Source organism: Dendrobates tinctorius, unplaced genomic scaffold, assembly GCF_039654945.1.
Source record: "Dendrobates tinctorius isolate UK_male_01 unplaced genomic scaffold, ASM3965494v1 ptg000007l, whole genome shotgun sequence".
Taxonomy (NCBI): domain Eukaryota; kingdom Metazoa; phylum Chordata; class Amphibia; order Anura; family Dendrobatidae; genus Dendrobates; species Dendrobates tinctorius.
In genome coordinates, this window is record NW_027361675.1 from 47,484,057 (window position 1) to 47,556,145 (window position 72,089).

Consider the following 72,089-nt stretch of genomic DNA (forward strand, 5'->3'; position numbering starts at 1 on the left):
TGCAGTGTTAGAGCTAATGTGCTGACTCTAATTCCTAACCCTAACTCATACGTAATATCCAAGGAGTGGGGAATTATAATGCGTCAGTCACCAGGCTCATTCATCCATCATCATACATACACTAAATACATTAGCCTCAGAGTCTATCATAGCGCATGGCGGGGCCTCCATGCAAGTCTTTTATAGCCGTGCCCTTCCGGGACCTTCCTGATCCTCCAGATGGACCAATCAGAACTGGAGAAGGCCCTGAGCATGTGACTCCCGCTCCCCAATGGGAGATCGTCTCATGAGCATGCTTAGTAGACTGAAGGAAGGACTTAGACGCTGGAGTCTTTTGCTGCTGGACAGGTTGCATTGCCATAACTGGACCAGAGGTGGCAGCAGCATCTGAGCCCACAATGCTGGTGTGGGCAGAATGCCGGGATCGTGGATTTTGCTGAGCAGGCTCCACTGCGGTCGGAGGGAAATGGGAGACCGCTTACGGCAAGGCTTGGGATTCCTGCTGTGCAGCACCCGGAACCTGACGCCTAACATTGGGTCCCCCTATTATTAATAACCAGCAAAGGCTATGATACCCCCCCAGGCTAAAAACATCAGCTCTCAGCTGATTAAATAAATGTACATTAAGCTTCACACACTGTACTAAATGTATTTGTCACAGACATCTCTATGTCCACCTATTCTATGTGTATTTACTGTATGTAATCCATCTCTTCTATCCTGTCAGCTCCTGCAGTGATTTTACAGTACACGGCAGATGAATTGCTGGTTTTATTATTTGAGGGTGTAGTTTTCAATATGGAGTCACCTGTGTGGGTTTCTGCTGTGTTGGAATGTCTCATGTTCTTTTCAAATGCATCATGGCATCCACATTCTTTTCTAGACAAAAGTTCGCTCCAAAAATTCAAATGTTGCTCCTTCTCTTCCGAGCCCTGTCGTGCATCCAAACAGTAGTTTTCCATCACATATGGGGTATCAGCGTACTCAGGAGAAATTGTGCAACAAATTGTGTGGTCCATTTTCTCCAACTCCTCTGGTGAAAATGAAAAATTTGGGGCTAAAGCAACATTTTAAAAGATGCGCCCCTAGAAAACTCTGTGAGCCATGCCCCCTTGTAAAGACAAAAAATTGCACTAAATAAAACTTCCCACACCTCTGGAACTGGATGGCGGTTTGAAAAAAAAAATGAAATACTCAGAGGAGAAGCAGGAATAGAATAAGAGCAGAAACTGGCCACTTTTGACCTGGTGTCAGGTTCTCTTTACATTATTACTATAGTAACAACTCCATCCATGCAGCTTGTAGTTTGTTGTGGTCTATGATTACAGTATAGTTATGCAGAACAATACTTAGAATATAAAAGAAAAGTCTCATAGGTGGAGTTGTCACCTGTGTGACCCCACTTACCAGAACAAGTGTCCCCTGATCCCAATTCCGCTAGCTGTAAAGGCTGCATTCAGCTGCAGAGTGCAAAAGTGCGAGCCACACAAGCTCGTATATTTAGGAATTGAAAGACCCAGGCAAGCTTGCCGATTGACTTTCTAGTATTTCTAAAAACACTACCTTGGGGATACTGAGCTTGAACTCCATAAATAATGCTGCCATGTTATCCTAGCATATGACTAACTAAATACTTTGCTACAAGAAACTAATTGGAGCAGCACCTCCTTACAGGATGAAGCAAATGTGAACAGGTGCGAGCTGCAGTGACTATATACATACCAAGGGGTGTATTCGTAGGGCTGTGTACTTGCACACATCGAGTGTATGATTATTAAATTGCATTACTGCTATATATACTATACTTATAAAATTGAGGTACTTACTGCACAAATTAGCCAATTCATATGTTTCCACCAGCCACAACAAGACAACATTTCTTGATGGGATCTACTCAGACTTACCTTTCCTGGACCAAGGCCTACACATTTAAAGGTCAGATAGGATCCAGCTGTAGTTGAAAATAGCCATATATGGGAGGATGTTCTGGTCATTTGTATTTCAGGTCATGACTGCCTCCATATTTGGTTGATCACTCCTCCCATCAATCTAAGGTCTCATTCAGATGTCATTGATTTTTCTATTTTGCAAAACAGTCGTGAGTTTCATCCGTGTTTTTTGATCAGATTTTCATCAGTGTGTCAGTTTTTACCGTATGCAAAAAAGAAAAACGAATGAAGGTTTCTCAAGCTTCTCTTCGCAAACAATGAAAATAAGACAGCACTTGGATCAAAATCAGATATGTCACCATTATTTGGTGTGGATCATTCAGTCTTCAAGGAGACTCAAATATGTGAACAACCCCATGGACTATAACAGGGATGAGTTCTATCCATTAAGAACACACTTAGAACTCGTACTTGATAAACTGATGCCTGAAAGAGCCCTACTGTTTTTCTTTGAGTTTTATTCTACCTACCTCTTGTAGACTAGGTTCCAGTCAACAAAGGTATGAGTTGTGGCTGGTGGGCACACACGAATTGGCCAATTTTATAGTCTAGTGTAGTTTATATAGCAGTAATGCAGTTTAAGATTCATATATTCAGTGTATGCATCTAGCGCGCACAATAAACAATATACTGCAGAAGAGAGGTGTTATTTACTTTCTTATCCCACGTACATACACAGGGCTCCACAGTGATGCCGGATCACTCATGAGAGGGATGGAATACGTAGTATTACTTGTGAGCAACCTCAAGAACTGTAGCCTTGGGCTTTGTTCGCACATTTTTTTTCTGCAGCCAAAACCTGCTCTGTTGGAAGTAAAAACGCAGCATTCAAAAAGCCGTATTTTCGTGACATTTTTCACGGCATATTCATTGCGTCTTTTTACTTGTGGATTACATACATGCTTTGTCCACATGTTTAGTGAATACAGATAGTTTTATTCCCTAAAAACAACAAAAATGCCACAAAAACTTTTGTTACATTTTTTTCACTCTCTCATTTTCTGTGGGTAAAAAAAACGCTGAAAACTCACCGAAAAAATTGTCATGCTGCAGATTTAGAAACGCTGCAGGTTTTTATGTTCATTCAAGAAAATGAGACAAGTGTGTGCTTGGGATTTCTGAAATCTGATAGCTTTTGCTGGTACTGGAAAACACAGCTTTTAATATGCCTTAAAAAACACAGCAAACAGACGCTGTGTGTGAACATAGCCTTGAATTGTGTTTATGCTCCAATAAATGAGATTTACTTTTGTTTGTAGCTCTCTTTTACTTTTTTTACCCCATTTTTTTACCTACAGGACTCTCTGGACAAACTTCCATGTCCCAAACATGCCTCTGTGATCATGGAGGAAAGAGATATAAAAGTGCAACATAGAGAACAGGACGCTCCGCCAGGCATGTACTGCTTACAGAAATTTTTTCTAATTATTATTTGGGCATATTGATTGAATGACTGGTTTAATAAGGCACGGAAGAGTCATGACTGTGATATAGGATTATTTCATAAATCACCCATCAGTGCATAGGAAAAGTAGCGGAGAGGTTGTCAGACAGGTTCTACATCTGGGCATCAATTCTTGCTGCCTGGTACTAAATGTGTCCTTCCTTTTTCGCTTTGTTCTTCAGACACATTCGAGGAAACTACAAATGTTCTCTATAAAGGATCAAGTATTTCGATTCCCAGTTCCGGTACAGACGTTTCGTCCTTGGAGTCACTTGTAAAACAAGCCGATGAGATGAATGCCCACCCAGGCCAAAACAAGGTTGGGGAATCTTGTCTGCAAAATGTTGGAAGCCTGTCCATTTCTTTATCACTAATCAGTGATTCCGAGACGGGAACAAGCTCTGATCCAGAGGAAGAAGAAGTATATGGCAGGACCCCAGCACCAAATGAGAGCTGGCACAGTGAGCTACGAGCGCTAAATAACAGACTCGACTCTATCCAGAGATACAACAAATCCACTCTTGACTGTCTGCTACACGTTCACACAGTTTTGCGAGAGAACCAAGGGAGACATGATGGTAAAGAGGATCCAAAAGAATCCCAAAATATCTGTGGGCAAGAAATTGAATTTCATCACAAGGGTACAGATGAGACTGATTGCGGGCTTCCACTTTTCAAGAGAACATCATATGTCGGATGGTCTGCCCAAGGCCCCCCACTTTCTTATGTGCCTCCTGAATGTTCTTCATACTCCAGAACTGACGTGATATCAGATACATGGAAAATACAGAACAAAAGTGTTGATGTTGCAGCGAAAAAAGCCCCGAAGGAGAAGGGATGGTGTGCAGATCTTGGCTCGTTTACAGGGAAACCTCTGGGGAAATCATCTGCTGGCCAGGTAATAGCTGCTAAATAATAGATTTTAAACTTATTAAAATAAGTACCGTAATCAATAAAAGTTTCCTGTTTTTAATTTATTTCACCGTTAGGCTACGTTCAGATGGTGCACAACAATTAGGCTGGTCCTACACAGCATCTAAAGGCCAAAAGTCATTTGTCCATATATTATAATTGGCAGAATTGATTTACCAATTTCTTTTTACATTTAATTCAGTAATTCTCTTTAAGGCTGGAGTCACACACGACGTATAAAAATACGGTCCGTTTTTCACGGACCAGAATCGCACATATGTTTCATCAACAGTGATCCGTATGTTATCCAATTGGAATACGAAGATGCGATTTTCTCGCATCTAAGCATCTGTGAGACATCCATATGGCATCTGTATGACGAGATCTTCTCGCCGGCTTGTAAAATGGACATATAATGGATCCCAATGACAGGTTAAAACACAAACGAAAGGATATAGACACATATAATACATATATATATGTATACCGTATATATATATATAGATATATATATATAGATATATATGTCAGTGGGACACACACACACATATATATATATATATATATATATATATATATATATATATATATATAGTTCATAGAGTCCTACATAGCATAATAGCCGCTAAATCAATTGCCGGCTTCTGTAAAATCAATACAAAACTCGACATGAAATGACACATGGTTTACATACAGTAAACCATTTCATTTCATTTAGTTTTTTATATGTCTTTGACTAGTAATTAGATAAGGGTATGTGTGTAAAATTTGGGACATGTAGGTGTTAAATTAATGAGTAAATTCGTTGACAAAAATTGCGTGGGCTCCCGTGGTATTTTCTCCGCCAGAGAGGGAAAACCAGTGAGTGAGGACAGATATTAATAGCCTACAAGGGGACCATGGTTATTGCCCCCCCCCCGGCTACAAACATCTGCCCCCAGCTACCCCAGAAAAGGCCCATCTATAAGATGGGCCTTTTCTGGCACTTAGCCTCTCTATTCTCATTGCCTTTAGCAGTGGATCATGGGTTAATAAGGGGTTAATGTCACCTTTCTATTGAAAGGTGACATTAAGCCGAGTTAATAATGGAGAGGTGTCAATAAGACACCTATCCATTATTAATCCTATAGTAGTAAAGGGGTAATAAAGACACATGCACATTAATTAAAAATTATTTTAATGGAATAATTACACAAAGTTTTTGACCAAATTTATTATGCTGCTAATCCAACTGAATCCCTTGTTCGCCTGTAAAAAAAAAATAAAAAAATAAAAAGCCAACAATATCCATACCTCTCCACCGTTCAGTCAGGTCACCCACTGCAATCCATCACCAGGGGTTAACTAGTTTACAACAGGGACCGTGGCTAATGCTACCGACTCCGCTGTAAACCACTGCAGAATGAATGAAATCATGTCTGCGCAGGCGCCCCTTCTGACCGGAGATGAACTGATTAGCATGGGAAAGTTTCTGAACTTTTTCCCATTCTGTTAGTTCACCTCAGGTCAGCCAGGGAATCTGCACAGCGTCACTGACTACCGCTGATGTCACTGCATTAATTATCCCTCTATTATTCCTCCTGGAAGTGGCTGATTGGATTGATAAGTGGATGTTACCAGTTGAGAAGGAGGGGTGTCACTTCCAGGGCTGCGGAGTCGGTAAGCCAAACCACCAACTCTGACTCTGAGGCTGGAGTCACACACAAGCTATAAAAAATCGGTCCGTTTTTAATGGACCATGATCGAACAAATGTTTCATGAACCGTATGTCATCCGATTGTCATGCGAGGATACGATTTTCTACCACTGACGTCAGTGAGGCTGCGCGGAGTCCCTGGTTGACCAGAGGTGAACTAATGAGTGTGGAAAAAAGTTCAGAAACTTTCCCACGCTTATTAGTTCATCTCCGGTCAGCCGGGGAGGCTACGCAGAAATGAACTCATTCATTCGGCAGTGGTTTACAGCGGGGCTGGTCGCATTAGCACTGGTCCCCGTTGTAAACCAGTTAACCCCTTGTGATGGATTGCTGTGGGGGACCTGACTGAACAGCGGAGAGGTATGTATCTTGTTGTTTTTTTTATTTTTTTTTTTTTTTACAGAACCATGGCTTTTTTTGGATTAGCAGATTAATAAATCTGGTCAAAAACTTGGTGTGCTTATTTCATTAAAAGAATTTTTAATTAATGTCGGGGTGTCTTTTTTAACCCTTTACTATTCTAGGGTTAATAATGGATAGGTGTCTTATTGACACCTCACCATTATTAACCCGGCTTAATGTCCCCTTCAATAGCAAGGTGACATTAACCCATTATTATTAACCCATTAGCCACCGCTACAGGGCAATGGGAATAGAGAGGCTAAGTGCCAGAAAAAGTGCATTTTCTGGGGTGGCTGGGGGAAGATTTTTTTAACCCGGGGGGGGGCAAAAACAATGGTCCCTCTCTAGGCTATTAATATCTGCCCTCACTCACTGACTCTCCCTCTCTGGTGGAGAAATTATCGCAGGAGCCCATGCAATTTTTTTCAACTAATTAACCAATCTGTCCAAAACTGTTCAATCAGTGTTGAGAGTATCCGACTATTTAGGGACACACCCCTTTAATAATGAAATACTAACATCTAGCTGTCAAATTATTAATACATATTCATGAGCAATAAGAGAGGAAGAGGAAGACACAGAGTTATAAGAAAAGATGCTCCAGAATTCTTATTTCGTGGACACTGTAAGTATTTTTAAAATGGACTTTTCCTTAAGGCTGTGTGCATACGTCCGGAATTCCTGCAGATTTTATGCGTTTTTGTCGCGTTTTGTCGCCGAGAAAACGCATAAAATAAACAAGCCATTGTATTCAACAGCATTCCGCACATGCTGTGCTAATGCTGCATATTTTTCCGCAGCAAAATCGCATCGTGGAAAAATACTCAGAATACTCATTCTTTGTGCGGAATCGTGGGAATTTCGCACATATAGGAAAGCATTGATCCGTTTACTTTCCGCATGTGGCTATGCCCACCATGCGCAAAGTAAGAGGAAAATGTGCGGATGGTACCCAGGGTCTGGAGGAGAGGAGACTGTCCTCCAGGCTCTGGGTACCATATCCCTGTTAAAAATAGAATTAAAATAAAAAATCATGATATTCTCACCTTCCGGCATCCCTCACAACGTCACCAGGCCTCAGCGTTGCTCCCGGCAGGTCCCGTTCCCAGTGATGCCTTGCGATAATGACCTTTGATGAAGTCGCGGTCTCGCGACACCGTAGTGGTCTCGCAAGACTGCTACGTCATCAAAGGTCATTGTCGCAAGGCATCGCTGGGAATGGGAGTTGCCAGGAGCATCGCGAGGATCGGGAATGCTGCGTGGGATGCCGGAAGGTGATGAAAACACCATTTTTTATGTTTGTTTTTTTTACTTTATATCTTTTTACTAACTGATGCCGCATAGGCAGCTTCATAGTAAAAAGTTGGTCACACTAGTCAAGCACTATGTTTGACGAGTGTGACCAACCTGTCAATCAGTTCTCCAAGCAATGCTACAGATCGCTTGGAAAACGCTATCATTCTGCAAGCTAATTACGCTTGGAAAACGCTAGTTTATCGCGGGAATTCCGCCTAAAGGGATTGTCCACTCTGGATTTTTTTTTTACTTAAATGCATGTACAGTGGGGAAAAAAAGTATTTAGTCAGTCAGCAATAGTGCAAGTTCCACCACTTAAAAAGATGAGAGGCGTCTGTAATTTACATCATAGGTAGACCTCAACTATGGGAGACAAACTGAGAAAAAAAAATCCAGAAAATCACATTGTCTGTTTTTTTTTTCATTTTATTTGCATATTATGGTGGAAAATAAGTATTTGGTCAGAAACAAGCAATCAAGATTTCTGGCTCTCACAGACCTGTAACTTCTTCTTTAAGAGTCTCCTCTTTCCTCCACTCATTACCTGTAGTAATGGCACCTGTTTAAACTTGTTATCAGTATAAAAAGACACCTGTGCACACCCTCAAACAGTCTGACTCCAAACTCCACTATGGTGAAGACCAAAGAGCTGTCAAAGGACACCAGAAACAAAATTGTAGCCCTGCACCAGGCTGGGAAGACTGAATCTGCAATAGCCAACCAGCTTGGAGTGAAGAAATCAACTGTGGGAGCAATAATTAGAAAATGGAAGACATACAAGACCACTGATAATCTCCCTCGATCTGGTGCTCCACGCAAAATCCCACCCCGTGGGGTCAGAATGATCACAAGAACGGTGAGCAAAAATCCCAGAACCACGCGGGGGGACCTAGTGAATGAACTGCAGAGAGCTGGGACCAATGTAACAAGGCCTACCATAAGTAACACACTACGCCACCATGGACTCAGATCCTGCAGTGCCAGACGTGTCCCACTGCTTAAGCCTGTACATGTCCGGGCCCGTCTGAAGTTTGCTAGAGAGCATTTGGATGATCCAGAGGAGTTTTGGGAGAATGTCCTATGGTCTGATGAAACCAAACTGGAACTGTTTGGTAGAAACACAACTTGTCGTGTTTGGAGGAAAAAGAATACTGAGTTGCATCCATCAAACACCATACCTACTGTAAAGCATGGTGGTGGAAACATCATGCTTTGGGGCTGTTTCTCTGCAAAGGGGCCAGGACGACTGATCCGGGTACATGAAAGAATTAATGGGGCCATGTATCGTGAGATTTTGAGTGCAAACCTCCTTCCATTAGCAAGGGCATTGAAGATGAAACGTGGCTGGGTCTTTCAACATGACAATGATCCAAAGCACACCGCCAGGGCAACGAAGGAGTGGCTTCGTAAGAAGCATTTCAAGGTCCTGGAGTGGCCTAGCCAGTCTCCAGATCTCAACCCTATAGAAAACCTTTGGAGGGAGTTGAAAGTCCGTGTTGCCAAGCGAAAAGCCAAAAACATCACTGCTCTAGAGGAGATCTGCATGGAGGAATGGGCCAACATACCAACAACAGTGTGTGGCAACCTTGTGAAGACTTACAGAAAACGTTTGACCTCTGTCATTGCCAACAAAGGATATATCACAAAGTATTGAGTTGAAATTTTGTTTCTGACCAAATACTTATTTTCCACCATAATATGCAAATAAAATGAAAAAAAAAAACAGACAATGTGATTTTCTGGATTTTTTTTTCTCAGTTTGTCTCCCATAGTTGAGGTCTACCTATGATGTAAATTACAGACGCCTCTCATCTTTTTAAGTGGTGGAACTTGCACTATTGCTGACTGACTAAATACTTTTTTTCCCCACTGTATTTGGGGCTTAAAATAATTTTTGCTATTGAGTTTAATTTAAATTTTTGCGCACATGGTCATGAATCAGCTCAAAGAAATCTTAGAAAAAGACAGATAAAAGAGTTACAAACTCTCCCATCAGATCCTCAGAATGAGCTCTCTGAATGATTCTCAGTTAAATCATTTTTCAGTCAGACATTGCAATACAGTCAACAGAAAGTAAAAGTGGCCCAAGTAAAAAAAACAAACCTAAAGATGGACTACCATAATGGATTCATCTGTCATGTCCGTCAAAGTTATCCATACTGCCTAATGTGCTGAAAAGATCACAACTGGATCCTGGTGCATCTGTATGTGTTTTGTAATAAAATATTTTCTCATTATTCTCACAGGATTTCTTACAGTTAACTAAAAGAAGCTCCAAGCATCACCAATCAGATGATGACTGTACTGTGAGACATCAGTAAGTTCCTTGTATTCCCTGTTTTATGCCTTTTATGTTCATGAAACATCTTTGTGGCACAATCTCATACAGTATGATCCTCCAGCATTTTTCTCAGGATCCACAATTAAAGCATTTACCGTATATACTCGAGTATAAGCCTACCCGTGTATAAGCCGAGGCACCTAATTTTGCCACGAAATACTGGGTAAACTTATTGACTCAAGTATAACCCGGGTATACATTGTCCCCTCATCCCCGTCCTGGTATGCATGGCTCCCCCGTCCCTGTCCGTGTATACATGGCTCCTTATCCCCTATCCTTGTATGCATGGCTCCCCCATCACTCTGTCCTGGTGTGCATGGCTCCCCTGTCCTTGTATGCATAGCTCCTTATCCCCTGTCCTTGTATGCATGGCTCCCCGTCCCTGTCCTTGTATGCATGGCTCCTTATCCCCTATCCTTGTATGCATGGCTTCCCCATTGCTGTCCTTGTATGCATGTCTCCTTGTCCCCTATCCTTGTATTCATGGTTCCCTGGTCCCTGTCCTTGTATGCATGGCTCCTTATCCCCTATCCTTGTATGCATGGCTCCTTATCCCCTATTCTTGTATTCATGACTCCCCCGTCCCTGTCCTTGTATGCATGGCTCCTTATCCCCTATCTTTGTATGCATGGCTCCCCCATTGCTGTCCTGGTATGCATGGCTCCCTGTCACTGTGTTTGTATGCATGGCTCCTTATCCCCTATCCTTGTATGCATGGTTCTCCGGTCCCTGTCCTTGTATGCATGGCTCCCCCATTGCTGTCCTTGTATGCATGTTTCCTATTAAAGAAAAAAAATTCTACTCACCTTTCTGCGCACCCTCGCAGTATCTCGTTCCGGCACCAGCAGCTCTTCCTGCCGAGAGATCATGTGGCCCCACTCATTAAGGTAATGAATATTCACTCCATGCCCATGGGAGTGGAGAGGCATGCATATTCATTACCTTAATGAGCAGGGCCACGTGATCACTCGGCCGGAAATGCTGCTGGCTCCAGAACCAATGAGATGCTGCGATGGCGTGCAGGAAGGTGAGTAGGATGTGTGCAGTAAGCCAGCGGCTGTGGGTGTCACTGTGCGCGCTATAAGAGAAATGAATATTCATTTCTCTTTAGTAGCGGCACAGGCTTTAGCCACAGCTGCCTCCTGTGACCCGCTGCTCCGTCGCACCCCCTCCCCCGCCGGCAGTTTGGGACAATTGACTCGTGCATAAGCCGAGGGGGCATTTTCAGCACAAAAAAATATGCTGAAATACTTGTCTTATATGCAAGTATATATGGTATGTGTTTGCTCCTTAAGGCCTATGCCTACGCTGCAGATTTGTCACGTTTTTTTTCTCGGGTACAAGCTTTTTATTTTTGACTAGCAGATTTCACTCATGCTAATGAGTGGGGAAAAATCTGCGCCAAAAACACATCAAAAAAGGCGTAAAAAAGCTCCTAAGTTTCTGCACCAAATATTTGTGTGCACATAGCCTAAGGGTGAGTGCACACGCTGCGGATTCACCTGCGTATTTTTCCGTGTGGATTTGCAGGTAAAACCGCAGGTAAAGTGATCTGCGGTTTTCCTGTGGATTTGCCAGCGGTTTTCCCCTGCGGATTGACACCTGGACAATGGAACAGGTGCCAAACCGCTGCGGAATCCGCAGAAAGAATTGACGTGCTGCGGATTTAAAACCGTAGCAAATCCGCACGGAAAAATCCGCAGCATGTGCACTGCGGATTTTAAATCCCATTGGCTAACATTGTACTGTACCATGTCTGCGGAACTGCTGCGGATCCGCAGGGCCAAATCCGCTGTGGATCCGCAGCAGAATCCGCAGCGTGTGCACATACCCTAAGGGAACAACCCTTCTTGTCCACGGAACTGCTGTCTGTGTACTAAAATCCCCCTGCAGCCATGAACCTGACATTATTGTTAGGGAATCGAACTGTAATAGTGTATAATACAAAATTCAAGCACCACTCATGGTCAGCCAAGTAATCCACCCCAAATAACCACTTTAAAGAAAATCTGTCAGGATTTACATCCCAAACTATTTATATGTGTGTAGCCCCCTTCAAAGACATGTCCAGCAATACTTAAATTACCAGTCCTTTCCTCCATTACTAAGAAATCAGAGTTTGAACTGATACATAAATGAGGCTGAATAACTATTTGAAGACCTGAAGCCTCAGTCATCCAGCTCTGTTCCTGCCCAGCGGCGCTTCTTGCTGCTTGACTGATGACTCCTTTGCCTGTAGTCACATTGCATAGAGCCGTTAGACAAGCAGGAGGATTCTGCATTGAGTGAGGAATAGAGCTGGAGTGACAGTGGCTTCCGATCTATAAATAGGTCTTCTGTCTGATTTGCATATTTCTCTTCTGGAGGAACATACTGGCCGTGTAAATCTATTTCTGGACTGGTCTTTGAAATAACTATGGCGTGCATTGTGCTATGAAAATGACTTAGCAGTATGATTCGCCAGAACAGTACAGTGACGGCAATTCCAATCAACTTTTTTTTTTCTGAAGTGGTTGAAAAAAACTTGGAAATTCATAAAAAAAGTTTTTATTTGTGTCACCATTTTTGCGAGACCTTTCATTTTTATTTCAGTGGGGCTGTTTGAGGGTTCATTTTTTGATTGGTGCATAGTAGTGATGAGCAAATGTGCTTGGTGTTATCTGAGCATGCTCATGTACTAACCAAGTGACTTCAGCATGCTTGAATAATATGTTTGAGTCCAGGCTGTTCAACAGACTAACAAACATGCAATCCCTGCATGTGCTGTGGCTGTGGAACAGCCACGAGACATGCAGGCGCAGGGACTCAAACATATTTTTCGAACATGCCAAATAGACTCGGTTAGCACCCGAGCATGCTCAGATAACACCTAATCCGAGCTCGTTCACTCATCACTACTGGTGAGCTCACCTTTTTATTGACACCATTTTGAGGTTGATATAACATTTTGTTCACTTCTTACTGTATTTTTCTGCAGTGTTGGGGTGAACAAACAACTGCAGTTCTGTTGTTTCGATTGTTTTTCTCTTTATGGTGTTTTTTCGATCCAGTTAAAGTGAACCTGTCAGCAGCACAGTAACCTACAGTCACTGTCAGGTCGGCACACTTATACTGAATAAAATGATAACTTGTTGATGAAATCCGTCTTGTGGTTGTTGTTTAATCTTTATTTTCAGTTTTCAGTTAATGATATGCTCGTGCTTCGGGCCGACCTGTGGGGGGGGCTTCATGTGGTGCCCTGATTAGGTATTCACCAGCCGACCTCACACTGTCTGTAGGTTACTGTGCTGCTGACAGGTTCACTTTAATTAATTTTATATTTGAATAGAACAGGCTTGCTTTTATTTTTTTAATGTTTTTTTTTTTAATAGGGGAAATGGTGATTATTCAAATTTTTATAAATAAATTATCTTTTTCATAATTTGTTAAACTTTCTTTCACCTTTTTTACTTTCTTTTTAAATCGCCTTGGGGTATGTCTAAGTATTTTGGCGTGCTCGTCGGAGTTTTAGTTTCTGTCGCCGTAGCTGCATGATGTGCGGCTGCTAGACAGCCTGAATACATGTGGTAGTTGCCTGTTTGTTAGGGCATCGCCACATGTATTCAGGCTGTCTAGCAGCCATGAATCATGCAGCACCGCGACAGAAACTAAATCTCTGAGCACGTCAAAATACTCGGAGATCACCCGAGCAACGAGTATACTCACTCATCACTAATTATATTATATTTCTGAACCTAACTGTATTGATAGTACAAAAATTATACTTTTTACTTGATAGGAATTATGCTAGTCTAAATTCTGTTCCTCAGTGGCCGACAAACAAGTTGGAAAGAGAAGTGCTTTCTTCTCTATGTAAGTTTTTGCCTTTTCTTTATGTTTTGTTTTTGTAAAAAGTGTTATTTGTTCTGTTGTTGTTTGTGCTGTTATTTAAGGTTTTTTGTGCGCTGGGCGCAGCGCCAGCAAAATCTGCGCAGCGCCAGCAAAATCAGATCAGCACACGATCAACGCACCCAACGCTAAGTATAGGGTACGCTGATCGCATGCACAGTCATGCGATTGGAGGAGGAGATGACAGGAGGGGGCGGGGCGGGGCTTAGCGCTGCGCCCAGAAACGCTAGTCTGAAACTAGCCTTATTTCCAATAATACAGCATCAGATAAGGTACCTGGGGATAAAGATGAGAAAAGATTACTATGGGGTAATATACATGTGGTTGTTAGTGTTTTTAATCTCTGCCTTATTTCCTGCATCTGCTAAATCTGTGCTCAAGCTAACTAAAACTGAGCATAAGAAATGTTTTTTATTTTCTCTGTCAATGCCCTAAGGTTTCACAAACTGATTTCTCTCACCCTGAAATGACTGAGATAGGGCGTTATGGAGCATACTAAACTGCCCCGAGAAGCTTTTATGCCATCTCATGTAAATCTTTTTTTAGGCTTTTCATTTCCTTAAAAGTATTGACTGTCGCCGCTCACTTCTCTATCAGGAGGTAAGCGGTGCAGCTATTCATGGACCTTTTCCAATGCAAAGGTATCGAAATGTTTCCAAACTAGAAATTTTCCATGTCTCAGTTGTTCTTAATTTTCTGTGTTTAACCAAAGCGGGTAATATGTTCCTTAAAAAATTGTTGGAAAACTTCAATAAAGATACTTTAGTAAGAAAAAAAGAAATCTTGAAATTATCCACAGGGTGTCACTCTGTAACTCGGAAAGAAGTTATAATGGAAGGAATGTGATTAATGGAAAATCACAACCTATACATCATTTTGTATGGAAAATGTATACATTATTACTAGTTAAAACACATTCATCTAATATCAATAAAGGAAGTCTGTATGGCTAGATGTGGTCATCGAATACAGTACATATGGTGCTATAATGAAGTACCTGAAGCTAAGGCTATGTGTACTCCATCATCTAAAGATGACCTGTTGTAAAATGTTTTATTTTAATTATTAAACTTACAAATGTATGGTGAGCACAAAGTGATTAGCCATAGAGCACATAGTATTAGCATAAACCCCTATAATAAATGAGTACACTGAACTATACACTGAATATAAAAGGTATATATTTTATTGAATATTAATTAAAATTTAAATACACATAAAATGTACGACACAGTAGTGACTCAATAAACGAAATATAAAACGGAATGATGCAAGTAATGAATCAACAACTCAAGTGTTATAAATTCTGCAGAAAACACATGGTCTAGAGATACAAGTGCTTCTCACAAAATTAGAATATCACCAAAAAGTTAATTTATTTCAGTTCGTCAATTCCAAAAGTGAAACTCGTATATTATATCGAGTCGTTGCAAACAGAGTGTTTATTTCTGTTGATGTTGATGATTATGGTTACAGCCAATGAAAACCCAAAAGTCATTACCTCAGTAAATTAGAATACTTTATAACACCAGCTTGAAAATTTTTTTTTAAAATCCGAAATGTTGGCCTACTGAAATGTATGTTCAATAAATACACTCAATACTTAGTTGCAGCGTCGGACTGGAGTACCCTGGACCCACCAGAGAAAAATAATTCTTGGAGCCCACCATCATACCTCCCAACTTTTGAAGAAGGGAAGGAGGGACAAAGGTTGCGGCGCGCTGTGGCAAATTTTAGGCCACACCCCAACCACACCCATTTCCCGACTGGCCACACCCATGTCCACGCCCCAACCACACCCATTTAGCACTGCTGATCACACTGACTGGTACTGAGGGCACAGTGGCTGGCATTATGGGCACAGTGACTGGCATTGTGGGCACAGTGGCTGGTACTGTTGGCACACTGACTGGTACTGAGGAAAAGAAAGAACAGAGAGAGAAAAAAGAAAACAGAGAAAGAAAGAACAGAGAGCGAAAGAACAGAGAGAGAAAGAAACCGGTGAAAGAAAGAACAGAGAGAAAAAAAACAAAGAAAGAACAGAGAAAGAAAGAAAGAACAGAGAGAGAAAGAAGAAAATAGAGAGAGAAAGGGGAAAGAAAAAGAAAGAGGGGAAAGAAAGAACAGACAAAGAAAGAACTGAGATAGAAAGAAAGGAAGAACAGAGAGAGAGAGAAAGAAGGAGGGGAAAGAAAGAACAGAGAGTGAAAGAAATAGCAGAGAGAGAGATAGAAAGGGGAAAGAAAGATAAGAGAGAAAGAAAGGGGAGAGAAAGAGAACAGAGAGAAAGAAATAATAAAGAAAAGAGGGGAAAGGAAGAACAGAAAGAAAGAACAGAGATAGAAAGAAAAAAAGAAAAATTAGAGAAAGAAAGAACAGAGAGAAAGAAAGTGTGGAGAGGGAAAGAAAGAACAGAGAGAAAGAAAGATTAGAGAGGGAAAGAAAGAAACAGAGAAAGAAAGATTAGAGAGGGAAAGAAAGAACAGAGAGAGAGAAAGAAACAGAGCAAAAGAAAAATTAGAAAGGAAAAGAAAGAACAGAGAGAGAAAGAAACAAAGAGAGAAAGAAAATAAGATTCTATAAAGATACTATAGCAGTCCAGCTCCCATTGTAATGCCCACCTGAACCTCCCGGCGCAGGACATATCATGATCTGCTCACATTGCCGGCATTCCCGATTCCAAGGCGATCCTGCTGTCTGCGCTGTCGGAGGAGGACACGGTGATGGATCTGAAGCATTCCCTGAAGTGCCTCCATGGTTCCGTCACAATCTCCCGAAATTACCTTATTTCTGGTCAGCTTCCAGCACGTCACGTGCAAGTTTTAAAGTGCTCCTCGGGGCTCCGCCGTGTACTCCTGTGTCCGCAGGAAAAGTAAGCTCCCGGTCGGAACAGTGGGGCAGACTCTCAAAATCAGGACAGTCCTGCTGGATCCGGGATGGTTGGGAGGTATGAATGCTCCCCACCATACACATAGTACGCGCACGGCTCTGCACACCTCATACAAACACAGTTCCGCTTTGAAGGGATTCAGAAAGAGAATTGGAGGGATCCAATGGCTGGATATCCTTAAAGACAAAAATGTCCAGGAAGGATGGGAAATCTTGAAAAGTGAAATTCTCAAAGCACAATTGTTAACAATTCCGAAAAGAGGGAAGAATAGCAAGCATTTAAGGAAACCAGGATGGATGAACACAGAACTTAAGCACATGCTAAAAAGGAAGAAAAAAATGTTTATAAAATGGAAAGAGGGAGGCATATCTAAAGAAGAATATAATGCTGTCTGCAGAACCTGCAGGGCACAAATCAGATTAGCTAAAGCTGAAAATGAATTGAGGCTTGCAAGAGATGTCAAAAGCAATAATAAAGGATTTTGGGGATATGTCAAAAGTAAAAGAAAAGTCAAAGATGCTATAGGATTTTTACAGGATGAAAATGATGAAATGGATGTTGAGAAGGCCGAACTTTTAAATTCCTATTTTGCATCTGTTTTCTCTCAGAAAGGAACTGTAACATCAACTGTTCTTCATTGTCCTATTAAAGGAATAGAAGAATCCAGGATATCTATAAACAGAAAGATAGTGAGGAAACACTTAGCTAACCTAAATGAATTCAAGTCTCCAGGTCCAGATGAATTACACCCCAGAGTACTGAAGGAGATAGCAGAAGAAATTTTTGAACCCCTCTCCATAATCTTTGAAAATTCTTGGAGAACAGGAGAAGTGCCAGAAGACTGGAGAAGAGCAAATGTTGTTCCTATCTTCAAAAAGGGGAAGAAGGTGGACCCAGGCAACTATAGGCCGGTGAGTCTGACTTCTATACCAGGAAAGATCTTTGAACAGATTATTAAACAACATGTATGTCAGTACCTGGATAAGAATGAAGTGATTAAACATAGTCAGCATGGGTTTGTAACTAATAAGTCATGTCAAACTAACTTAATTTCCTTCTATGACGGAATCACTGATTGGGTGGATCAAGGAAATGCTGTAGATATAGTATATCTTGACTTCAGCAAAGCATTTGACAAAGTATCTCACACAATCCTTATTGAAAAAATGACTAAATATGGAATGGACAAGGCAACTGTTAGGTGGATTAATAACTGGCTTAGTGATCGGACCCAAAGAGTGGTCGTAAATGGCTGCACATCCAGTTGGAAGAATGTGTCAAGTGGGGTACCACAGGGCTCTGTCCTGGGCCCTGTATTGTTCAACATCTTTATCAATGATTTAGATGAAGGAATTGAGGGTAAACTGATTAAATTTGCTGATGACACAAAGCTAGGAGGGATAGCTAATACTAGAGAAGAGAGAGAGAGGATTCAAAAAGATATAAATAAACTGGAGAAGTGGGCAGCAACTAACAGAATGGTTTTTAACAGGGAAAAATGCAAAGTACTACATCTGGGCAATAAAAATGAAAAAAGCATATACAGAATGGGAGGAATAGGGCTAAGCAACAGCACATGTGAAAAAGACTTGGGTATACTAATAGATCACAGACTGAATATGAGTCAACAGTGTGATGCAGCAGCAAAAAAGGCAAATGCAATTCTAGGATGTATTAACAGAAGCATACAGTCTAGATCACGTGAAGTCATTATTTCCCTCTACTCCTCTTTGGTCAGACCTCATCTGGAATATTGTGTCCAGTTTTGGGCACCACATTTTAAAAAAGACATCAACAAACTGGAGCAAGTTCAGAAAAGAGCGACCAGAATGGTGACAGTCTTATGAGGAAAGGTTGCAGGATTTGGGAATGTTTAGTTTGAAAAAGAGAAGACTGAGAGGAGACTTAATAGCTGTCTACAAATATCTAAAGGGCTGTCACATTGTAGAAGGATCAACTTTATTCTCATTTGCACAAGGAAAGACTAGAAGCAATGGGATGAAACTGAATGGGAGGAGACACAGATTAGATATTAGAAAAAACTTTTTGACAGTTAGAGTGATCAATGAGTGGAACAAGCTGCCACGAGAAGTGGTGAGTTCTCCTTCAATGGAAGTCTTCAAACAGAGGCTGGACAGACATTTGACTGGGATGATTTAGCGACTCCTGCTTTGAGCAGGGGGTTGGACCAGATGGCCCAGGAGGTCCTTTCCAACTCTACGATTCTATGATTCTATGAATGCCTCGTACACACACAGCTCCGCTCCGTACACCACGCACACACGCGGCGCCACTCAGTACACATATGGCTCCACTCCGTAAACCTCGTACACATGCGGCTCTGCTCCGTACACCTTGTACACACATGACTCCACTCAGTACACACATGGCTCCATTTCGTAAACTTCGTACACACATGGCTCCGCGCCGTACACCTCGCACACACACGGCTCCACTCAGTACACACATGGCTCCACTCCATAAACATGGCTCTGCTCCGTACACACACGGCTTAGCTCCAAACACTTCGTACACACAGGGCTCTGTTGCGTACACCCTGTACACGTGGCTCCGTACACCACGTACACACATGGCTCCGTACACTTCATACACACAGGGCTCCGTTCCGTACACCTTGTACACACACGGCTCCGCTCCATACACCCCGTACACACACGGCTCCGCTCCATACACCTTGTACACGCGGCTCCGATCCATACACCTCGTACACACACGGCTCCATACACTTCAAACACATAGGGCTCCATTCTGTACACCTTGTACACACACGGCTCCGCTCCGTACACCAAGTACACACACGGCTCCACTCCGTACACCTTGTACACACGCAGGCTCCGCTCCGCAAACCCCATACAAACGTGGCTCCGCTCCATACACCCCATACACTCGCGGCTCTGCTCCGCACACCCTGTGCACACAGAGCTCCGCTCCATACACCTTGTACACATACACACACGGCTCCACTCCGTACACCTCGTACACACATGGCTCCGCTCCGCACACCCCATACACACGAGGTTCCGCTCCATAGACCCCATACACATGTGGGTCCGCTCCGTACACCCCATACACACGCGGCTCTGCTCCATAAAAATTGTACACACGCGGCTCCGCTCCGTACACCTCGTGCACACATATGGCTCTGCTTCGTACACCTCGTACACACAGCTCCACTCTGTACACCTGGTACACACGACTCCATTCTGTAGGCCTCATACAAACGTGGCTCTGCTCCGTACACCTCGTACACCTCTGCTTCATCCACCCTGTAAACCCCTCCTGACCCACACATAAACTTCCCCTCTTCCAGCACCATGACAACAAGCACAGCAGAGTCCTGCATACACTGAGCCCCCTGATTATTATTATTTATTTATATAGCGCCGTTAATTCCATGGTGCTGTACATGAGAAGGGGGGTTACATACAAAGTTATAGATATCGTTAACAGTAAACAAATTTACAATGACAGACTGGTACAGAGGGGAGGGGACCCTGTCCTTGCGGACTTACATTCTGCGGGATAGTGGGGAAGAGACAGAAGGTCGGGGGTGCAGCAGCTCTGGTGGTGATGAGGCGGCAGCTTAGGCGTTGGTGAGGCGGCAGAATGGTCATTGCAGGCTGTAAGCTTTCCTGAAAAGATGGGTTTTCAGGTTCCGTTTGAAGGATCCGAGTGTGGTGGATAATCGGATGTGTTGAGGCATGGCATTCCAGAGGATAGGGGATATTCGGGAGAAATCTTGGAGGCGGTTGTGTGAGGAACGAATAAGTGTGGAGGAGAGTAGGAGGTCTTGAGAGAATCGAAGATTACATGAGGGAAGATATTGGGAGATTAGTTCAGAGATATAGGGAGGGGAAAGGTTGTGGATGGCTTTGTAGGTCAGTGTTAGTAGTTTGAACTGGATTCGTTGGGGAATTGAGAGCCAATGGAGGGATTTGCAGAGGGGGGAGACAAGGGAGTAGCGAGGAGAGAGGTGGATTAGTTGGGCAGCAGTATTGAGGACAGACTGGAGTGGTGCAAGAGAGTTAGTAGGGAGACCACAGAGGAGAGTGTTGCATTAGTCAAGGCGGAGGATGATGAGGGCATGTACAAGAGTTTTAGTAGATTGAGGACTGAGGAAGGGACGGATTCTGGAAATATTTTGAGTTGGAGGCGACAGGAGGTGGCATTGGTTTGAAGGACAGGGCAGAGTCGAGAGTTACTCCGAGGCAGCGGATTTCTGGTGCGGGAGAGAGCGTGATGCCGTTTACCATAATAGATAAATCGGGTAGGGAAGATACGTTAGATGGAGGAAAGATAATGAGTTCAGTTTTGTCTACGTTGAGTTTTAGGAAGCGAGAGGTGAAAAAGGAGGATATGGCTGATAGACACTCTGGGATTCTGGACAGCAGAGAGGTGACATCTGGGCCAGAGAGGTAGTTCTGAGTGTCATCTGCATACAGGTGGTACTGGAAGCCATGGGATTTTGAGTTGTCCTAGGCCAAGAGTATAGATGGAAAAAAGTAGGGGCCTCAGGACAGAGCCTTGGGGGACTCCAACAGAGAGGGGGCGGGAGGAGGAGGTAGTGTGGGAGTGGGAAACGCTGAATGTGCGGTCAGAAAGGTATGAGGAAATCCAGGACAGGGCAAGGTCTTTGATGCCACGAGAAGAAAAAATCTGTAGTAGTAGGCAGTGGTCAACTGTGTCAAAGGCAGAGGACAGGTCAAGATGGAGGAGGATGGAGAACTGTCTGTTAGTTTTGGTTGTGAGTAAGTCATTAGTCATTTTGGTCAGGGCATTTCAGTGGAGTGGTGGGAGCAAAAGCCAGATTGCAGGATGTCAAGGAGGGAGTTAGATGAGAGGTGGGAGGAAAGTTGAGCATGGACATGCTGTTCAAGGAGTTTGGAAGCAAACGGGAGCAGTGATATGGGGCAATAGCTGGGCATAGCAGTTGGGTCAAGGCAGAGGGGAAGGTACCAGAAGTTAGGGTTGGGTTAGGGATGGAATTATCATGTTACTGAGGTTGGGGAGCAGGTAGGAAGGGATGGAGTCAAGTGCACAAGTGGTGAGGCGTGATTTGGAAAGGAGATGAGTAAGCTCTCCTTCAGTGATGTTGGAGAGGGAGGTTATTAGGGACGGGGAGAGGTCTGGTATGTGGAGCGGTTGGGGTGGTGGGACTGTAAAGGTTTGCCATGTTTGGTCAATCTTGTTTTTAAAGTAGGTGGCAAATTCCTCAGCAGAGATGAGGGGAGTTGGAGGTGGCAGTGGTGGGCGGAAGAGAGAGTTGAATGTACTGAACAGTTATTTTGGGTTGTGGGATAATGAAAATACAAGGTTTGTGAAATAGGTCTGTTTAGCAGAGGTGAGGGCTGATTTAAAGGCAAGTGTAGCTTCTTTGAAAGCAGTGAAGTCGTCTGGCAGGCGTGTTTTCTTCCAATGCCGCTCCGCGACCCAGGATGCTTGTCAAAGTTTTTTGGTGAGGTTGTTGTGCCAGGGTTGCCTATTGATTTGTCGCACTTTGCCATGCATGAGAGGAGCGACTGAGTCTATGGCTGATGTGAGGGTGGCGTTGTAGAAGGCGGTGGCACTGTCCATGCTGTGGAGTGAAGATATGGAGGACAGAGGTAGAAGAGAGTCTGAGAGTCTGTGAATGTCTAGGTGTGCGAGGTTTCTGCGAGGATGTGCTATTGGCTGGACATGGGGGGCAGGTGAGAAGGACAAGGATGAGAAGGTGAGTACATGGTGGTCAGATAGGGGGAAGGGAGAGGTTGTGAGATTAGATAGGGAACAGAGGCGGGTGAAGATGAGGTCTAATGTATGTCCATCTGTGTGGGTGGCTGTGGAGGACCACTGATTAAGTCCAAAGGATGAGGTAAGTGACAGGAGTTTGGAGACTGCTGGCTGGTGGGTGTCAATGGGGATGTTGAAGTCCCCCATGATGATGGTGGGGATGTCAGCAGATAGAAATTGGAGGAGCCAGGTGGAGAATTGGTCGATGAAGGCAGTGGCTGAGCCCGGTGGTCGGTATATGACAGCCATTTGGAGATTACAGGAAGAGTAAATACGGACAGAGTGAACCTCGAAAGAAGGGAGGATAAGGGAGGGTGGGGGTTGGATAGGGTTGAAGGAGCAGTTTTTAGAAAGGAGAAAAAACACTCCTCCACCTTGTCTGTTGCCAGGGCGAGGAGTGTGGGTAAAGTGGAGGCCGCCATAACTCAGTGCGGCCGGAGAGGCCGTGTCATGGGGTGTCAGCCAAGTCTCAGTGAGGGCCAGGAAGGAAAGGTTGTGGGAGGTAAAGAGGTTGTGGATCACGTGGAGCTTGTTGCAGATGGAGCGAGCATTCCAAAGTGCTCCTGAAAGAGGGTGCGGGAGGGAGGGGGTCAGTGGCACAGGTTTTAAGTGTGAGGGATTGTGGTAATTTCTCTTAGTGTGAGAAAGATAGGGGTGAGAATTAGTGGAATGTATGAGGCGGGGGGGCCAGGATTACTGCTTCAATGCGGCTTGGCATGGATGTGATCAGCCTGTGGCACTGCTGAGGTGTTATGGAAGCCCAGGTTGCTTTGATAGCAGCCTTCAGCTCCTCTGCATTGTTAGGTCTGGTGTCTCTCATCTTCCTCTTGATAATAGCACATAGATTATCTATGGGGTTAAGGTCGGGCGAGTTTGCTGGACAATCAAGCACAGTTATACTGTTTTTAAACCAGGTATTAGTACTTTTGGCAGTGTGGACAGGTGCCATGTCCTGCTAGGAATGAAATTTCCATCTCCAAAAAGCTTGTCAGCAGAGGGAAGCATGAAGTGCTCTAAAATTTCCTGGTAGACGGCTGCGCTGACTTTGGTCTTGATAAAACACAGTGGACCTACACCAGCAGATGACCTGGCTCCCAAACCATCACTGATTATGGAAAACTCGCACTAGACCTCAGCAGCTTGGATTATGTGCCTCTTCACTCTTCCTCCAGACTCTGGGGCCTTGATTTCCAAATTAAATGAAAAATTTACTTCCATCTGAAAATAAAAACTTTGGACCACTAAGCAAGTTAGGGTAAGTTCACACAGGGTGTTTTTTCCAGCTTTTTATGCTAATTTTCAGCTGCTTTTTCCATTACCAGCAAAGCCTATGAGATTTCAGAAATCTCATGCACACACATTGTATTTTTGTGTCATCAGGATTTTGTGCTTTGCTGCATTTTTTGGACATAGAGCATGTCACTTCTTTCAGCATTTCTGCTGCGTTTTTTCACCCATTGGCTTGAATGGGTGTTGAAAAAAAAAACGCTGCAAAAACGTAGGTATCATTACTTGCTGCTTTTTTTCTGCAGAAAAGTCATGGCCAGCAGGAAGTGACCTCACAGCCAAGAGCTTGGGATGTGGTTAGTGACATTGAGCTATTGTGAGGTAGTGTCAGGTGGTAGTGAGGTGTTAAGAGCTATTGTGAGGTAGTGTCAGGTAGTAGTGAGGTGTTAAGAGCTATTGTGAGGTAGTGTCTGGTAGTAGTGAGGTGTTAAGAGCTATTGCGAGGTAGTGTCAGGTAGTAGTGAGGTGTTGAGCTATTGTGAGGTTGTGTCTGCTAGTAGTGAGGTGTTAAGAACTATTTTGAGGTAGTGTCTGGTAGTAGTGAGGTATTACCAGCTATTGTGAGGTAGTGTCTGGTAGTAGTGAGGTGTCCTGATAATGAGCTATTGTGAGGTAGTTTCTGGTAGTAATGAGGTGTTAAGAGCTATTGTGAGGTAGTGTCAGGTAGTAGAGAGGCGTTAAGAGCTATTGTAAGGTAGTGTCAGGTAGTAGTGAGATGTTAAGGGCTATTGTGAGGTAGTGTCTGGTAGTAGTGAGGTGTCCTGATAGTGAGCTATTGTGAGGTAGTGTCAGGGGGTAGTGAGGTGTTAAGAACTATTGTGAGGTAGTGTCAAGTAGTAGTGAGGTGTTGAGCTATTGTGAGGTTGTGTCTGCTAGTAGTGAGGTGTTAAGAACTATTTTGAGGTAGTGTCTGGTAGTAGTGAGGTATTACGAGCTATTGTGAGGTAGTGTCTGGTAGTAGTGAGGTGTCCTGATAGTGAGCTATTGTGAGGTAGTTTCTGGTAGTAATGAGGTGTTAAGAGCTATTGTGAGGTAGTGTCAGGTAGTAGAGAGGCGTTAATGTCAAGATTGTTTGTGCAGCATGTGGTCCGATTGCATGGGGTACCCCTGAATGTTGTGTCTGACAGAGGTGTGCAGTTTGTGGCCAAATTTTGGAGGGCGTTCTGTATGAAATTGGGCATCTCACTCTCCTTCTCGTCGGCATATCACCCGGAGAGTAATGGTCAGACAGAACGCACCAATCAATCCCTGGAACAAATTCTCAGGTGTCTGACCTCCGCCAGACAGGAGGATTGGTGTGATGCGTTACCGTTGGCTGAATTCGCTTTTAACAACCGGGTGAGTCAGTCCACCAACATGTCCCCATTCCTGATTAACTATGGCTTTAATCCGCATTTTGGGGAGTTTTCTCGGGTGGATTCCGGTTGTCCAGGAGCAGAGGGGTCCGTTCAACGGTTAAAAAACCTCTGGGCTGAAGTCCGGCGTAATATCTCTCGAGCCCAGGGGAGATACAAATATTTTGCGGACAAAAAGAGAGCCTCGGGAGACATGTTTCAGGTGGGAGAGAAGGTTTGGCTCTCCACGCGTAATATCAACTTAAAGGTACCATCAGTTAAGTTGGGACCAAAGTTCATTGGTCCGTACGAGATTATGGAGATAGTCAACCCTGTGGCATATAGGTTGCGTCTCCCCGCCTCCTTAAAAATATCTAATGTGTTCCATAAGTCTCTGTTGAAACCAGCAGGATCTGTCAAAGAGAACTCTGAGACTGTTGTTCCTCCAGTGCTGGTGGAGGGTCAATCGGAGTATGAGGTCGGACATATTGTGGACTCTCGGCGGGTGCGCTGCTCTTTGCAGTACCTGGTCCACTGGAAGGGATATGGACCAGAAGAGCGCTCATGGGTCCCTGCTCGCTCGGTACATGCAGATCGCCTGGTTCAGGCGTTCCATGCCAAGTACCCGGGGAAGCCTGGGGGTCCAGAGGCCCCCCGTTGAGAGGGGGGTACTGTCATGATCCCAGTGCAGGTTTTTGAGCTGCACACCGGGGGTTAATGTCTGGAGCTCTGTGCAGGTTTTGACCTGCACACTTGGGGTTAATGATTGTGGCCTCTTTCTGGTTCTGGGAGAGCTTCATAAACCCCTGGGTAGCTTCAATCCCTGCCAGTTATACTTTTGCCTTTGGCCGAGTGTACTGACCCCCGTGTGCCTGTTTGTTGCTATAGCTTGTTTATATGGTTCTGACCCGATTCTGTTTCCCGTTGTGAGTTTGCCTGATGATTTTGTACTGCGTTATTATCTGTGTATGACTCATTGCCTGTGACTTGACTACTCTCTGCTCGCCCCTCTTGTACCTTGCAACTAACTGTGTATGACTCATTGCCTGTGACCTAACTACTCTCTGCTCGCCCCTCTGGTACCTTGCAGCTATCTCTGTGTGTGACTCATTGGCTACGTCCTGACTATTCTCACTGTCTATGCCCCTTGGTAACTTTGTCTCGCAGTTACTCTGCTAGGAATTGTCTTGCAGCTCCTAGCTCTGTGGAGTTTAGGCCACGCCCCTAGCAGTCACATGCTTCAGGTCCTGCGGGTGTGAAGTACACATCTACTCGGTTGCTGCCCGCTCCACAGGTAGCTTTGAGCACTGTTCGCTTTACTCAGGACACGCGCACTGGCTCAGTGAGCAAGTTCAGTGCGGTGTCTCTGACAGTTAAGAGCTATTGTAAGGTAGTGTCAGGTAGTAGTGAGGTGTTAAGGGCTATTGTGAGGTAGTGTCTGTTAGTAGTGAGGTGTTAAGAGCTATTGTGAGGTAGTGTCTGGTAGTGAGGTGTCCTGATAGTGAGCTATTGTGAGGTAGTGTCAGGGGGTAGTGAGGTGTTAAGAACTATTGTGAGGTAGTGTCAGGTAGTAGTGAGGTGTTAAGAGCTATTGTGAGGTAGTGTCAGGTAGTAGTGAGGTGTTAAGAGCTATTGTGAGGTAGTGTCTGGTAGTAGTGAGGTGTTAAGAGCTATTGTGAGGTAGTGTCTGGTAGTATTGAGGTGTTAAGAGCTATTGTGAGGTAGTGTCTGTAAAAGTGAGGTGTTTAGAGTTATTGTGAGGTAGTGTCTGGTAGTAGTGAGGTGTCCTGATAGTGAGGTATTGTGAGGGAGTGTCTGGTAGTAGCCATGTCTTGGTATAGGAGGATGAGCATTAATGTTATGGGTGGTTCTACTCGAAGCAGTTTTTATTCTTGCTCTGGGGGCACTGAACTTTATTAGCATGCACAAAGAGACACAAAAACGCATTAAAAAATGCACCAAAACCTGTGTTTTTGACGCAGCTTCTTTTCTGGCAAGAAATTAGGTTTTGCTGCAGAAAAAAAACGTAGCAAAAATGCCCTTTGTGAACTTACCCTTAAGTTCTTTTTCTCCTAGGCCCAGGTAAGACACTTCTGGCAATGTCTATTGGTCATGAGTGGCTTGACAAAAGGAATGCGATACTTGTATCTCATGTACTGGATATGTGTTATGAATGGGTCACCGAGGAGGATAGCAGGCCAAGGCTAAGCCACAGAAAACCAGAGAGGTTGGTAACTAAGCGGAAGCAGACCCCTGATCCTGTCCACACAACTAGCAGTAGCCGTGGAGCGTACCTACAATGATCCTAGACGCCTCGGCACAGCCGGAGAGCTAACTAAGCCTAAAGCAAGAAAGGGGAAATCGAAACTGCCCCTGAGCAGACCCCAGAGGAATAGATAGCCCCCAAACATATATTGTCAGTGAGACAAGATGAAAACACAAATGCAGGCAGAAAAAAAGACTGAGCAAACGATGGGGCCCACACTGACTAGACAGTACAGGAAAGCAAAGACACTGTCTGCAATCACGCAAAAAACCCTGCAAAAGTCCAACACGTTTGATGCAAAAAACACTGAAGTCACACGACTTTGCCCCCCACTATATCAGCACTCTGGTATATTCTGAAAGCAAAGCAAAAAGAGACCAATATAAAAGGGGACAAAACAAACTGGCACATGCAGTAACATATGGGCGGTGATTCAGCACAGCCCCAGCGGGAGCAAGCTGACCCGCACAAAGCAGAGATAAACAAAACCAGATCAAATGCAAACAGAATAGCAAAGGAACCACTTAGCTGAACATGCAGGGAAAGAGCAGGAGACATCACACCTCAGAAGGCACAGGAAGAAAATCACCAGCAGGGACAGAGGGAGTTAGCTGTCTTAAATCCCAATCAGAAACCCCAGATCTCCAATCGTCTTCCTCATTATCAGGTGGCAAGCCTCTGTCAATCAGATCAGCTCCACTACCTCCAGTAACCACTAGAGGGAGCCCAGAAAGAGAACTCTCAATCTGACCAGCTCCACTATCTACAGTAATCACCAGAGGGAAGCCAGAGAGAGAATTTACAACAGATATGTCTGTGTGTGGTGGCTCTTGAAGCAATGACTCCAGCAGCTGTCCATTCCTTGTGATTCTCCCCAAAATTTTGAATGACCTTTTCTTAACAATCCTTTCAAAGCTGCGTTTATCCCGGTTGCTTGTGCACCTTTTTCTACCACACTTTTTCCTTCCACTCGACTTTCTATTAATATACTTGGATACAGCACTTTGTGAACAGCCAGCTTCTTTAACAATGACCTTTTGTGGCTTACCCTCCTTGTGGAGTGTGTCAGTGACTGGCTTCTGGACATCTGTCAGGACAGCAGTCTTCCCCATGATTGTGGAGCCTACTGAAACAGACTTTTTAAACACTTAGGAAGCCTTTGCAGATGTTTTTTATTAATTATTCTATTTTACTGAGATAATGACTTTTGGGTTTTCATTGGCTGTAAGCATAATCATCAACATTACCAGAAATAAACACTTGAAATATATCACTCTGTTTGTAATGACTCTATATAATATATGAGTTTCACTTCTTGTATTGAAGAACTGAAATAAATTTACTTTTTTATGATATTCTAATTTTGTGAAAAGCAGCTGCATGTAGTGGCTCATTAGGAACAAAATAGAGAAGTGGGCAATAAATAAAATTGTCACAATATTGCAGACGGATACCACTAAATTAGGTGCACGATAAATACAATAAAGTATATTGTAATGTAGCAATCACTAAATAGGAGAATGGAGTATCATGTGGTAGCAGCAATGAAAATATATATACACAGTACATAGTACTATATAAGACTGCACATAAAAAACTCAGTTTTCAAGAGGAAAAATATTGCCACTCAATAAGTGAGCACACACACATATATATACACACACACATACATACATACATACATACATACATATATATATGTATATATATACACAGTGGCATGTAAAGGTTCGGGCAATCGTGGTCAAACTTACTGTTATTGTGAACAGTTTAGCAAGTTGAACATGAAATGATCTCTAAAAAGCCTAAAGTTAAAGATGACATATTTCCCTTGTATTTTAGTCTATATATATATATATATATATATATATATATATATTAGCTGAAGAGCCCGGCGCTGCCTGGGCATAGTAACTAACTGTGGTTAGTTATAGCAAATTATAATTATCCTCCATCCCATAGTCCCGTGCCCATATACGCATCATACATATCCTCCATCCCATAGTCGAGTGCCCATATACCCATCACACATCCTCCGTCCCATGCCCATATACCCATCACACATCCTCCATCCCATAGTCCCGTGCCCATATACCCATCATACATATCCACGATCCCATAGGCCCATGCCCATATACCCATCATACATATCCTCCATCCCATAGTCTAGTGCCCATATACCCATCACACATCCTCCATCCCATAGTCCCATGCCCATATACCCATCACACATCCTCCATCCCGTAGTCCCATGTCCATATACCCATCATACATATTCACCATCCCATAGTCGAGTGCCCATATACCCATCACACATCCTTCATCTCTTAGTCGCATGCCCATGTACCCCTCATACATATCCTCCATCCCATAGTCCCGTGCCCATATACCCATCATACATATCCGCCATTCCATAGTCCCGTGCCCATATACCCGTCATACATATCCTCCATCGTGCCCATATACCCATCACACATCCTCCATCCCATAGTCCCGTGCCCATATACCCGTCATACATATCCTCCATCCCATAGTCCAGTGCCCATATACCCATCACACATCCTCCATCCCATAGTCAACCATTATGACATCATGGTGAGCGGCGGGGCTTGCAACCTATGATGACATCAGCGTCGCCATGGCAACCATTATGACATCATAATGAGGGGCGGGGCTTGATACACACACACTTTTTCCCCATTATGTAGATAGGGGCAAAATTGTTTGGTGAATTGGAACGCGCGGGGTTAAAATTTCGCCTCGCAACATAGCCTAGGACACTCTCGGGGTCCAGACTTGTGACTGTGCCAAATTTTGTGGCTGTAGCTGCAACGGTGCGGATGCCAATCATGGACATACACACATACATACATACATACATACACACACTTGAGCTTTATATATTAGATATTGTAAGGTAGCGCTGTCATTCGCGTAGTGGATATTCGCTTAGCAGCCACAAAACCAGATCCGGCAGGGGTTTTCCATAAACAATCATAGGCATCATAAACCCACAGCAGCAACATAAACTTCACAACATCAGCATAGCATCCATGACAGAGTTCAGCTCTGTAATCCCTGTGGTCACAAAGGTTATGCATGCACAGGCTCTTCAGCCTCACGTATGTCACCCACGTCAGGGTTTCCTCATAGTTCCTTCATCTCATGCTGCAGACGTCCATTCCCTCCAGGGAATCATCAGGCACGTGCAGCCATTCAACACAGCGTTCCTTGCTGTCAGGAAGACAGCCCCCATCTCTCCCAGACGGGGCCTTCCAAAACAGACCAACCAGGTCCCTGCATTCACCTCATGTGACCTACCCTGGCCACCTTATATGGTCCATAGCCACGCCCACCGGGTCACATGGCTATGACCTCATCACAGGTCCTTGAACCACTCATACACATTTTACAATAGCGTTCTTAACCACACACCTGGGTGGATTTGTAGGTAACTGATCCCTGACACATTGAAACAGCACCTCAGCAGTATCACTGCTGATCCACACACACATATGTCTCCATCTCAAGGCCACCCACCTTGGTCATTCAGTATCCTACACCTATCAGGACACTGGAAATGCTTACACTCTCTTCCTGGGACATCCACACAGCGCCCCCTAGTGGACACAGTGGCCACTACACCACAATATATACTATATATATATATATATATATATATATATATACAGTGGGGAAAAAAAGTATTTAGTCAGTGCAAGTTCCACCACTTAAAAAGATGAGAGGCGTCTGTAATTTACATCATAGGTAGACCTCAACTATGGGAGACAAACTGAGAAAAAAAAATCCAGAAAATCACATTGTCTGTTTTTTTTTCATTTTATTTGCATATTATGGTGGAAAATAAGTATTTGGTCAGAAACAAAATTTCATCTCAATACTTTGTGATATATCCTTTGTTGGCAATGACAGAGGTCAAACGTTTTCTGTAAGTCTTCACAAGGTTGCCACACACTGTTGTTGGTATGTTGGCCCATTCCTCCATGCAGATCTCCTCTAGAGCAGTGATGTTTTTGGCTTTTCGCTTGGCAACACGGACTTTCAACTCCCTCCAAAGGTTTTCTATAGGGTTGAGATCTGGAGACTGGCTAGGCCACTCCAGGACCTTGAAATGCTTCTTACGAAGCCACTCCTTCGTTGCCCTGGCGGTGTGCTTTGGATCATTGTCATGTTGAAAGACCCAGCCACGTTTCATCTTCAATGCCCTTGCTAATGGAAGGAGGTTTGCACTCAAAATCTCACGATACATGGCCCCATTAATTCTTTCATGTACCCGGATCAGTCGTCCTGGCCCCTTTGCAGAGAAACAGCCCCAAAGCATGATGTTTCCACCACCATGCTTTACAGTAGGTATGGTGTTTGATGGATGCAACTCAGTATTCTTTTTCCTCCAAACACGACAAGTTGTGTTTCTACCAAACAGTTCCAGTTTGGTTTCATCAGACCATAGGACATTCTCCCAAAACTCCTCTGGATCATCCAAATGCTCTCTAGCAAACTTCAGACGGGCCCGGACATGTACAGGCTTAAGCAGTGGGACACGTCTGGCACTGCAGGATCTGAGTCCATGGTGGCGTAGTGTGTTACTTATGGTAGGCCTTGTTACATTGGTCCCAGCTCTCTGCAGTTCATTCACTAGGTCCCCCCGCGTGGTTCTGGGATTTTTGCTCACCGTTCTTGTGATCATTCTGACCCCACGGGGTGGGATTTTGCGTGGAGCACCAGATCGAGGGAGATTATCAGTGGTCTTGTATGTCTTCCATTTTCTAATTATTGCTCCCACAGTTGATTTCTTTACTCCAAGCTGGTTGGCTATTGCAGATTCAGTCTTCCCAGCCTGGTGCAGGGCTACAATTTTGTTTCTGGTGTCCTTTGACAGCTCTTTGGTCTTCACCATAGTGGAGTTTGGAGTCAGACTGTTTGAGGGTGTGCACAGGTGTCTTTTTATACTGATAACAAGTTTAAACAGGTGCCATTACTACAGGTAATGAGTGGAGGAAAGAGGAGACTCTTAAAGAAGAAGTTACAGGTCTGTGAGAGCCAGAAATCTTGATTGCTTGTTTCTGACCAAATACTTATTTTCCACCATAATATGCAAATAAAATGAAAAAAAAACAGACAATGTGATTTTCTGGATTTTTTTTTCTCAGTTTGTCTCCCATAGTTGAGGTCTACCTATGATGTAAATTACAGACGCCTCTCATCTTTTTAAGTGGTGGAACTTGCACTATTGCTGACTGACTAAATACTTTTTTTCCCCACTGTATATATATATACACAAACACACTGCTCAAAAAAATAAAGGGAACACTCAAACAACAAAATATAACTCCAAGTAAATCAAACCTCTGTGAAATCAAACTGTCCACTTAGGAACCAACACTGATTGACAATCAATTTCACATGCTGTTGTGAAAATGGAATAGACAACAGATGGAAATTATAGGCAATTATTAAGACACCCTCAATAAAGGAGTGGTTCGGCAGGTGGGGACCACAGACCACATCTCAGTACCAATGCTTTCTGGCTAATGTTTTGGTCACTTTTGAATGTTGGTTGTGCTTTCACACTCGTGGTAGCATGAGACGGACTCTACAACCCACATAAGTGGCTCAGGTAGTGCAGCTCATCCAGGATGGCACATCAATGCCAGCTGTGGCAAGAAGGTTTGCTGTGTCTGTCAGCGTAGTGTCCAGAGACTGGAGGTGCTACCAGGAGACAGGCCAGTACACCAGATGTGGAGGGGGCCGTAGGAGGGCAACAACCCAGTAGCAGGACCGTTACCTCCTTTGTGCAAGGAGGAAAAGGAGGACCACTGCCAGAGCCCTGCAAAATGACCTCCAGCAGGTCACAGATGTGCATGTGCCTACACAAACGGTTAGAAACTGACTCCATGAGGATGGGCTGAGTGCCAGATGTCCACAGATAGGGGTTGTGCAGTGTGTATATATATATATATATATATATATATATAACAAGAAAAAAGGAACAGCACCAAAGCAATACCTTATTGGAGTACACACTTCCCCAACCAGTGTTCAATTGGCATAGCAGGATAAGTAGCAAAAAACAGGAAACAGCACATGAAGTAAAAAAAAGTGAACTTTAATGACCAATGGCGTGGCAACATTTCGGATGTGCAGGACGTCACTGGGGCTGTGCGGAGTCCCCGGCTGACAGGTGGTGAACTGACAGCGTGGGAAAAAGTTCAGAAACTTTCCCACGCTTATTAGTTCATCCCCGGTCAGCCGGGGCACCTGTGCAGACATGATTTAATTAATTCTGCAGTGGTTTACAGTGGGGTCGGTATCATTAGCATCGGTCCCTGTTGTAAACTAGTTAACCCCTTGTGATGGATTGCAGCGGGGGAACTGACTGAACTGCAGAGAGGTATGGATATTGTTGGATTAGCAGAATAATAAATTTGGTCAAAAACTTTGTGTGATTATTTCATTAAAAGAATTTTTAATTAATGCGTGTGTGTGTGTGTGTCTTTTTTTAACCCTTTACTACTATAGGATTAATAATGGAAAGGTGTCTTATTGACACCTCTCCATTATTAACCCAGCTTAATGTCACCTTTCAATAGCAAGGTAACATTAACCCATTATTATTAACCCATGAGCCACCTCTAAAGGCATTGGGAATAGAGAGGCTAAGTGCCAGAAAAGGTGCATTTTAGAACTCTATGAATTATAAAATATATATATGCATATATATATATATATATATATATATGTGTGTGTGTGTGTCTCAATGACATATGTGTGTGTATATATATATATATATATAGAGTCCTCAAGATGAAAGCAGCACACCAAGGAGGTTCCAGTTAAAGTGCTATTTAGTAGCTCGTCTGGCTAGTTGCCCATACAGCGACGTTTCGGTCCTAAGAATTGTGGACCTTTTTCAAGCTTTATAGCAATTTTTTTTAAAGTGAATCATATGGTGATTATTCACTATATGCCTTTAATGCCTTTTGAAGGATGTACTATTACACTACAATCTCCTGATATTTATATCCTATGATCTATCAGTGTTTCAGTTCCATAAACCTAATCTAAGGAGTTTTCCAAAGTACAAGAGAAAATGAACGGCACCATGGAAATGTATTCAACACATTCAGATGGTTGATCCTATTTGACTGAAGTCAGGCAGAAAAAATCAACTGGTTTTTGGTGCTCGTCATGAAAAACACAAGTGCGTATATGCAATATTGAAGAAAAGATGCAGCACTCACCAGCTTGAAAGAAAAATTCCAGTGTCCTTTATTTCACCATGTGCAGTATGGAGAAAGTATTGGACATACATGTTAGCGATGCATGCAGGGAGAACTGGAAGACGGCCATTTCGCGTGTGATCGCTAACCTGTATGTACAACACTTTGTCCATACCGCACATGGAGAAATAGAAGACACTTGAATTTTTTTTCAAGCTGGTGAGTGCCACATCTTTTCTTCAGTATTGCTCTAATCTAAGGAGTGTTCCTATCCTGAGTCTTTATGGCATAGCAACAGGACATGCAGTATATGTATGATGTGGATGGGACACATACCATTACCAGTGTAAGTATTAACTCAAGAAACGATTGTGGACTAGCATTTTGTTTTTAACCATTTCTCCTCATTTAGAATTTTGTTCCCCATTTCTCAGAACATCATATGGTAAAGATTATGGTGTCAATCAAAACTACTACTCATCTTCTAAAAAAAGTCCTCTTACCGATATGTCGACTGAAAAAGAAAAGATGAAAGCGAAAAAGTAAAATTGCATCCTTTATGGGGTTGACTACAACTTGAACAACCCTTTCTCAATTACGATATTCCCACATTTAAACTAAAAACAGCCTGTACTCACCTCCAGTAACATAGTGATTCCAGCAATATTGGCGCTGGGTATCGCAGAGCTTGCGTGACATTGTCATGTCAAGTGAGCCCTGCAGCCAATCTGTGGCCGCTGATGGGCCTCTTCCGCCTCACTTTGTTGGGTCAAAACTGGCATCCGGAAGAAGTTAGAGTGCAGCAATTATGACTACCTCACAATATCCGGACAATCTCTTTAAGTGGTTTATAAAATCGCTGTTCAGGTTATTACAATCACTTCTTGCAGTTTCCATCCAACCTTGAGAATTTCCCGATTTTCTTTTAGTCTCAGAGGTTGCAGTCAGCAAACCTTAAGTGTTATTAGCAAACCTTAGAGCGTTATCTGCATATAAAGCTATTTATTCAGATCTCCTCAGACTTCAAATCCCTTTATCCTATTAACATTTCTGATCCTTAATGCTAGGGGCTCTATGGCTAAGGCAAATGACAGCGGGGATAACTGCCTTGTCTTTTGTCTTACAACATTTTTTTTGTGCTATGACCATTGATCCTTACCCTTATTTTGGGGTTATTGTACACAAATTATGTGATAGACCAAAGTATACCATGATGGAGCAGAGAAAGTCTGACTGGACACTGACAAAAACATCAGATCAGTGACAGTATTGAATTTGACTCTCTGGACTCAGATTCAACAGTCCACATGTTAGCAGCTAATCACCTAATATCTAAAGTCCCATTCACCTGATTGCCTGACAAACTTTACTCATTTTACTTATATGTTTCCTTTCCTGCAGCTCAGTCTTCTTTCTTTTCTGAAGGGATGCCAGCTTGGAATTCAGTCTCCTTTCTTCCGCTCTGCACCTTCTCTTGATGCACCAGTACAGCATATGAGCAGCTAGAGAGCACAGTGCCATTACCTGCTTTAACAGGAGTGGGGAACCTTTTTTTCTGCTAAGGACTATTTAATATTCATAATGTCATTACAGGACCATACAAAATTATAAACATAAAAATGATCCTGCTATAATTGGTCAAACATTTAACCTCTGAACGACTGCTAATATTCTTTAAAGCGGCGCTTGTTAAGGGACCTTAATCCTGCTCTCTATTTTAAAACGATGGGCAGGAATAAGTGAATAGCTCCCTCCATCCCCGTGGGTGAAAATTACGTGAGGATGACAGCTGTACAAAAAAATAAAAAGTTCCAGATTTCAGAAAATGGCAATGCAAAAACAAATCACTTTTTGTAAAATATTGTTTTCAGTGTGTAAAAGTAGAAAAGCATAAAAAACTGTATAAATGTGGTATCACTGTAATTGTACCGGCCCGAAGAATAGATTTGTCTTATAACTTTTACCGCATGATGAACTGTGCAAAAAAATAAATAAAAACAATAACTGAATTTCTGTTTTTTGCTCATTCTGGGGCTGAAAGATCTGAATAAAAATGGTACCAAAGAAATCTCCCAACTCGTCGCTCAAAAAATAAGCCCCATGCAGCTCTGTTCACAAAAAAATAAAGTTACAGCTTTCAAAATATGGCAACAAAAAAACTATTTTTCTTATCAAAAAAGTATTTTTACTGTGTGATTGTAGGAAAACCTAAAAAAGATATAAATCTGGTATCGCTGAAATCACACCGGCTAGAAGAATAAAGTCGTCTAATCACTTATAGCCCAAAACAGCGCAAAAATAAATAAATAAAATATGAGCTATTCTTGTACTGCTGTCTATTTGTTCATTCTACCTCCCAAAAATTGGAATAAGGCCGAGGTCACATTTATCCTGTGTTCTCCGCTGAGCACTTATGACAGGGTTTCTGTATAAATCCCAAAAAATGCGATTCACACAAAATTCCCTGACGGAACAACTCACTATAATGAGGCAAATGGAGTCACTTTGGACTCTGGTCTCTGTTTTCCCATTGTCCCATTATTTTAGGAGTCTTTTTAGCGCACAGGTGTAGGCGACAACAGATCTGTGCACGCCCTAAAACATGGATACCACCGGAATACACACCAAATGGAGTCCAAAGTGTCTGCATCTGCCTCATTATTGTGGGTGATTTCGTTGGTGGCTTCATCTGAATCGCATTTTTGTGGGATTTACACTGAAACCCCTATGTACGTGCTTAGTATAGAACACAAGAATGTGATCCCAGCCTTATTTTCAAAGCTATCGGATAATATTATGTACCCCAAAATATTACCAATAAAAACCCTAATTTATCCTGCACAAAATCAGCCCCTGACTCAGGTCCGTCATCTGTCACTGGAACTATAGGGAGCTTCCACGTTACTGGTAGAACAAATATACAAAGCTACATGGCTCCCACCACCTCAAATAAAACCCTGTGAAATTTGCGCTCCCAAACCACAGTAAGCAGCCATATGTTTGGAATTATTGTAGTGAGGAGATTGCACATAACAATTTATGGAGTGCATGTCTCCTAAAGCACAAGCTGGGCACAATGTATGAGGGCGCTGCAATATATGGGGGCTCTACACTTTATGGGGGCACAATGTATCGGCACTAAACTGGCAGATTTGAAATTCTCCAGAATAAAGTATGGCACGGATGTTACAAAATAGTCACTACAGCTGTAGGTGAATTCATTGAGAGCTGTAATTTCTACAATGGGGTGAATTTTTTTTTCTGCGATTTTGGCACCTTTGTGGCTCCTTAAATGTCGCAAACAAACTATTCTAGCAAAATCTGTGCTCCTAAAGCCAAATAGCCACCTGACATGTGGCTGAACAGTAGTTTCTGATGACATATGGTATATCACTGCATTCGGGATAAATTGTGCAATAAATTGTGGTGTCCTGTTTCACCTATTAACTCTTGTGTACCTGACAAATTTGCAGCAAATATATACTTTTTTATTTTTACCACTAAAATGTTTTATTTCCACTTCCCAATGTTATAAAATTTTGTGAGGCCCCTCTGGGTTCAAAATACTCATACTCCCCTAGATGAATTCCTTAAGCAGTGAAGTTTCCAATATAGGGTCACTTTTGGAGATTTCTGCTGATCTGGCACCTCAGGGGCGGGTAATGGAGCAAACAATCTATTCGAATAGAATCTGTGTTGTAAAAGCCAAGTATAGCCTGCCTTTCCATCCGATCCCTGTTGTGTGCTCACACAGTATTGTATAGCCACATATGGTGTACTGTCACATTCTGTAAAAATTGCATAACAAATTATGCATTTTTTCTTATTACCTCATATGTAAATGATAAATTTGGTGTTAAAACAGTATTTTAGTGGGAAAAAAAGAAAACATTTTTGTTTTTACATCTAGATGTTCTAAAGTTTTGAGAAGGTTAAAAATGCTCAGTAAACCACTAGATGAATTCCTTGAGGGGTCTAGTTTCCAAAATGTGGCCATTTGTGGAGGATATCTGCTGTTTTGGTATGTAAGCGGGACTACAAATGCGACTTTCACAATCGATTCCAGACATATTCAAGCTCCAAAAATCAAATAGCGCTCTTTCCTTTTCGAGCCCTGCCATGTGCCCATACAGCAGTTTTTGACCACATACGGGATATCATTGTGTTTGGAAGAAATTGCATAACAAATTAAGGGGTCTGTTTTTTCGTATTATCAATTGTAAAAATGACAAATTTAGGGCTAAAATAACATTTTAACGGAAAAAACATACGGTAATTTTCATTTTCACATGCACATTTTAGAAAGTTCTGTGAGACATCTATGGGTTCACCAAGCTCAAAACAACCCTGGATGAGTTTCCAAAATGGGATCACTTGTGGAAGTTTCTTCTGTGTTGGTGCCTCATGGACTCTACAAATGAGATATGATTAAAAAAAAAAGTTATTCAGCTCACTATTATATGAATTTCTGTGTCTTTGGGTGTGGACTCCAGGATGGTGCTCGGAAAAAGTGGCTGTGGTAATCAAACAAAAAAGTTCCAGCAACAGGCATCCAAAATCAGGTTATTTAGTAGACGTTAAAAACTTCATTTTATTGAAATGCCTTTAAAAACATGCTGTTAAAATAGTAAGGCCAAGGAACTTTTTTGTTTGAAATGAGATATGATGTCTGCAATCTATTCCAGACAAATGTAGATTCCAAACACCAAATGTTGCTTCTTCTTCCCTTCTAAGCATCCGTGTCGTGCATCCAAACAGAACTTTTTGACTACATTTTGGGGTATTGCCGTTCTCGGAAGAATGTGGATAAAAAATTGTGGGGTCCACTTTTTTGTTTTTCCGCTTGCAAAAGTGAGAATTTGGGGATATAGCAACAGTTTTTGAAAAAAAAAAAGAAAAATTTCAGTCTACAACATAGAAAAATATTCAGGATTGAGAGTCCTCAGTAGTTGATACCTTTTAATGGCTAACTGAAAAGATGGTAATACATTGCAAGCTTTCGAGACTACTCAGGTCTCTTCATCAGGCTCGACTAATACAAAATCTGAAGTCACATATTTATGCACAATACAGCCTAGAAAAAATGCAATAGATAAGACAAGTGACGTGAAGCAGAACTATCAATATGGGAGAGGGAGAAACATGTTTTGCCACAGGTAGATCCATTCTTTTTTCTCTTATTGTGTGACGATGAGCATTCATCCGATGAGATAAGAGAAAAAAGAATGGATCTACCTGTGGCAAAACATTTCTGTATCCCTGATCACAGCAGCATGGATATGAAATTACTGGTATTGAAAGATACAGGAAAGATGTATATCTTTGTACCGTGTTAGCCAGTAGATAGAAAAATATTCAGGATTGAGAGTCCTCAGTAGTTGATACCTTTTAATGGCTAACTGAAAAGATGGTAATACATTGCAAGCTTTCGAGACTACTCAGGTCTCTTCATCAGGCTAGACTAATACAAAATCTGAAGTCACATATTTATGCACAATACAGCCTAGAAAAAATGCAATAGATAAGACAAGTGACGTGAAGCAGAACTATCAATATGGGAGAGGGAGAAACATAAATATAAACATTGGACCAGTTCATAGATAAGGAGTCTGGATGTTTTATGGTCCTCTGATTGGGGTCTAGTTCTGTGTTGCCCCGCAAGGTTTTAAAAGGAAATTCCTTAATTGATGTAAAAAGACATAAATCCATGCGACACATTCATTCCAGCACTGAGAGTGTCAAAGTTCGTCATAAATTTGTACTCCCAAACTCGTCTCTCTCTCTGAGATGTGAAGTTACCTTTCAATACCAGTAATTTCATATCCCTGATGTCGTGGTCCATCATACAAAAATGTTTTGCCACAGGTAGATCCATTCTTTTTTCTCTTATTGTGTGACGATGAGCATTCATCCTTGTTCTAAGCTTTTCCCCTGTCTCCCCCACATACAGACCCCCAGTTGGACATTTAGTACAAATAATTAAGTACACCACATTAGATGTAATGCAGGTGAAAGTACCTGGGATCTTGTAGTCCTGATGTGAGTTGGGGATCTTTATCTTGTCCGTGGTCATTATAAATGGACAGGTTTTACATTTTTTCTGGTTGCAAGGAAAGGTTCCTGCAGCTTTTGGAGAGGACAGGGAGCTTCTGACAATGATGCTTCTTAAATTTGGGGGCTGCCTAAAACACAGCAGTGGGGGGTCTGGAAAAATGGATTTTAATCGGGCATCTTTTTGTAGTAAAGGTTGTAATTTCCGTGCAGCTCCCCTTAGCACCTCCAGATTTGGGTTGTAAGTGACTACTAGAGGCACCCGGTTATTTTCTTCTTTAGCTTTGTAATGTAGCAGGTGATTCCTTGACAATCTGGTGGCTCTTGTAATTTGGTTTTCAATTGTTCTTGGATGGTAACCCTGATTCAAAAAGGTTTTTTTGAGGCGACCAAGGTGTTTGTCTCTATCCATGGGGTTGGAACATATACGATTGTATCTGATGGCTTGGCTATAGATAATAGAGTTCTTTATGTGTTTTGGATGGAAACTGTCCCATTTAAGGTATGTTGGACGGTCGATTGGCTTCTGATACAGGGATGTCTCTATTTCATTGTTTTTTAGCTTAATGATGGCGTCCAAAAAATTAATCTCGGTACTGGAGTAGTTGAGTGTTAAATTGATGGTGGGATGAAATTGATTAAACTGTTCGTGGAACGTCTTTAGCTGTTGCTCAGACTCCGTCCAGATGATTAAAATATCATCAATGAAGCGGTAGTAGGCCAGGGGCCTGATGGGGCATGAGGACAAAAAATCGCTTTCAAGCTTGGCCATGAAAAGATTTGCATACTGTGGAGCCATTTTACTTCCCATAGCTGTGCCAGTCTCCTGTAGATAGATCCTGTTGTCAAATTCAAAGTAATTGTGGGTGAGGATGAATTTTATAAGTTTCACCACAGCATCAGCATCAGTCCCTGTGTTTTCCATGAAGAATTTGCAGGCATGTAAACCATCTTGGTGTGGGATATTAGAGTACAAAGATTCCACATCCATGGTGGCCAGGATGGTTCCTTCTGGTAGAGGACCTATTGCTGCTAGTTTATTCAATAGGTCAGTTGTGTCCTAAAAGATGCCCGATTAAAATCCATTTTTCCAGACCCCCCACTGCTGTGTTTTAGGCAGCCCCCAAATTTAAGAAGCATCATTGTCAGAAGCTCCCTGTCCTCTCCAACAGCTGCAGGAACCTTTCCTTGCAACCAGAAAAAATGTAAAACCTGTCCATTTATAATGACCACGGACAAGATAAAGATCCCCAACTCACATCAGGACTACAAGATCCCAGGTACTTTCACCTGCATTACATCTAATGTGGTGTTCTTAATTATTTGTACTAAATGTCCAACTGGGGGTCTGTATGTGGGGGAGACAGGGCAAAAGCTTAGAACAAGGATGAATGCTCATCGTCACACAATAAGAGAAAAAAGAATGGATCTACCTGTGGCAAAACATTTCTGTATCCCTGGTCACAGCAGCATGGATATGAAATTACTGGTATTGAAAGGTAACTTCACATCTCAGAGAGAGAGACGAGTTTGGGAGTACAAATTTATGACGAACTTTGACACTCTCAGTGCTGGAATGAATGTGTCGCATGGATTTATGTCTTTTTACATCAATTAAGGAATTTCCTTTTAAAACCTTGCGGGGCAACACAGAACTAGACCCCAATCAGAGGACCATAATACATCCAGACTCCTTATCTATGAACTGGTCCAATGTTTATATTTATGTTTCTCCCTCTCCCATATTGATAGTTCTGCTTCACCTCACTTGTCTTATCTATTGCATTTTTTCTAGGCTGTATTGTGCATAAATATGTGACTTCAGATTTTGTATTAGTCTAGCCTGATGAAGAGACCTGAGTAGTCTCGAAAGCTTGCAATGTATTACCATCTTTTCAGTTAGCCATTAAAAGGTATCAACTACTGAGGACTCTCAATCCTGAATATTTTGGTATTGAAACGTAACTTCACATCTCAGAGAGAGAGACGAGTTTGGGAGTACAAATTTATGACGAACTTTGACATTCTCAGTGCTGGAATGAATGTGTCGCATGGATTTATGTCTTTTTACATCAATTAAGGAATTTCCTTTTAAAACCTTGCGGGGCAACACAGAACTAGACCACAATCAGAGGACCATAAAACATCCAGACTCCTTATCTATGAACTGGTCCAATGTTTATATTTATGTTTCTCCCTCTCCCATATTGATAGTTCTGCTTCACGTCACTTGTCTCATCTATTGCATTTTTTCTAGGCTGTATTGTGCATAAATATGTGACTTCAGATTTTGGATTAGTCCAGCCTGATGAAGAGACCTGAGTAGTCTCGAAAGCTTGCAATATATTACCATCTTTTCAGTTAGCCATTAAAAGGTATCAACTACTGAGGACTCTCAATCCTGAATATTTTTCTATCCACTGGCTAACACGGTACAAAGATATACATCTTTCCTGAGTCTACAACATAATGTTATAAAATTCTGTGTAATATACTGTCTGTGTTAGGCGTCGAGTTTCCCCCACTGCACAGGGGGAATCTCAAGCCATGTCCTCTGCGGTCTCCCATTCCTCTGCAGCCGCAGAGATTCCTGTTCACCAGAGATGTTGGTCCCAGCATCTTGCCCAGGCTGATGCTAGCCGTCTGATTGCTTCTTTTGTCTCTGCTATAACACCAGCTTGAGTCAGCAGCAAGCAGACGCTTCTGGGACTAAGTCCTGTCTTTTGCTTACTGAGCATGCCTCTCATTGGAGGTTGGAGGTCACATGCGCAGGTCCCGTTCCTGCTCGGATTGGTCCACCGGGAAGGTCCCGGAAGGACGCCGCTATAAAAGAGTCGCATGGCCACTCGGCCATGCGCTAGTATAGACTCAAATGCTTATGGTGTGTATGATGATGGATGCATGTATCTGGTGACTGACTCATTATAAAACCCCTACCCTTGGTTGTGTCTGTTGTTAGGGTCTTGTGGTTAGAGTCAGCGCCTGTCAGTGGCTAGGCTATACACCACAGTGCATCCCAATCCTTTGCACTTGTTAGCGTCTGATTGTGCCTCTCTGCTCAGGACACTTTCATACCGCGTCAGGTAGCAGTAGCCGCCAGTGCGGCGCCGTGCTCAACTCTAGCGCTTTCCTCCCCACTCTGGGTGGTTAGTGGCGTCCGCCAAAGCGGTACTGTGCGCACTTCCTTTCCTTTTGCTGGCACTGCAGCCGCGGCACCGAGCGCTAATGGTCTAGAGGAACTCTAGCCCTGTGCCTCTGGGACAGAGTTCTGTGACCTTTAACTAGCGCTCACCCAGCCGAGCTCTGTGAGTTCAACTGGCTCCGGCGTTTGTTTTAGCGGCTCTGTGAGGTAACAGAGTTCGCTCCTGAGCACACCGGATCAGTGGATAACCCGCCGGTGTGCGTTTTATTTACCATCTCTGCGCGGTGGACCCTGGGCTGCGAATGCACCTAGCCTCTACTTTATATTATTAGGTGCATTCCGCAAGCCCTAACAATATGTGGGTTTAAAATACTCTCTATGCCCCTGGATAAAATCCTTGAAGGATGTATTTTCCATAATTTTGTGACCACTTGGGTTATCAGCATGCTCAGATGAAACTGGGTAAGAAATTGTGGGATCTATTTTCTCATGCTACTCCTTGAAAAAAATGGGACTTCAGCAGCATTTTAGAGGAAAAATTACAATTTGTGTTTTTCATTCCACTTTGCATTAATTCCTCTGTAGCACCTGAAGTATTAAATTTTTTTTCCTGATAGCAGTGTTGAAATATTTCAGAGGTGTGGTTTTTAAAATTGTATCACTTTTGGGGAATTTCCAGTATATAGGCCCCTCATAGTTGTCACGATCCATTTTTGGATCTGTGGCAGATTTGGCGTTTCATATTAAAACTTTTTTCCTTTCAGGCCATCAGGGGTTAATGTCAGTTTTTCCCCCGGTGGCCGCTGGTGTAATTACATTGCTGCTAGGCTTGCTGAATCTGGTGGTGACCACTCCCATCATCCTTTAAAAGGTCAGCTGATGCATCAGATGACTGTTGGTGATACAGGTCCTTTTGGATACCAACCGTCCTGAAGACAGGAGGTTGCTGGAGCAATGGTGCTTCAGCTGAATTCTGTGATCTGGTGCCTTACTCTGCTGTGTGGTGCATTGCAGCAGAGAAAGCTAAGTGTTGTTTTTGTATTTCCTATTCCCTGTGGTGTTTGTCTTAGTGCAGCGGTTTGACCAGTGTCTTCACTTGCCAATTCCCTACTTAGGGATAGGAGCAGGGCAAGTGAGGGTTTAGGTATCCTGCTCGACAACGGGTTGAAAAAACCTGTGTAGGGACGTTAGTAAGAGCAGGGCACATCCTCAGATGAGTGCAGGAGGTGTCCATTTCCCCGTTCCCTATTGCAGAGCCCACCGTTGTTAAAGTTTCCCTGGTGTGTTTTTTTTGGTTTTGCCATTTAGTGACCGACCGATTGGTGGGTCATGTCACACTGGGCCAGTCACTCCGTGACATTATCACCAACCTTCCCATTTTTATTTTTCTGGTGAGCCATGGCCCAAATGCAGGCCTTTGCTCAACTGCTCCAGACACTCACCGATGAGCTCAAGGTGCTGTGTGATGAGGTGGTGCAGCAGCTGCAGCAGTCAACGGGGATCTGTGCCTCAGCTCAGTTGCAAGCTCTACCAGAACCGAATATATCTCTCCCTGACCGGTTCTCTGAAGGGAGAGATAAATTTTTAGTATTTAAGGAAGCCTGCAAGTTGTACTTCAGGCTTCGCCCTCGTTCTTCAGGGAGTGAGGAACAGCGGGTGGGGATTATAGTCTCCCTTCTCAAGGGTCATCCCCAATCCTGGGCCTTCTCCCTGCCGGCCGGTTCACCATCTCTGCGGTCGGTGGACGAGTTTTTTGTGGCATTGGTTATTGTGTATGGGGATCCTGATGGCGTCTCCCTGGCGGAATCCTGACTGCGTTAAATCAAGCAGGGGGGCCGGCCGGCTGAGGATTACTGCTCGGAGTTCAGGAGGTGACAAGCAATGGAAAGACCCTAGCCTTAGGAGTCATTTTATGCAATGTCTGTCTCCAAGGTTACAGGATACTCTGGTGCAGTACGCCGCCCCCAAGTCGTTAGAGGCTGCCATGTCCCTTGCCATCAGGGTGGATAGACGCTTGAGGGAGAGACATACACCAAATGTGCCCCCTGTAGTCCTTGTTAGGGAGGACACACCAGTGCAGACGAGCCCATGCAGGTGGGAGGAGTTGGTTCACAAACGGTGTTGCCTGCGGTTCGTCGTGGTGTGGGGGCATGTTTTTACTGTGGCCAGACTGGTTATTTCATCGGTGTCTTCCCAGCTCGCGCCAAAATATCTGTACCATCTAAGAAGCCGCATCCCCCTGGTTGTGTGGAGGGAGGCGACCAGGGAGTGGATATTTCCCCCATTTTTTCCCCTCAGTGTTCCTTGTCTGCTGGAGAGGTGGTTAGCGGGGTATGTGCTTGTGGACAGTGGAGCAGGTGTCAATCTGGTGGATGTTCACTTTGTCCAGACCCATGGCCTGAGGTGTAGGATGCTAGCAAAACCTCTAAGCGTCCAGGCCATTGACTCTGTCCCACTTAGCCAGGGGAGGTTGACCCAAGTCGTGGATGATATACATCTGCGTATAGGGACTCATCATGAAGAGTCCCTGTCGTGCTACATCTTGGGGGGGAATGCCATCACCCATCGTTTTAGGCCTCCCTTAGTTGAAAAGACACAACCCGGTCATAGATTGGCGGTCCAGGGAAGTAGTCATCTGGGATCAGTCGTGTGAGGGCTGCTGCCTGGGGGCTACTGTCTCTGTCATCTTTCTACAACCATCCCCTTTTTCTCCAGTGGGGGCAGCAGAGGTGCTGCCAGGGATTAGGGGCAAGTCTCAATCCTCACCACAAGCTAACCCTGAGTGTCAGAGTCCTCTTAGGAGGAGGAGCCAGAGGAGGGTGGTGGTTCCTTCTGAGCATTGTGGGGGTGTGAGTGTGATGACATAGAGGGACGCCTCTGTTGTCGGTTCTGTAAAGAGTTCACCATCTTGTGGCAAACGTGTGCGTGGCAATAAACATTCAGGTCTGGACCTGTGTGTGAATGAATATGTATGGGTGTCCACCAAATGCATCCGGTAGAAGTATGCCACTGGGGCCTGGAGTTCTAGGGTAATCGGGCCATATCGGGTGTCGGCCATTCTCAGCCCAGGGACTTACCAGCTGGAGTTACCCCCAGTAATGCCCGTATACAGCTCATTCCCCAGGTCGGCGCTCTGGAGATTTTTGGCACCTCCGGAGCATACGTTATTGTCACTTCCATCTGTCCACGTTTGCCATAAATCTGAGGGTCAGGTGACTGCTGAGGTGAACTCTGGTGGATCGAGGCATCCTCACTGTAGGTTTTCTGGTGAGGTCCAGTGTTGAGGGTCCAGAGGTCCCTCATTGAATGGGGGGGTTACTGTCTCGATCCATTTTTGGATCTGTGGCAGATTTGGCGTTTCATATTAACTTTTTTCTTTTCAGGCCATTGGGGGTTAATGTCAGTTTTTCCCTCCGGTGGCCGCTGGTGTAATTACATTGCTGGTGAGTTTGCTGATGCAGGTGGTGACCACTCCCACCATTCTTTAGAAGGTCACCTGATGCATCAGCTGACTGTTGGTGATACAGGTTCTTTTGGATACCAACCGTGCTGAAGACAGAAGGTTGCTGATGCAGTGGTGGTTCAGCTGAATGCTGTGATCTGGTGCCTTATTCTGCTGTGTGGTGTATTGCAGCAGAGAAAGCTAAGTGTTGTTTTTGTGATTCCTATCCCCTGTGGCATTTGTCTTACCTTACCTTATGTTGTCTTAGTGCAGCGGTTGGACCAGTGTCTTCACTTGCCAATTCCCTACTTAGGGATAGGAGCAGGGCAAGTGAGGGTTTAGGTATCCTGCTCGGCGACGGGTTGAAAAAACCCATATAGGGACGGTAGTAAGAGAAGGGCACATCCTCAGTTGAGTGCAGGAGGTGTCCATTTCCCTGTTCCCTATCGCAGGGCCCACCGTTGTTAAAGTTTTCCCTGTTGTGTGTGGGTCGTGTAACACTGGGCCAGTCACTCCATGACAATAGTCCATTTGATCTGAATGAGTCTCTAAATAAGCAGGTTTTGTAAATTTCTTGAAAAAATGAAAAATATCAGCTACAATTATAACCCTTCTAAAATCCTAACAAAATAAAATGACATTTGAAAAGTGATGCAGATGTAAAGTAGACATGTGGGAAATGTAATTTATTAATTATTTTGTGCAGCACAACGGAAAGTTTGAAAATTGCGAATTTTTCAAAATTTGTTTACCAATATTCTGATATTTTCACAAATAAACACAAAATATATCAACCTAAATTTACCACTAACATACAGTACAATGTTTCACAAAAAAAAAATATTAGAATCATTGAGATATGTTAAAGCACTCCAGAGTGGTTACTATATTAAGTGACACTAGTCAGATTTAAAATATTTGGCCTGGTCATTAAAGGGCCTGTCCACTACTAGGTGAACTCCTTCTTGATCTAAATGTTTGACCCCGATAACAAAAAAAAAACTATACTCACCTCCAGTGCTGGTGCCGTCCCCTTTTTATTTTATTGGGGACAAACATTTAGATCAAGAGGTCAAAATTAGCTCGGTCACTAAGATGATAATAAAATCACCCTTAGTGATGGAGCTGCTTCTCTTTGATGAGATGTGTGATGTAGAATGGTAGTGCACAAGGATATCGGAAAGAGATATAAAAGGGGAGACAAGGGGCGCAGAGTCTAAGTGTAGGTGTATATTCACCGCAAGAAGATATGTATTGTTGCACTCACCCTTTGGATGTCTTGTATGCACATTCAGTTGATCAGTGTGATGGATCCACTCCTCATAATCTTCCTGTATGCAGCACAATTGCAGGAACTATGCCAGCCTTGATTACCAGGATTGGTTTTAAGATCACACTGACCTACCTGGGGTGGGATGTTAATCCCAATTAATTGTATAGAGATTTTCATTGGAGACGGGAGAGAGGAGTGAGAGGGAGAAGAGGTGAATGAAAGATGAAAAAACATTTTTTATTTTCTCCTTTCGAACTTTTAAATTTTGCTAAGACGATATGTAATTTAATTGTTTTATAAATACGTGTGGAAAGGACTACTGGATCCACTGTGTAATTTTACAATTTATAATATGTTTTTGCATATATATATTTTTTATTTTTTTTATATATTTTTTATGTTTTGTTTTTTTTCATATACCATTATACCAGTCTGATATACCAGGATTGGTTCAAGATCACACTGACCCAATTGGGGTGGGGTGTTAATACCATTTAATTGAGGTACACCCCTGTCAGGAGTCACCAGTCTATAAAGACAACTTTCTTTTAAACATTTTTAAAAGCACATATTATACCTGATGAAGGCCGTTGTGGACTGAAACACGTTGTTTTGTTCCTATTAAAGTGTCCTAATAAATTTGCTACTGAGCAAATCATCTCAACCTGTAAACTATCCTTGTCCTCCGGAAGCGCCAAGAAAGGATATATATATTATATATATATACTGTATAATCATTGTAAAATGGTAGTGATGATGTTGCTACTTCCAACAAGTTTTGCATGTTTGCTTTGGTCTGGAGCATAGTCGACTGTTTTTAATGGTAAGTCTTGTAAAAATCTGCTCATAGCATTAAGTTGTTCTAAACACAGATGCATATTTGTGTTTATTTATAAACACGTCTCTTGAAAATTGGAAATTTATGACTGCTCACTTAATGCTTATAAATCTCAAGCAGTGGGAGGTTTGGTGTAAACAACGTATCACAGATATTGGGACTGCTGTTTATTCATCACATAGTAGGCACCATGACTTCTGTATATACATCACATAGGAGACACTGAGACTGCTGTATATGTATCACATAGGAGACACCAAGAATACTGTATATGCACCACATAGGAGACACAGAGACTACTGTCTTTTCATCATATGGGAAACACTGGTGTATTTACATCACTGAGACTGCTGGATACATAACATAGGTAGGAGTGTGACCGGAGATAGAGCTCGCTTACTCTGCTCACAAACAAAATCCCGATGCTGCTGCAGGCCAGCGTTGGACGAAATCCAGCATTGTATGTGCTGCAGCAGCGCCCAGCAGTGAACGCTCTGTGTGTTTCTGTGTGCTCATTGCAGAAAAATTCTAGGAACAGCAGCAGAAAAAGGGGACTATCAAGCAAGCACTGCAGTCCCATTTTGGATTCTGTCTCGGGATTCACTTGTACCAATAAGCCCTTATCAGGCTGTGTGATGCTTCCTAAGAATTCATCTAGTTGACATCTGCTACTATTACTTGTGTTCGCTGGCCTGTTTTATTAGGGTTCGCTCACAATTGCATATAACTGGGACGAATGCAATTCGATAAAAAAATCGGATTGCACTCGGACCACTGTTATTCAATGAGGCATTGTAGATCTGCGTATTTTTTCTCAGTTGTATTTGGCATGTGATTGGGTTTTATCACAGGCGGACACTTGGAATGTGAATGTGTCCAAATCGAGGTTCTGTAAGCTCATTGCATGGATCTCAGACAGGAATACTGTACTTTTAATACCTCGTGGATGTTGTACATAATCTTATGAAGTCTGAGGTTTGCTGCAAACAACATTTACTGTGTCCTAGAGAGCAGATCAATTGCCTTTTCACTTGTGGGTAAAGATAAGTCCATCATTTATGTAGAAGTTCTTCTCTAGAGATAGACAAGTGTCAGAGCCGTACTCTCTCTCACCTTCCTTTGCTTTCCGTCTCAGTCCATAGATTGTCACAGTGGATGAGGGGCATTTAGTCCAGCAGCTGGTGTAATTTGCATAGTTTCTGCCACATATGGAACTGACACTGTGTGGTTGACCAGAATGTGATGATATGGCTGCATAATGGCTTGCATGTGGGCGTCTGTATATGGTTTGCTGAGGTGTAGGGGCCTGGCACATTCTGGTGCATGAGGGAGGTTCAGGATGAGTTATTGGCAGTTCATTGTACTGACATTGAATGCAGAGTGTTGAGGAAGGATCTGCGTGCTGATGCTTTGAAGAAATGTCTGCACTGTCAGGAACTATTGCTTTTGCGCTTCTTCTCGATCAAGAAGAATTTAAATGGTGTTGTCTCTTTGACTGCTATTGATAGCTTGTCCCAGGACATTTAACTTTGTGTGGAGATTTGATCGGGTAGGCAATGGCAGGAAGGCAGTAAGGAGGCACATGCAGGTTTTCAGTTCAAGCCCAGTGTTTTATTCACACTGGTAGCAGAAAAAAACAGTCTTACATCGGACAAATCTAAAGTCCAGCTTGCTTCCACAACATAGGTTAGTAATGTGCCAGACGTGCTAGTCTGTTCAAGACTGAGGTTGACGCAAAACACCCCTCAGCTCTTTCCCACCAACCAACATAGTGAGGAGTTCTAGCTGTCTATTTATGCTGTCCTCAGACCTACAGCTGTGCAATCCAGGCATTGCCCCAAAAACCCGGAATATCAGAGACGGTGCAGGCCAGGTCTTGACCTCCTTCCTTGCTGTTTACCGGTGTGAAAGGCTCTTGCTAGAAAAATACATCTCCCTTCCACCACCATACCCGTCACACTGGCCGAATGTTCACATTCCTTCTCTTGAAACTCTATTTGTGTACTTTTGCGTGCTGCACTTTTGTTTCCATTTCTGCTGTCTAGGATGCTTCTTTCATTTTCTGTTCTGCCTTCTCACATGTTGCACCCACTTCCATCTCAGTTTTCTTACACGTAAAGGCGACTTGTTTCTTAGTAGCTCCTGCAGCCTCTGCCATTATAAGCTGCTTACTGAGAGTTGAAGATTTGGAAGAGCTTGACCAAGATTTGATTGTTTGATGTTCCCAGAAATGCGAGATGAAGTCTCTGGTATCTGTACAATTCTTGCCTCTGTTTTGAACATAATATCACTTACTATGCAATCTCTCTCAGAATTAAGTTGCTGGAAACTTTGCAGTTCTTCTCTGGAATCATATGTGTTAAGTTTCTCCAGAGTTGCAATGTATTCCCTGCTCTACTATACTAGAAGTATAGACCTTATAAACGGCACACAATTATTCTAGAGCTCCCTCTAGTGGTAATTCGTAAAAAGCAGGTTTGAGATGTACCTAGGTGATATGACTCAGCAGTTTTTGACATTAGTCTGATACATTACATGAAAGTTCATACTTAACATGGAAGCTGTATAGACTGTCTCTACAGATATATCTGGCAGAAGTTATTTTTACTATTCTGTCTCCATAACTAGGCTGCGAGTGCAGGACGCTTGAGAAACCGTTTCTGTGGCTCTGTTTGTATCGTTACTTACAAAATTATTTCATCAGATAGTTTGACTCGACTGCAGAGGCACATGTGAAGATTTCAGAAGAAAGTTTATTTTCCAGCTGAATTCTTGTAGTTATGCAAAATTATAGTAGATAAAAATAAATGATTCTAAATCAAAGATGCAGACTATGACGACATAGTGTCACTCTGGTCACTGGATTGGGGGTGAATTATTCTTAGTTATGCCAGATGTACTGTTCTTTTGTTCAGTAGGTCAGGAAAAACGAGCCATTGTTTCATGTGAGACCGTGTGTTGACCCTTGTTGTATGTTAATTTGTCGAATTATGTATTGCATCTGTCCCCTGTGGTGTACTAGACTTCGCAACTTTGAGGACAAATATGCAGTCTAACTGAACATTGAAGGATTACCTCCACCCACCTAGCCCCAATCCTGTGGGAGAATGACCGGAAATGAGAGCTGTGAGATATAAACTCTACAGGACGTCAGCCCAGAAACCACAGTTCCAACTGATGGAATACAGATCTGCTCCACTGCCCATCACTGAGTCTACAAAGTAGTTTGGAGAACCCAAGTTGGGACAATCAGGTTACCCAGCCAAATACTTCACTTTGCTCAGTCAGGTTCCTAAGCTTTGTAGGTACCCGCCAAAAGCGGGGTGCTACTTGTTGGGGTAGTTGGCCCTGGATGCCCAGAAGTCACGGAGGTTCTAATCCCCCGAGAGCCTCCAGAAGGGTGAGACTCATATTTTACACCATCTTGTGGAATTTCTGGCAATGTTTTTGACTTTTGGTGATCCAATAAAATCTTACCAGTGTATGGTACCCTCACCCTATGTTGTCTGAGTAGTGTTCTGCCCACGGGGAAGGAGTACGGGTATTCAATGGGATGAGCCAGGTCAGTGGATGAAAGCACCCACTAGCCCTCGTGTCTCCACACAGATTGCTGGCTTACAGAATAAGGGAGGGTTTACTGACATCAGAGCTACAGGGAGAAAGGAAAGCCAGACTTCTAAAATGGGCAAACCAAACAGCAGCACAATGAAAATACAATACTGCCTGTAGGATTCATAAATCATTGGGTATTGCTGCATTTGTAAGAAATTTGTTTATAAATGTTGGAGGCCACGTCTTCCTATTATTCCTATTATTCTTTGTGAAAAATTTTTTGTGGAAAAAATAACTTATTTTTTTTAGAGGAGTGTATTTTCCAAAAGGAGGTCACTTGTCAGGTCAGGGGTGTACTCATCAGTCATTGATTTACAAATTGTGCTGTCCATTTTCACCTGTTACCCTTGTGAAAGGGAAATATATGGGGCTAAAACAACATTTTCATTTAAAAAAACTACATTTTTAATTTCATGTCCCAATAAATAAAATACATTTTTGTAAAGCACTTGTGAATCACAACACTCCAAGTTGAATTCCTTGAGGAGTTTAATTTTCAATATGGGGGCACTTGTGAGAGGTTTCTGGTGTTTTGGCACCTTTGGGGTTCTGAAAATGTAATATGTCGTCCACATTCTGTTAGAGGCAGGTCTATTAAAGGCAGGTCCAGGCTGTGTGTCAGCCATTATTTTCTGTGTATGGGTCAAACCAAGCTGGGCAAACTGTGGCCTGTGGGCCACATCCAGCCCTTTGGCTATTCCAGTCCGGCCCGTGGACCGAGACAGCCAAAGGGCTTAAACACTGGCCCATGGGCCACACCATGTCCTCGTTCTCTGACTGTCCACCACCGCTGCCTGCTGCCACTGCATCCTCAGAATGCAGATAGCGGGGAATACATTGGTGGAAGGTGGAACCACCCATTTCTTCTTCCACCAATCAGCGTGTGCGACTGAGCCAACAGAAGCAATGACGTCACTTGATCTCGTCTGCTGCACAATGACAGTCAGTTAACTGGAGGCTGGAGGAGATCACCAAGGGAATGGGAGCGAGGTGATAATGTGTTTTTTTTTTTTTATATGTGTATGGGATGTTTGCATGTATTTAGGGGGCTATGTGAAGGCTGATACTGTATAGGAAGACTATATGGTAGCTCATACGGTATTTAAGAGACTATGGGGCCCGTCACACACAGCGAGATCGCTGATTTTGTGACACATCAGCAATCTCCAGCGATATCACTGTGTGTGACGGGGATCAGCGACCGGCCCCCCTGCCGGGTATCGCTGATCGTGTACAATCATCCCGGGCCATTTTTTGATCGTTGGTCTCCCGCTGGCCAGCACGCATCTCTGCGTGTGGCAGCGAGAGATCAGCGACGCTGGACGCTGGTTTCCAACGTAAACATCGGGTAACTAAGAGCCGTGCGGCTCTTGGATACCCGCTGTTTACCCCTAGATACCAGTGTGCACGCTGGTATCTAGGGTAAACAGCGGGTATCCAAGAGCCGTGCGGCTCTTAGATACCCGCTGTTTACATTGGAAACCAGCTTGATCGCTGGTCCAGATCACTGGAGGGGCTGTCTATATGATAGCTCACCAGCGATCAGCCTAACGATGTCCCAGCGATTCCATCCATGTCGGATCGTTGGTGGGATCGCTGGGACATCGTTATGTGTAACGGGGCCTTATGTTGGGGCTCATACTGTATTTGGAGGGCTATGTGGGTAGTCATACTGTATTTAGGTGCCTATCTTGGGGTTCATAATATTTATAGAGGGCTATGTGGGGCTCATGCTCTTTATAGGGTTTATGTGATGGCTTACATATTATATATTGAGACTATGTGGGGACTCATACTGTATGTAAGGTGCTATGTAGGGTCTCATACTGTATATAGAGAGGCTGTGAGTGCTCACAATATATACAGAGGGCTATGTGGGTGCTCAAACTGTATACAGTAAGCTTTGTGGGGACTCATTGGCTATAGAGAGGCTATGTTGGTGGTCATACTGTATATCGGGTATATTGGGGTCTCATATATAGAGAGGCTATGTGGGTGCTCACACTGTATACAGGGGGATATGTGGATCCTGACCCTGCATACAGGGGGCTATGTGTGGTCTCATACTGTAGAGAGGTTGTGGGTGTTCACACTACATACAAACAGCTATGTGAGTGCTCACAATGTATACAGGTAGATATGTGGCTGTTCATACTGTGTACAGTGGGGTATGTGAGGGCTCATACTGTATATAAAAGGGATGTGGGGGGGCTCACTGTGTCTAGGGGCCTGTGTTTGGGCTCTTACGGTATATAGGGGGTTGTGAGGGGGCTCATACGGCATATAGGGGGATGTCAGCATACTTAATTCTGCTCAATATTAAGTCATACTATTAATATTAAATAAAATAATTATAATTATTATGATTATATCAATATTGAGCAGAATTAATTTCAGCGTATTTGTTCGGCCCTCCACCATGGTCTCTCATGTGGCCCCTCAGAAAAATGAATTGCCCATCCCTGATTCAGACTCAACCCTGTGAGCCTGCTCCATACTCCCTCTGCCGACTTGCGCCATATATTTACATGTTGGTAAAGGGGGTTAAAGAACAATAAGGGCCTACAGAAGACCTTATTTTTTCTTTTCATATTCCAACAATCTCCTCCTTTGCTGATGGTCTTTGATAAAGTTTTGCCATTATTTTTAACTTGTACCTATTTCTTTTTAAGCACATCATATAACATACAATCACAATCACAAAGTTAATTATTTCTCTCCAATGTAGTAAAGTCAGAGAGTTTAAGCAAAAAGAAGCCATGTGAACTTATCTGCGACAGTGACGAAGACGAGCAGAACAACCAAGAGCAGAAAAGTAACACAGCTAGTTGCGAGGACAGTGAAGAAACGAAACTGGAGAAACTATTTCGCTATTTTGCAGGTTTTATTTCCTTTATACTTGAAACAGAAAACTGCAGAAAAGTAAGAAAAAAAATCTCTGTTGCCATGTACAGTATACTATTTCATTACAGTACATCTCTATTGCCAGTCAAAAGTTTGGACACACCTATTCATGCAGTGTTTTTTTGTTCTTATTGGAATCTGCACATTGTATGTTCAGACTGATGACATCAAAACCATGAAGGGACAAAAGAGAAACAAGGAGAAAAGAAACATGTGTAAAACAAACTAGAATATGTGTTAAACCTTAGATTCTGCAAAGTAGCAACTGCTTTACATACCCTTAACATTCTCTCAAGAAGTTTCATCAGGTACAGTGCGTTGTGAAAGTATTCGGCTCCCTGGAAATTTTCAGCCTTTTCCCACATATCACACTTCAAACATAAAGATACCAAATGTAAATTTTTGGTGAAGAATCAACAACATGTGGAACCCAATTGTGAAGTTGAACGAAATTTATTGGTTATTTTAAATTTTTGTGGAAATTCAAAAACTGAAAATTGGGGAGTGCAATATTATTCGTCCCCTTTAACTTAATACTTTGTTGCGCCACCTTTTGCTGCGATTACAGCTGCAAGTCGCTTGGGGTATTTCTCTATCAGTTTTGTACATCGAGAGACTGAAATTCTTGCCCATTCTTCCTTGGCAAACTGCTCGAGCTCAGTGAGGTTTGATGAAGATCGTTTGTGAACAGCAGTTTTCAGCTCTTTCCACAGATTCTCAACTGGATTCAGGTGTGGACTTTGACTTGGCCACTCTAAAGGTACTGTCACACTAAGCGATATCGCTAGCAATATCGCTATAACTTGTGACGTTATGGCGATATTGCTAGCGACATCGCTGTGTCTAATGCTTACCAACGAACGGCTCCCCCGCTGGTTATCGCTGATTGTGCAAGAACGTGCAGGACTGTTTTTCGTCGTCAGCTTCCTGCGGCGCTTCCTGTGGAGAAACGAGCGTGGAGCCGGGCGGGAGGACGCAGGATCGCCTAGTGTGACAGGTAAGTAGCGACCCCCGTCCCCAGCGATGTCGCTGGTGAGATCTGCCTGTGTGGCAGCTCACTAGCGACCACTTAGCGATGTACCAGCGATCCTGACCGCGTCATATCGCTGGTCGGGATCGCTGGTACATCACTAAGTGTGACAGTACCTTAACACCTGGATATGTTTATTTGTGAACCATTCCATTGTAGATTTTGCTTTTTGTTTGGGATCATTGTTTTGTTGGAAGACAAATCTCCATCCCAGTCTCAGGTCTTTTGCAGACTCCAACAGGTTTTCTTCAAGAATGGTCCTGTATTTGGCTCCATCCATCTTCCCATCAATTTTAACCATCTTCCCTGTCCCTGATGAAGAAAAGCAGGCCCAAACCATGATGCTGGCACCACCATGTTTGACAGTGGGGATGGTGTGTTCAGGGTGATGAGCTGTGTTGCCTTTACGCCAAACATATCGTTTGGCATTGTTGTCAAAAAGTTTGATTTTGGTTTCATCTGACTAGAGCACCTTCTTTCACATGTTTGGTGTGTCTCCCAGGTTGCTTGTGGCAAACTTTAAACAACACTTTTTATGGATATCTTTGAGAAATGGCTTTCTTCTTGCCACTCTTCCATAAAGGCCAGATTTGTGTAGTGTACAGCTGATTGCTGTCCTATGGACAGACTGTCAATAGCTGTAGATCAGCTGTAGATCTCTGCAGTTCATCCAGAATGATCAAGGGCCTCTTGGCTGCATCTCTGATCAGTCTTCTCCTTGTTTGAGATTAAAGTTTAGAGGGACGGCCGGGTCTTGGTAGATTTGTAGTGGTGTTATACTCCTTCCATTTCAATATGATCGCTTGCACAGTTTTCCTTGGGATGTTTAAAGTTTTGGAAATCATTTTGTATTCAAATCCGGCTTTAAACTCCTCCACAACAGTATCACGGACCTGCCTGTTGTGTTCCTTGGTTTTCATAAGGATCTCTGTGCTTCAAACAGAACCCTGAGACTATCACAGAGCAGGTGTATTTATACGGAGACTTGATTACACACAGGTGGATTATATTTATCATCATTAGTGATTTAGGACAACATTGGATCATTCAGAGACCCACAATGAACTTCTTGAGTGAGTTTGCTGCACTGAAAGTAAAGGGGCCAAATAATATTGCACGCCCCACTTTTCAGTTTTTGAATTTCAACAAAAATGTAAAATAACCAATAAATTTCGGTCAACTTAACATTTGTGTTCCACTTGTTGTTGATTCTTCACCAAAAATTTACATTTGGTATCTTTATGTGGGAAAAGGTTGAAAAGTTCCAGTGAGCCGAATACTTTCGCAAGGCACTGTAGTCACCTGGAATTGCTTTCCAACAGTCTTAAAGAAGTTCCCAAAGATGTTAAGCACTTGTCTGCTTTATATTCATTATCCGGTCCAATTCATAACAAACTATCTTCATTAAGTTGAGGTCAGGTGATTGTGGAGGCCATCAAGTGTGTATTTGAAATAAATCACCAACAGCGTCACCAGCAAAGCACCATCTCACCTCCCCCTTTTAGTTTCATGGTGGGCACCTCACATGTAGAAACCATCTAGTTATCTTTTCTACTTCTTGGAAGGCACATCGTTTGTTAACAAAAATCAAAAATTTTGATTAATCAGACCACATTACTGATTTCCACTGATTCAGTGTACAGTCTTTGTGTACTAGAACCAAACAAGTCTCTTCTTCTTGCTTGTGGCCCTCAGTAGTAGCATTTTTGTAGCAATTTTCTCATAAAGACCTGCTTCTCGTAGTCTTCTCTGGACACTTGATCTAGAGATGTTACCAGTGGTACTGTAAATTTGCGGTTTCTGATTGTAACATCTGTGCCAGTTTCAGCTCCGGCCGCTATGTGGTGCTGTTGTTGCAGGTGTTGCTTGACAGCATAAATCCTATATTATTCCTGGGACTTGTGGCTCTGGCCAGTCCAGAAGCAATGGAGTTATTTCTGTTCATTTGGCTTTCTAGCAGCTCTAAGCACTGGGTGGGGCTATTACGACATAAATCCCTGAGTCCTGAGTGCCAGTTGCCACCGTCACTCAATGCTTATAGTACCTGACTTTACCTGTGTGCTGTGCATCTGTTGTTTCTTCCGGACTTATCCTTTTCCAGACCTCGGCTTAACTTTTGACTACCCGATAGTTTTACGATTTTGGCCCTGACGTGATTTTGGCCTCTTGACTTTGACCCTGCTTGGCGATCATTTCTACCTATCGTTTTACACTTCCGCATGACAACCATCCCATGGTAGCAATCTTCTGTGCCCTTGTTGTAAAACCAGATCCTTGTACAGGGTTAAAGGGCATTGGGGTTTCTCTGCAATTTGCCAAGTTTATGGCTTATGCCAAGTCTGGACAAGGTAACCTGTTATGAATGGGTCGCGAAGGAGGATAGCAGGCCCAGGCTAAGCCATAGAAAACCAGAGAGGTAACAAATCTGCAGGTTGTTGGGCATCTAGGAAATAGCGACCACAATATTGTACAGTTTCACTTGTCTTTCACTAGGGGGACATGTCAGGGAGTCACAAAAACACTGAACTTTAGGAAGGCAAAGTTTGACCAGCTTAGAGATGCCCTTAATCTGGTTGACTGGGACAATGTCCTCAGAAATAAGAATACAGAAAATAAATGGTAAATGTTTAAGAACATCCTTAATAGGAACTGTAAGCGGTTTATACCTTGTGGGAATAAAAGGACAAGAAATAGGAAAAACCTAATGTGGCTAAACAAAGAAGTAAGAGGGGCAATTAACAGTAAAAAGAAAGCATTTAAACTACTAAAGCAGGATGGCACTGTTGAAGCTCTAAAAAACTATAAGGAAAAAAATTATTTATCTAAAAAAATAATTAAAGCTGCCAAAAAGCAAACAGAGAAGCACATTGCTAAGGAGAGTAAAACTAATCCCAAGCTGTTCTTCAACTATATCAATAGTAAAAGAATCAAAAGTGAACGTGTAGGCCCATTAAAAAATTGTGAGGAAAGTATGGTTGTAGATGATGAGGAAAAAGCTAATATATTAAATACCTTCTTCTCCACGGTATTCACGGTGGAAAATGAAATGCTAGGTGAAATGCCGAGAGACAAAGAAAACCCTATATTAATGGTCACCAATCTAATCCAAGAAGAGGTGCAAATCCGGTTAAATAAGATTAAAATAGATAAATCTCCGGGTCCGGATGGCATACACCCACGAGTACTAAGAGAACTAGGTAATGTAATAGACAAGCCATTATTTCTTATACAGTATTTAGAGACTCTATAGCGACTGGGTCTGTTCCACAGGACTGGCGCATAGCAAATGTGGTACCAATATTCAAAAAGGGCTCTAAAAGTGAACCTGGAAATTATAGGCCAGTAAGTCTAACCTCTATTGTTGGTAAAATATTTGAAGGGTTTCTGAGGGATGTTATTCTGGATTATCTCAATGAGAATAACTGTTTAACGCCATATCAGCATGGGTTTATGAGGAATCACTCCTGTCAAACCAATCTAAACAGTTTTTATGAAGAGGTAAGCTATAGACTGGACCAAGGTGAGTCATTGGATGTGGTATATCTTGATTTTTCCAAAACGTTTGATACTGTGCCACACAAGAGGTTGGTACACAAAATGAGAATGCTGGGTCTGGGGGAAAATGTGTGTAAATGGGTAAGTAACTGGCTTAGTGATAGAAAGCAGAGGGTGGTTATAAATGGTATAGTCTCTAACTGGGTCGCTGTGACCAGTGGGGTACCGCAGGGGTCGGTGTTGGGACCTATTCTCTTCAACATATTTATTAACAATCTGGTAGAAGGTTGGCACAGTAAAATATCGATATTTGCAGATGATACAAAACTATGTAAAGCAGTCAATACAAGAGAAGATAGTATTCTGCTACAGATGGATCTGGATAAGTTGGGAACTTGGGCCGAAAGGTGGCAGATGCAGTTTAACAATGATAAATGTAAGGTTATACACATGGGAAGAAGGAATCAATATCACCATTACACACTGAACGGTAAACCACTGGGTAAATCTGACATGGAGAAGGACTTGGGGATCCCAGTTAATGATAAACTTACCTGGAGCAGCCAGTGCCAGGCAACGGCTGCCAAGGCAAACATGATCATGGGGTGCATTAAAAGAGGTCTGGATACACATGATGAGAGCATTATACTGCCTCTGTACAAATCTCTGATTAGACCACACATGGAGTACTGTGTACCGTTTTGGGCACCGGTGCTCAGGAAGGATATAATGGAACCAGAGCGGGTACAAAGGAGGGCAACAAAATTAATAAAGGGGATGGGGGAACTACAATACCCAGAGATATTAGCAAAATTAGGATTATTTAGTCTAGAAAAAAGACGACTGAGGGGCGATCTAATAACCATGTATACGTATATAAGGGGACAATACAAATATCTCTCCGAGGATCTGTTTATAACAAGGAAGGTGACAGTCACAAGGGGGCATTCTCTGCGTCTGGAGGAGAAAAGGTTTTTCCACCAGCATAGAAGAGGATTCTTTACAGTTAGGGCAGTGAGAATCTGGAACTCCCTGCCTGAGGAGGTGGTGATGGCGAACTCAGTCGAAGGGTTCAAGAGAGGCCTGGATGTCTTCCTGGAGCGTAACAATATTGTATCTTACAGTTATTGCTAGGTTCTTTAGAAAGACGTAGATCTGGGGATTTATTCTGACAGAATTTTATAGGCTGAACTGGATGGACTAATGTCTTTTTTCGGCCTTACTAACTATGTTACTATGTTACTATGTAACTAAGCGGATGCAGACCCCTGATCCTGTCCACACAACTAGCAGTAGCCGTGGAGTGTACCTACGATGATCCTAGACGCCTCAGCACAGCCGGAGAGCTAACTAAGCCTAAAGCAAGAAAGGGGAAATCTAAACTGCCCCGGAGCAGACCCCAAAGGAATAGATAGCCCCCAAACATATATTGTCGGTGAGGCAAGATGAAAACACAAACGCAGTCAGAAAAATTGACTGAGCAAACGATGGGGCCCACACTGACTAGACAGGGCAGGAAAGAAAAGACACTGTCTGCAATTACGCAAAAAACCCTGCAAAAAGTCCAACACATCTGATGCACAAAAAACACAAGTCGCACGACTTCGCCCCCACTATATCAGCACTCTGGTATATTCTGAAAGCAAAGCAAAAAGAGACCAATATAACAGGGGACAAAACAAACTGGCACAAGCAGTAACATATGGGCGGTGATTCAGCACAGCCCCAGCCAGAGTTGGCTGACCCGCACAAAGCAGAGATAGACAAAACCAGATCAAATGCAAACAGAATAGCAAATGAATCACTTAGCTGAACCATGCAGGGAAGGAGCAGGGGACATCAGACCTCAGAAGGCACAGGAAGAAAATCACCAGCAGGGATACAGGGAGTTAGCTGTCTTAAATCCCAATCAGAAACCACAGATCTCCAATCGTCTTCCTGAATATCAGGTAGCAAGCCTCTGTCAATCAGATCAGCTCCACTACCTCCAGTAACCACCAGAGGGAGCCCAGAAAGAGAACTCGCAACCTCTCTGTCAATCTGACCAGCTCAACTACCTTCAGTAGTCACCAGAGGGAAGCCAAAGAGAATTCACAACAGTAACCTTTTTGAGTCACAGACGTGACATTTATCAACTTATCCTCTGCAGCAGAGGTCATTTTTAGTCTTACTTTCCAGGGTCGGTCCTCATGAGAGCCAGTTTTATCACAGTGATTGATGTTTTCATGACTACATTTGAAGATACCTTCAAGTTTGTATCAATTTTCTGGATTTTCTGACATTCACATAATAAAGCAATGATGGATTGTCAATTCGGTTTTCTTAGTTGAGTGGCTCTTGCGATTTCCTGGCTTAGACCAGTTTCAGAAGGCCTACTTTTACATAAAGGGATCACCTAAAATTAGTCACTGTTTATTAACATGCCGATAAGAGCATGCTACATTATAAAAACAAGAATTGTTTACATTAATAATCAGTGTCTAATTCTAGGTGATTGCTTTGTATGTACTTTTTTCTTCTCTTTATATCAACTGGGCATTTATTGGTATGCTTTGGGTTGATTCTGGTTTATTGAGTTTTGCCCTTTTTAATTTTCTCAAATACATTCATTTTTTCACCAAGGAACCAAGAAAAAGGTAGGTACTTAAAGAAATCTAAGGTTTAACACATATTCTCTTTGAACCAGTCACAGAAGAAGTAAGCAGGCTCCTTTCATCTTCTCGCCCAACCACTTGCACCAGTGACCCATTTCCGTCACATCTACTCCAGACACTTTCCCCTGCTGTCACCCCTCACCTAACTAAAATATTTAACCTCTCTCTCTCTTCTGGTATCTTTCCCTCCTCATTTAAGCATGCCATCATACATCCACTCCTTAAAAAACCATCCCTCGACCAAAACTGTGCCGCTAACTATAGACCTGTTTCTAATCTTCCCTTCATCTCTAAACTCCTGGAACGCCTGGTCCACTCCCGTCTTATCCGCTATCTCTCAGAAAACTCTCTTCTCGACCCTCTCCAATCCGGTTTCCGCTCTTTACATTCTACTGAAACTGCCTTCACTAAAGTCTCTAATGATCTACTAACAGCTAAATCAAATGGTCATTACTCCATGCTAATTCTCTTGGATCTCTCTGCAGCATTCGACACTGTGGATCATCAGCTCCTCCTCACTATGCTCCGTTCCATTGGCCTCAAGGACACCGTTCTCTCCTGGTTCTCCTCCTATCTCTCTGACCGCTCCTTTACTGTGTCTTTTGCTGGCTCCTCCTCCTCTCATCTTCCCCTTACTGTTGGGGTTCCTCAAGGATGAGTCCTAGGCCCCCTCCTCTTCTCTTTGTATACTGCCCCTATTGGTCAAACAATCAGTAGATTTGGTTTCCAGTACCATCTCTATGCTGACGACACCCAATTATACGCTTCTTCTCCTGACATCACGCCAGCCTTTCTAGAAAACACCGGTAATTGTCTAAACGCTGTGTCTAACATCATGTCCTCACTATATCTGAAACTGAACCTGTCAAAGACTGAACTCCTTGTGTTTCCTCCCGCTACTAATGTACCTATACCCGACATTGCCATTTCCCTGTGTGGTTCTACTATTACTCCCCAGCAACATGCCCGCTGTCTTGAGGTCATACTTGACTCTGAGCTTTCCTTTGTCCCCCACATCCGATCACTGGCTCGCTCTTGTTATCTGCACCTCAAAAACATTTCTAGAATTCGACCTTTTCTTACTTTTGACTCTGCAAAAACTCTTACTGTTTCTCTTATTCATTCTCGTCTCAACTATTGTAACTCCCTTCTAATCGGTCTCCCTCTTACCAAACTCTCCCCCCTCCAATCTGTCTTGAATGCAGCTGCCAGGATCATATTCCTCGCCAATCGTTACACCGATGCCTCTACCTTGTGCCAGTCATTACACTGGCTACCAATCCACTCCAGAATCCAGTACAAACTGATTACCCTCACCCACTAAGCCCTCCATGGCTCAGCACCACCCTACATCTCCTCCCTTGTTTCAGTATACCATCCTACCCGCGCCCTCCGTTCTGCTGATGACCTGAGGTTAGCATCCTCAATAATCAGAACCTCCCACTCCGTCTTCAAGACTATACACGTGCTGCGCCAATTCTTTGGAATGCATTTCCTAGGTCAATACGATTAGTCCCCAATCCCCACAATTTTAAGCGTGCCCTGAAAACGCATTTATTCAGACTGGCCTATCGCCTCAACATATTAACCTAATCAATCTCTGTGTGGCACAGCCAAAAGTTTTTTACCATAACCAGGTTCCCCGCATCATGTTCCCACATGCTTTATGCATCCATTAGCCCTCTGCATCCGTACTGTTACACACTTAACATTATGGCTGGTCCATACAATCAGGGCAACTGTTACCACCCACCTTTCGTGTATACCTCTTTCCTCATAGACTGTAAACTTGCGAGCAGGGCCCTCATTCCTCTTGGTATTTGTTATGATCTATGTGATTATTGTTATGCTGTAATGTATATTGTCTGTACAAATCACCTCTGAAATGTAAAGTGCTGCGGAATATGTCAGTGCTATAGAAATAAAATTTATTATTATTATTCTCGTTTGTTTCACACATTTCTTTGGTCCTTTAGTCCTTGTTGCCATATATGCGCCTTCACGGTTTAGCTGCCTTCAGTCTGAATCTGAAATGTGAACATTCCAATTAGAACAAGGAAAACCATTGCATGAACAATTGTGTTCTAACTTTTGACCGGTACTGTCTGTAGATTTACTGTACAGTGTATACAGGAATGTTCAAGGTACACCCCTTGCTACCGCTCTCTCTTGGAAAAACTCCACTTCTCACCTATCACACATTAACAGTTCCCATCACCAGATCACACATATAGCCAGCAGCTTTTGTTTTGGCCAAAAGATTTTTAAAGCTGCCACCACGACAAGGTTGACTCTTTTGGCCGAGCTCTACTCTACTCTATCCTATTAATCATTTGTTAAAATATCCAATACAATTTAGGTATATTTTAATTTATTTTTCAATTTTAAAAATGACCAATAATATCACATACAAGGAGCAAATACCACTGCACCATGACCACACACCATATTACCACCACATAGTGACCTATAATACCACATACAAGGGACAAATACACCATGACCAGACCACATATTACCACCACCAGTGGCCGAATAATATCACATACAAGAGACAAATACCACCATACCATGACCAGACCACATATTACCACCACATGGTGACTGAATAATAGCACATACATGGGTCCTGCTGTAATTAGAACCGCCATGGGCTGATGGGTGGAGTGCATACTGTACTGTAAAGCTGTTTTTTTTTCAATTAGGTAGAAAGTACGAGACTCTAGAGAATGAAGACTGCAATGAAGTCCTACCAGTGGAAATGAAGTCGTGCCAAGTAAGCGTCATGCAAAGAACATTTTGTGGAATATCCTATATTTTCACACATTTAATTGTGATTTAGAATAGATGATTAAACTCTAATCTGTTGAAGGAAAAGCAGAAGTCTCTGAGGACATATGTTTGGTACACTAATATAAGGAAGATATTGGTTACTGTTGCATTAACAGGACGGGCTCCTCACTCCAGATAGGGGGCCATAGCACAGCATACACTGTACTTTATGTATATCAATTCTCCATTTATAGCTAATCATGTGACTGACCCCATTTTTTATGTCAGAAGTGGCATTGTAGTGCACTTCTATGGGCCATTTACAGCAATATTTATTTATCTTGGTAGTAAAGTGATCAGATCCTTCAGATTTATATGTCTTTAATGTATAGGATTGACATTGCTCCAAATAAAGAAGTACGCTCCATGTAGATCTTGTTTTATGCCACGTTAGATGTGTACACAAGGGGTTCTCCCAAATAATGCAATCATCAGAATATATTTTCTTTATGTAGATTTCCTTATTGCATTTACTAAATTTGTGTGTGTGTGTTTTTTTTTTTAAACAGGACAAATCTAAATACACAGATGGCTCAAATGTTAGCACTGAAACCAGTTACTATACTCCGGAACTTGATGATTCGTTTGAGAAAACGGAAAATGAGGCATGACAACACTCTTTTTAATTCAACTAGTTTCCCCAAAATTGCATCTTGTCCTCATTCTGTTACTTCAGCAGTGAATTTTTATTGGTTGGGAAAGCGCTTGGTTAGCAGCGTGAATATGTTCGCTCAAGGTTTTTTTTTATGACATTACCGTGTATATGTGGCTTAACTTTCTTCTGACCTTTCATTCAGACAACAGTGAGAACCTTTGCACTCCACCAAATTAATGAATATAGGGACCACAGCCCGGCCGAGCGCCTTATGTCTTTGACATATCGGCGTTATGGTGATGGCTTTCCCAGTGAAACCAGTATGATTTTAATACTCATTCAATGATTTTAAAGGAATTATTCAATTTTTTGTTTTAAAAAAACATACTTTCCCGGGTCACCCGTTGAATCTTTGCCGCTGCTCATGGTAAAGTGGCATTGGCTGTGGCACTGACATCAGCTTGATTAGAGTGGCAACCAATCAGTGAACTCAGTGGATCTGAGGTTGGCGTTCCAGTGTAAACAAAATGCTCATCTTCGAGTGTCTTAACTCACTGATTGGCTGCTGTACAGTTGATGTGACGTCAACGCCACAGCACTTGCTACATACCGGGTGCTGCGGTAGAGTCTCACCAGAAGAATTGGGGAAGGTGAGTATTGTGCGGTTTGCTTTTTAAAGAGACTATATTTACAAGGGAACGACAGCCTTTAATTTTTTGGGAACATACATCACACATAATGTTTAAATTGGACAGTTCATTATTGTTGTATTACTTAATTTTAGACGCTGAATGTGTGCGATGGGTCAAGCTCCATTATTTGCTTTGGTAAGTGAAGCAGTAAGTAAAGCATATACAACCGCTATACAGTTTTTCTACATTGATTGAAGGTTTAAGGTGATTGCAGAAAGTTTTGTGTTGCTTCAAAACCAACTAACTTTCCAGTCACAAAAGAGGCTTTTTGGATGGGATTCCAGGGGGTGAAACGAGGCAGTATGGCTAAATGTGTGTTCACAAACTACGCTTGACCTCACAATTTTTCTGGTAAATTGAGCTATGAGGTGTTTAAGTTGTATATTTTGATATCATTGCTCAAAGAGGTTGTCAAATTTTTTTTTTTAAATCTTGTTTTTATTGAATAGAAACTTTTTTACATACATCAATGCAAGCATTAGCTGAAGCATATACTGTATATTAATTGCAAGGATTAACCAAAGCCTACTATAATAATGTATGTTATGTTATTATGAGATGGTGGGTAACACAGTATTTATTCCAGCTATAATTACATTGATTCAAAAGGAAAATAAACAAAAATTGGGAAGGGGAGGGAAGGAGGAGAGAGAAGAACATGTCTGAAACAGGTACATCTCTTACATATTGGTCACCCAGCATGGGCGTGTAACCTTACACTCTTTTTGAGAAGTGTGCAGGAACCACCGACACCAGAGCAGACTCCCAATACCTAGAAAAGTCTTTTCTAGGTGCTTCTCCTAACAGTAGTTGCTTTTGATACCACACTGTTTGTTGAAAACAAGTTCTAATGTCATCCTGAATGCGTTGTGGAAGAATTTATTATTATTATTATTCATTTTTATAGCGCCATTTATTCCATGGCGCTTTACATGTGAACGGGGCAAATATAGACAAGTACAATAAACATGAGCAAAACAAGGCACACACAAGTACAGAAGGGGAGAGTACCCAGTCTGCGAGGGCTCACTGTCTACAGGTGATGGGTGAGGATACACTAGGAGAGGGTAAAGTTGGTCATGCGGCAGTTCAGCAGACTGAGGATCACTGCAGGTTGTAGGCTTGACAGAAGAGGTTTTGAAGGTTTCCGTGGTAGGTGAGAGCCTGATATGTTGGGGTAGAGAGTTTCTGAGTATAGGGGAAGCACGGGAGAAGTCTTGTATGAGGTTGTGGGAGGAAGAGATGAGGGGGGAGTAGAGAAGGAGATCTTGAGAGGATCGAAGGTTGCTTGTAGGTAGGTACCAGGAGACCATGTCACAGTTGTATGGGTGAGACATGTTGTGAATGGCTTTGTATGTCATTGTTAGGGTTTTGAACTGTAGCTTCTGGGCAATAGGAAGCCAATGAAGGGTCTGGCAGAGAGGAGAGGCTGGGGAATAATGGGGAGACAGGTGGATTAGTCAGGCAGCAGAGTTTAGGATGGATTGGAGTGGCGCCAGAGTGCTAGAGGGGAGGCCACAGAGTAGGAGGTTGCAGGAGTCGAGGTGGGAGATGATAAGGGCATTCACTAGTGTTTTTGTGGTGTCATGGTCAAGGAATGCACGGATCCCGGAAATGTTTTTGAGTTGGAATCAGCAGGAAGAGGCAAGGGCTTGGATATGTGGATTGAAAGAGAGGGCAGAGTCGAGGATCACACCGAGGTACCGAGCCGGCAGGATTGGGGAAAGTGAGCAGCCATTGACATTGATGGATAGGTTGGGTGGAGGGGTAGAGTGAGGTGGGAGAAAGATGATGAATTCTGTTTTGTCCATGTTCAGTTTTAGAAAGCAAGCAGAAAAGAAAGATGAAATAGCAGACAGACATTGTGGGATTTTGGTCAGTAAGGAAGTGAGGTCAGGTCCAGATAGGTAGATCTGCGTGTCATCGACGTAGAGATTGTATTGTAAACCGAGGGATTCTATGAGCTGTCCCAGGACAATGGTGTAGATGGAGAAGAGTAGGGGTCCTAGAATTGAGCTTTGGGGAACACCGACAGACAGGGGGCGAGGTGAGGAAGTGGTGTGGGAGAGGGAGACACTGAATGTCCGATCTGTTAGATATGACAAGATCCAGGAGAATGGAGATTAAACTTTCCCAAGTGTCAAAAAAGGACTACACCCTTCCCTCTTTATACAAGGAGGCCTCAGCCCAATCCATCTGAAGCAGAAATGACAGTTTGTCTAGAAAGATCTTGAAGGGAGGAGCCTGGTCGTGAATCCATAGCTGCAGAATGGCTTTAATACTGGCTGCCACCACCAAATGTAGTGTAGGGCCCCTAAAGGTGTATTTATCTGGCTTTAAATATCAAAAGATGACCCATAGAGATTCATCAGGAGCAAAGTTTGTCAGATGTGTGGTGGTGAATTGTTGCACTCTGACCCAGAAGGCTCGAATGACTGGGTGTCAGGATCCTGTCAGCGTCGGCAACTGCCACGGCTGAGAAAGGTGACTTACCCACACTGCGGGAGAGCACGAGGCCCAATACGGTAGTGAAGGTTTAAGCAGACAGGACCTGAGGCACGGAAAATAGTTAGGAGTACCAGGACCTACGATCATGTGACTGCAGGGGGCGGGGCTTAGCGTCCTACTACTGCAGATGATGTAATGTACCTACTGCAGGAATACTGTAGTAGAGGAGAGGAAAACGCAGGTCAGACAAGCAGAGGTCATACACGAGAGGGCTGTGCGGTACAAAAGGGATGAGCAGAGAATAGTCAAGTCACAAGCAGAGAGTCATACACGAGAGGGCGGTGCGGTACAAGAGGGACAGGCAGAACTCGTAACAGGGACAGAACCAGATCAAAACCAAACAAGCAACAAGTTAGCAGGCATACGTACACAAGAGGTCAACTAACTCAGCCGAGGGCAGGAGTATAACTGACACCGGACCCAGGTCCAGTGAGCATTAAATAGCCACCCTCTGCCAGAGAGAGGCAGAAACAATTAACCCCCTGTCTGACCAGGACGGGCCAAAGCGAAACCCCGTCCTGGATCATGACACTGGTTATGTACACATGCAGTAGAACAAATTAGCTTTGGTGGAGTGGCACTTAAAACAGATGGAGGTTGTGTAGTCCCATTTTGTGTCCTTTTTGCAGAGTTAAATAGTATCTATGACAGATTTTCAGTCTCATTTTTAGAAAACAAGCTGAAGGAAGGAATTTGTGGGCTTAATCCAATTCTTTTCAGAATGGCGCTGCAGGACAAAGTGGGGTCCTCGATCTGCCGCTTTGTTAGCGGAAATTGAGATTGCTCATATTCCAAGTCTACATGGATGAACTTGTAATTAGTGGCTATTTGGCAAGATGAAGAATTAGGTTTAGTGAACCATCTAAGCAGGCATGATCTCCACTCTTGCTCAGGAAGATGTGTTAGTATTTTTGTTACGCAACTCTTAGCTTGTTGGTATTGGAAATGAGGGAATATAGTGGTAGGGTATGTAGACTGCATCTCCTCCATTGAGTACACATGCCGTTCCTCAAAATGGACCAGGTGTTTAATAGATATTATACCTTGAGAGAACCACTGATAAAAGACAGTGTGAGAATGTCCATGTTGAAAATGAGGGTTATTAACGAGTGTGAGAAGGAGAGATGCCCAGGGAGAGAGCCAAAGCTGTTGGCATATTTTCTGCCATGCCTTCCATGTAGGCAACAAAAGTGGGTTTGCGCTTACCTCAACTGGCAATTTAGTATAAGGGAGGTGTAAAAGGGCAGGAAGAGCCAGCCCCGGTGTGAGGCAGCACTCCAAGCCGTACTGGGCATAGCAGGATGTCCCCACCATCCGGAATAGGGATGCTAAGTTATAGTGTCTAATGTCGGGGAAGTTTATCCCCCTATTTCTCTTCTGCTGTCGGAGTAATTTAAAGGCTATGCGGGGCTTTTTCCCCTCATAGATAAATGAGGGGGTATAAATACAGTGTGTCCGTAAAGACATGGTGCACTTTTGACTAGTCACTGGAAAGCAACAAAAAACGATAGAAATGTGAAAACTGCTGCAAATAAAAGAAAAACTCTCCCAGTTTCATACCTATTCAGTGCAGTTCGATGTGGGCTCCATTTGTTGCCCTACACACATCCAAACGATAGTGAAGTTCTTGCCACACACGGGTAAGGACGTCTGGTTTAACAGAGTGAGTAATGTCTGCGATTCTCTGTTTTAAGTGGTTAATGTTGTTGATACGTTCAATGTACACATGTTGCTTCACATAACCCCAAAAGTAAACGTCTAAGAGCGTCAGATCGGGGATCATGGTGGCCATGGCATGACAGAACCCCTGACTATCCACCGCCGGGGGAAAGTTCTATCCAGAAACTCAAGAACAATGGCTGCGTAGTGTGGAGGAGCGCTGTCCTGTCGAAAGATGACACCTTCTGGAAATTGTGGCACTGCATACAATTCCAACATGTCAAGATACGTGTTTTCCGTCAGAGACTGGTCCACGAAAAAAAATGGGCCTATCACCTTATCATGCATCAGGTCACACCACACGTTCACTTTAGGGGTGTTATGTTCATACTCAACTTAGGCAAGAGGATGTTTAGCAGCCCATATTCGGACGTTATGGCGGTGAACATGTCCACAGATAATTAAGGTCACCTCATCGCTAAACACAATCTTATGCAAAAAATCTTGCATCATTGTCGATCTCATGAAGCATATCTGTAACAAACGTCCATCGTTTGGGTCTATCCACCGGTTTGATAGCGTGCAACAGCCGCAATTTGTACCCCGTAAAACAGACGTTTCTTTAA

General features: G+C 43.0%; 1 long non-coding RNA gene across 1 annotated transcript; it reads left to right on the top strand.

Annotated features, from left to right (window-relative positions):
- Positions 1-9,941: 9,941 nt before the first annotated feature.
- On the top strand, positions 9,942-55,969 carry LOC141085928 (uncharacterized). Its single transcript, XR_012231442.1, has 3 exons — positions 9,942-10,016; positions 13,819-13,892; positions 55,823-55,969. It is a non-coding gene; the product is annotated as an uncharacterized lncRNA (long non-coding RNA).
- The last annotated feature ends 16,120 nt before the right edge of the window (positions 55,970-72,089 follow it).